At 55.6% G+C, this 60,948-nt stretch overlaps 2 protein-coding genes and 1 long non-coding RNA gene across 6 annotated transcripts; 2 read left to right on the forward strand and 1 right to left on the reverse strand.

The window, feature by feature from the left end:
* Positions 1–9,429: 9,429 nt before the first annotated feature.
* Positions 9,430–25,778, forward strand: EPHB4 (EPH receptor B4). The gene is made up of 17 exons (XM_068565502.1): positions 9,430–9,900; positions 12,640–12,710; positions 12,976–13,263; positions 13,957–14,353; positions 15,660–15,815; positions 15,987–16,319; positions 16,674–16,798; positions 17,309–17,474; positions 18,455–18,557; positions 18,753–18,817; positions 18,925–19,038; positions 19,164–19,411; positions 22,010–22,225; positions 22,536–22,685; positions 23,102–23,295; positions 23,489–23,644; positions 24,730–25,778. The coding sequence occupies exons 1-17, from the start codon at positions 9,849–9,851 to the stop codon at positions 24,857–24,859; spliced, it is 2,964 nt and encodes a 987-aa protein (XP_068421603.1). The 5' UTR covers positions 9,430–9,848; the 3' UTR covers positions 24,860–25,778.
* A 2,248-nt stretch (positions 25,779–28,026) lies between these two features.
* ZAN (zonadhesin) lies at positions 28,027–59,994 on the reverse strand. Of its 4 annotated transcripts, XM_068565653.1 has the most exons (47): positions 59,918–59,994; positions 58,525–58,577; positions 57,901–58,047; positions 57,485–57,756; positions 57,219–57,306; positions 56,280–56,432; positions 54,216–54,380; positions 53,788–53,879; positions 53,525–53,603; positions 53,287–53,433; positions 52,485–52,756; positions 52,052–52,179; positions 51,097–51,626; positions 50,223–50,407; positions 47,803–47,944; positions 47,518–47,634; positions 46,893–47,017; positions 46,536–46,681; positions 45,731–45,874; positions 45,250–45,357; positions 44,958–45,127; positions 43,898–44,100; positions 42,575–42,716; positions 42,034–42,281; positions 41,645–41,825; positions 41,265–41,376; positions 40,855–40,949; positions 40,381–40,557; positions 39,037–39,245; positions 38,627–38,771; positions 38,073–38,317; positions 37,821–37,985; positions 37,555–37,679; positions 36,917–37,212; positions 33,926–34,137; positions 33,270–33,411; positions 32,684–32,931; positions 32,059–32,188; positions 31,692–31,866; positions 31,208–31,381; positions 30,840–30,979; positions 30,214–30,413; positions 29,970–30,108; positions 29,296–29,436; positions 28,341–28,440; positions 28,201–28,238; positions 28,027–28,109 (listed from the first exon to the last, which is right to left on the reverse strand). In XM_068565653.1, the coding sequence occupies exons 1-47, from the start codon at positions 59,992–59,994 to the stop codon at positions 28,069–28,071; spliced, it is 7,563 nt and encodes a 2,520-aa protein (XP_068421754.1). In that variant the 3' UTR covers positions 28,027–28,068. The 4 variants fall into 4 exon arrangements, with proteins under 4 accessions (XP_068421754.1, XP_068421757.1, XP_068421755.1 ...); XM_068565656.1 differs by lacking the exons at positions 56,280–56,432; positions 57,219–57,306; positions 57,485–57,756; ... (1 more) ...; positions 58,525–58,577; positions 59,918–59,994 and having other exon boundaries at positions 28,195–28,238; positions 51,097–51,621; positions 52,095–52,179; positions 54,216–54,721; XM_068565654.1 differs by lacking the exons at positions 56,280–56,432; positions 57,219–57,306; positions 57,485–57,756; ... (1 more) ...; positions 58,525–58,577; positions 59,918–59,994 and having other exon boundaries at positions 28,195–28,238; positions 29,970–30,413; positions 51,097–51,621; positions 52,095–52,179; positions 54,216–54,721.
* LOC137778521 (uncharacterized) lies at positions 34,146–48,742 on the forward strand. Its single transcript, XR_011076921.1, has 3 exons — positions 34,146–34,281; positions 36,439–36,511; positions 48,564–48,742. It is a non-coding gene; the product is annotated as an uncharacterized lncRNA (long non-coding RNA).
* Positions 59,995–60,948: the final 954 nt, after the last annotated feature.

The following is a 60,948-nucleotide window of genomic DNA, read 5'->3' on the forward strand; positions in this document are numbered from 1 at the left end:
GCTTGGCTCCTGGGTCTCTCCAACATCCCTCCTGTCACAATTTTTGGTGATTTCAACATCCACGTGGATGAGACTTCCAACACCCTGGGCTGGCAGGTGCTTAAACTCCACTTCTGCATAGATCTCACCCTCCATCCCACCCAATGGTGATGCCTAGACATTGTCATTACCAGTAATGTACCCTTTCCTCTTTTCATTCACCACTTCTAGTTATGCCTGTTGAGGAAAAAAAATAATCTGACACTTGCTAAAACAGTAAAGAAGACTTTATTCAGAGCTATTGCAATAGGTGTCAAGACTCACAATAGGGGAGAGAGAACGGGCTCAACTCCAAATACAGCAAAATCAGCTGGGGATTTAGAGCCAACAAGCAGAATGAGGGGGTCAGTGAATGGAAAATTACTAGGAGGAAACACCAAGCATCGGGGGATTCTAGCTAAAGGGACTTAACAGGATCCTTGCTGAAGGCAGGCCAGGGTGATCAGATATGAAGGGTGGGTGGATTCTCTCTAAACTGAGCTAGGAAGGCCCAGCAAGGATGGGGGCCAAGGTCGAGGCCTAGTCCAGAAGAAGGTTCAGGGGAACCTGACTGAAGTTTGGTCAAGGGGAGGGTCTTTGTCATGCCCTGACCTGAACACTCCTCCACCTCACCGGACCCTCAATCCATTGATCCTGCCCTCTGCCCACTGTCCCCCACTCACTTCCCTTCTTACCCAGCTTAAAGTTCACGGTCAGTGAAAAGCACTCCCTTGCCCCTCTCTCACTTTATTACACCTCCTGGCAAAATCACAGCCCTGGTAAATGCAACTATCCTCCCGTTCAGTCTCCTTTGCTGGTTCTTCCTCATCTCTTGTCTCAACTCTGGAGCACTGCTAGGTGTTGGAGGAAGAGCCAAGAGGCCACTGTAGACTGGAGGCTCCACTGAGCACTGGAAGCTCAGTCCACAGACATCTTTTCAGCACTTACACCCACTCTCTTGGTGATCTCATCCAATCCCCTAGTTTTAAATACCATCTCTATAACAGTGCCTCAAGGGTGTATCTACAGCCCAGATCTCTACTCTGAACTTCAGACTTCCAAGAACATACTAACATCTCTGCTTGGACATCAAACGGGCAACTCAAACTTGGCATATCCAAAATCCAACGCCTGAACACACCCCCACAACCTACTCCTCTTGTGCTTGTCCCACTTGCCCAGTTGCTTAGGTCAAAAACCTTGGGGTTGTGCTTGAATACTCTCTCTCACACCCCACATGCAACCCATCAGAAATTCCTTTGGCCTCTACTTTTTTTTTTTTTTTTTTTTTTTTTATTTATGGCTGTGTTGGGTCTTCGTTTCTGTGCGAGGGCTTTCTCTAGTTGCGGCAAGCGGGGGACACTCTTCATCGCGGTGCACAGGCCTCTCATTATCGCGGCCTCTCTTGTTGCGGAGCACAGGCTCCAGACGTGCAGGCTCAGTAATTGTGGCTCACGGGCCTAGTTGCTCCGCGGCATGTGGGATCTTCCCAGACCAGGGCTCGAACCCGTGTCCCCTGCACTGGCAGGCAGACTCTCAACCACTGCGCCACCAGGGAAGCCCTGGCCTCTGCTTTTAAAATACAACCAGTATCCAACCCCAATTTACCACCCTAGTCCAAGTCACCATCATCTCTTTTTTTTTAAATAAGTTTATTTTTATTTATTTATTTTTGGCTGCATTGGGTCTTCATTGCTGTGTGCAGGCTTTCTCTAGTTGTGGCGAGCGGGGGTTGCTCAGCAGTTGCGGCGCAGAGGCTTAGCTGCTCCGCAGCATGTGGGATCTTCCCGGGCCAGGGCTCGAACCCGTGTCCCCCGCACTGGCAGGCAGATTCTTAACCACTGCGCCACCAGGGAAGTCCCCACCATCATCTCTTGCCTGCATTACTGCAACAGCTCCCTGACTGGTGGCCCCCTGACTGGTGTGCCTGCTTCTGCCCTGGCCCCTACATTCTATTCTCAACAGATTAGAGGGATGCTATTAAAGCAAGTATCCATTCATGACACTTCTCTTTTCAAAACTGTCCAGTGGTTTCCCATTTTCCTCAGAGTAAAAATCAAAGTCCCTTAAGGTAACCATACTTACCTTCTGATTCACCGACTACAATCCAACTACCAGTTTGTGCCTGTTGCTCTAGCATAAGTATTAACAGCATATCCTTCGCTCAGAAGTGACCCAGAGTGGTCTATATATTATATGGGCACCCTACCCATGAAGCCCTACCCGATATGCATCCTGCCCTCACCTCTCATCTCCTGATCTCACCCCACAACGACCTCTGGGCTGTTCCCAAGAACGCCCTGTGGGCACCCAGGGCATGAGCCTCCTTTGTCTTCTGAACTCACATATTATCTTCATAGTGAAATCTTCTCCGCCAGTCCCATTTAAAATTGAACTACACCTTCCTTCCCATCCCACTTTCCTATTTTTTTTCTCCATAGCGCTTAACACTAATACATGTCGTTTACTTGTGTATCTTGTTCATTGACTGTCTATTCCCAACAGAAAGTTAAGCTCCACGAAACAGGAACTTGTCTTTTCTTCGCTGCTCTAGCTCCGGTACTTCTAACAGCTCCTGGCACTCGAGTGGACCTCAGGAACCATTCCCTGACGGTTCTGGGAACCATCGCGGACCTGAGGGCTTGCTCCTCACGTGACTGCATTGGCCCCGCCCCGCCCGCTGGGAAGGGAATATGGCGGCGCCCAGGGTGGCCTCAGGGAGAGGGCAAACAAAGAGAGGGCGCCAGCTTGCTAGAGCGTCCGCGCCGCCGCCTAGTCTGCGGGTGCGTCCTGGGAAGGCGTGAATTCATAGGCTACGTGCTGGTCCTCCTCCCCACCATTTTTTAAAGAAAAAGGAATTAGCTAGTCCTCAGAAACTGCTCGGTCTGACCTGCCTACCGTCTCCCCACCGCTTGGGATTCCCGGGATCCGAGGCGTGTAGGACGAGGTTGTGGGATTCAGTATCTAGATTTTTCTCCCCTCGTGTTGGCTCCCACCTATTAGGTCACCTCGGGGTGTCCCTCCAGCCTCCAGTTCTAGGAATCCCCGAACACACACCCGGACCGCCCCTCGGAGATAGGACGTCCAATCGCCGCCCCCGGGTGCCCCAACTCCGAGTTCAGGCCCTAAATGCTAATTCCCCGAAGATCGAGCTTCCCTACCCCCGCCGTGAGCTCCCCAGGATTAAGTCTCGTGAATCCGGGCCCCCCCCCCCACCCTCCCTCAGGCCCCAGGGGCAGATGAGCCCTTGGCCACCGCCCCTACAGTTTCCTGCAGACCCAGCAAACAAAAGGCTCGGGAAGAGAGGCGAGGCTGAGCAGGGCGCCCTTCCTGCAGGAACAGCTGATGGAGCAAAATGACCCAGGAGGGAGAGGAGGGGATGGATGAAATTCCAGGGTTCCTGGAGGACCGCAGCGGGAGGCCAGACTCCTGGATCCTGGGGAGGGAGGGAGGGAGTACAGGAAAGCGGCGGTGGAGGGCCCAGGCCGGACCCCAGAGTTCGCCGGGCTCTACCAGATCCCAACCGCCCTAGTGGGGGGGATGTCAACACTGGATTTCAGGTGAGCTCTCAGGCCCCCACGCTGGAATGGTGGGGGCTGGGAGAGGCCTGAAGGGCTGCGTCATCTCCTCTGGGCCCAGCCTGCCGCCCCCTGGCCCGACCTGCTACCCTCGGTGCAGGCCCCACCCTGGCCTGGCTTCCTGCTCCTCCCCAGGCACGGAGCTTTCCCTGCCAAGCTCCACGAACCAGCCCGGGGGCTTCTGGTCCCTTCAGGACCTCGGTAGCCTAGCCCCCAGCCACGAACAGTCCTTGTATTCCCACCTAGAGCCATTGCCCCCTGCCCCCATCCCTGTCAAGGATACAATGGTAAGGGAAGGGCCCTGTCCAGTGGGTGGGGGGATGCTGGCATGGAGGGGGGGGGGCTTGGCCTCATATCCTGTCAGGCTGCCAAGGGAAGAGAGGAAACAAAAGACTTCCCCCTGCTGGGACAATGAGCCTCCCATTACCTCTCCCCGACTCCCCCCCCCACCCCGCACTACCCACCCCCAGCCCTCCCTTTAAGCTCTGGTCCCCAGCCCCCTTGCCTCCGTTCTCTCTACCTCCTTGCCTTCTGGTAGCTTTGGCCTCTGTGGTGAGCTCTGCCCTTCCCCTGCGCTCCTTCTTATCCGCTCGCACTGCTGCTTGCTCCCGGTCCTGGCTGTTTCAGTCCCCTGCCACTCCATCAGTGCTCAGGGTCCCTTCCTCTTCCCCAGCACCAAGATTGGGGGCTGGCTGGGCCAGGCTCTGGTGAATGTTAGGGGCTAAATCACACCCCTTTAATGTCTAGTGGGAAGTAGGGGCTCCACAAGAGAAAGGGTCCAAGGCTGAGGGAGGGAAGTGCCCTCAGCCTGGCCTGGGTGAGAGAGGAAGGAGGAAAAGGACACGTGTGTCCTACAGGTCCTTGGAGGTGGGGCTGGAAGGCTGTCCTGTATGCTGAGTGCGGTGTCAGGCCCACCTGCTGGCTACTAGCTGAGTGCATTGCACAGGTCACTTAACCTTCCGAGCCTGTCTCATTTTTAAAGTGGATATCATAATAATGCCCATCCTCTAACGGGGTTCCTGTGATGATTTAAATTCGATAATGCTTGTTTAGGAAAAAAAAAAGGTGAAGTAGTAAAGCTTTCCTCAGTCTTCCCAATCTCTACAGCCTCCTCCACACCCCTATTCCCACTCCCCGCAGTTTCCATTGCCATCGTATGCCAATAACTCCCAAACTGGTATCTCCAGCCAAAAACCTGTCTCTGAGCTGCAGACCCATTGAGCTCAGATCTAGCTCACTTCTGGCCCCGCCTGGATGGTACAACAGGGATCTGAAATGCAACATGCCCATCATCTTCCTCCCCGTTTCACTAGCTCCTACCAAGCTGCCCAATCCCTCACCCTCCCAGCCAGGCTCCACGTCCTGCCCACTCTAGCTCCTTGACATCTTTTGAATCCTCCCCCGCCACCCCCCACTCATCCATGTCAGTTCAAGCCCTCACTGTCATTTGGAGAACTGCATTTGATTTCTCTGCCTTCAACCTTGATCACTTTCAACCTATTCTCCAAAATTGTACAAGTGGGAACAAATCTGACGATGTTGCTTCTTTGCCAAAAACCCTTCGGTTTTAGGTGTCCAGCTCATCCACTGTCACTATCCTTGCGCTCCACACCCTGGCGATGTGAACGCTGGCAGCTTGAGGACAATCTCACTGCATCCATGCTTTTGTACTTGCTGTTCCTTCTGCCTTGAAAGCAACCTTTCCCACCAATCTCCTCTAGGACTCATTCAGATAGCTTCGTCTTCTCCAGAAAGCTCACCTTGAACCTGCAGGCTGGATTCCTGTGCTTCCTCTGTGATCCCATAGGACCCTCTGCCTGCCACCCTTTATGCTCAACACATAGCCTCCTATGTTCTGTTGAGGTTTTATGGCAGTTTCTACCCCTGGGCTGTCAAGTCCTAGAAGGTAGAGGATAACTTTGTGTTTCCAGGCCTGGTTCATAGTAATTCTTCAAAAAGTATATTGGGGCACTTCCCTGGCAATCCAGTGGTTGAGACTCTGCACTTCCACTTCAGAGGGGCACGGGTTCGATCCCTGGTCAGGGAACTAAGATCCCACATGCCTTGCGGCACGGCCAAAAAAAGCCCCATATGTATATATGTGTGTATATATATATATATATATATATATAAAAAATTATTGCTGAGTAAATTAAAGAATGACTAATCAATAAGGGGATAAATAGTCCACAAATATTTATCGAGCATTTACTATGAGAAAGGCTTGCATGGGACTTAAAGCAGTGAACACAATGTATGTTGCACCTGCTTTCATGAAGCTTAGAGCCACATACAAGCAAATATACAATCACTAATAAATTAATCAAGGCATGTGTCCATTACAACTTTGCATATGATGAGTTCAGGAAGGTTTGTGGTGGTCATAAGAGCAGTGGATTCAGGTTTTTTGGGTCCTGATGGGTTTTTTTGTTTCTTTTTTAAATTTATTTATTTAATTTATTTATTTTTGGCTGCATTGGGTCTTTGTTGCGGTGCGCGGGCTTCTCATTGCGGTGGCTTCTCTTGTTGCAGAACACAGGCTCTAGGCGCCCGGGCTTCAGGAGTTGTGCCTCGCGGGCTCTGGAGCACAGGCTCAGTAGTTGTGGCGCACGGGCTTAGTTGCTCCGAGGCATAGTGGGATCTTCCCGGACCAGGGCTCGAACCCACGTCCCCTGCATCGGCAGGCAGATTCTTAACCACTGCGCCACCAGGGAAGCCCGGTCCTGATGTTTTTACAATTTGGGGAAACCCTCCTTAAGAAAACAAAAACAAAACCACAAATATAAAATTAGGTGTAAAAGTTAATGTTTACTTAGATTGAGAAATCACAACCAGTTGCAATGTTAACGTGATAAACACCATAAATATTACAAAATCTAGAAAAACACCGTAATATTTGTAGTTAATAGCTGCCAACACATCGCTATAATAATTTCATGTCCTGTTTCTTAGATACAAACTCTTTGACCACCTCTTCATACGATAATGATTTTATCATATTATTTTCTATTCTCTTTGTCTGTCTTTCTCTAGTATGGCCGATTCAGTTTTTTTTCTTTCATTGTTGAGAGTTTATAAAAACCTCATTGAGCTTTACAGCTTATTATTGGTACTGTCAGAATCTCTATCAAATTCCTTTCGTGTAAGAGGTGTGAGATTTGGGGCCATTTCAAACATTCTCCTACTGTGAGTCACCTTGAAAACTGTTTAAATTGATGGCACTCATTAACCAGGGTGGTGGGAGGAGCCTGGAAGGTGAGGGGTGCCTAAATTTAAACTTGCTGAGCTCCCAGGTAAACTTAACTCTAGACTTGACAGGGTCAGGTGGGCCTTACAAGGGGGACTGGGATATAGGAAAAGGAGTGACGATTTCTACAACTGATGGTGAAAGGGATGATTTGTTTGTTGTTTGTTTATTACGTACAGAAAAAAGTCCGAACTCCAAGCCCACTCCAAACAACTGTAAGCAGGTGGATAGCAAAAAGAAAACCCTACCAGCTGCTGGGGGAGAGGTGTGCTCCACACAGGCACTGCCACACCAATATATTGATCACGGACAGGGAACAGGGATGACAGCCTCATATTTGGGCTGGGAAGACAGTGAAGTACTCTAAGTGCTCTAATAATGAAGGAAGGAGGGCTCGAGATTTGTTTGGGTCTGTGGAGCAAGCATCAAACCAGGTAGTGACACGGACGCTCGCCTGTGTGATGAAACTCAGTGGATACTGAATTAGCTTGCCTGCGAAGTGGTCCGAGGGTGGAGGAAATGACCTCACACCCCCAGGAGAGACCGAGGATGATTTTTGAGGATAGGAGTGAAAAATCTCAGCTACCATCTCCCTGGAAGAGGGAAATAATGGGATTTCCACCAGAGTATAGACCTTTGAGGTGAGAAGCCCTGTTTTACAAATCTTGCAAACTGGCATGGCGATCACCTGGCACACAGTAGATGTTCAATAAAGGTTTCATTTTATTCATTCCTTGATTGGTATACACTAGGTATTAGGAACTGAATTACCAGCTGGGGGATGGGGGCTGATGACCTATGATATGGGATCAACTGGGTATTTTCTTACCTGTGGTGCTTTGCTCGCTCTAGCTGAGGGAGTCCTGGTGCTCAGGGGCTCAGAAATACAGGGTTTGAATCTGCGGTGAGATGTTGTATCTCTTCACCCCTCCGGTCTCATCAGCCCCTCGCTCCACCCAGCCTCATTTCTCTGTGCACCTGGGTTTCTCTTCCATTCAGGCCATGCACCGACCCCCCCCCCGCCCCCCCGCCACCATGATGATGAACTGCATTCCCCATCAAAGGAGACAATTCAAGCAACCAAGAGCCTGAGGGGGGGTTGAGGGCAGGGCCCAGGAGGAGACAGAATCATAACTTTTAGAGGCTAGAGAATGAGTGCAGAGTGAGAGCAGGGGAAGGTGCGTCGGGAGGAGATAGATAACCTGGAGGAGAAACTGAATAAGAAGGGATACTGGGCTTGGATCGGGGAGGGAGGAGGGAATTCCCAGCCCTGACCTGGTCTGCCTGGCTCCAGCCAAGCTGGCTGTTTCCTGCCCCTTGTGACCCCCCCCCCACCCCGGAGCAGGACCCAGGCAGGGCTACGAGGAAGGGCAGGGGTGTGGAGAGCACCACTTGTGGCAGCGAGATAAGTGCGCTGGGACAAGAGGTCACTGCAGGCCTGGCTGTCCTCGCTGTGTGTTAGAGGGGCTTGGCAGCCCCCCAAGCACCAAGGACTCCTCTTTCCCTCTCTCAGCTGCTCAGCTCCTCTATGCTCGGCCCCCCTTAAATACCTTCTGAGTCTAAGCGCTTTCCTTCCAGCTCTTCTGGGAGGAGCTGCTTTCCTGGACCCTCCCCTCTAACTGATGAGATTTGGTAGGGGGTGGATGGCGACGAGAGGAAAGGCCCTCCCAGCCATGCCGAGGGCCCCCAGGAGCCCGACAGGAAACAGCCTCAGGAAAGACAGACAGCAGCAGCCCCGGCCCGAGCCCCAGGGGTCAGGACTGAGGGTGTCGCGGAGCCCTCCTAATCGCGACGGTGAGAGTGAGGACGATGATTTGGGAATCCGTCTGGACTCCTCACTCTCTCGGACCCAACTACCTTTTATTTACCCTTGCTTCCTCGATTTTCTATACTCCCCATCTCAACCCAGGTGCCCCTCTTCCTCCGCACATTTTTCAGCGCTGCGTTGCGCGCACAGTAGGTCCCCAATACTTAATGTTTGTTGAATGATTGTGTGAACGTTCGCTCCAGGCGTATCTAAGCTGAGACCTCTGCCTTGGGGCCCGCTGGGCCACCCTCCATCTTCAAAGATTTCCCCCAAACACGGTCCCCTGCGCCAGCGAGGGGGTGGTGGGTGAATCCAGGAGAAGAATCCGAAGTCCGCAGGAAGATCGGATAGGGCTTCGAGCGTGCGGCCCTCCATGCTGCGGGGGTGTGTTTCTCTGCTCCCTGGTGTCTGCCGGGCTCGGACCTGCCCCGGGGGTCGCTGGGCTCTGGCCCCGACACGCGCGGTCCGGATCAGGGGCGCACGGCCACGGGGCAGGTCTGGGCGGTCCCCGGGCTCCGCACCCGCCGCCCCTCCCCCTTCTCCAAACTTTCTCCCAACTTCCCGACCTGCTCAGCTCGACGCCCCGCTCCGCTTCCCTCATGAATTATTCAGCAGCGCGCGCTCCAATCAGCACGCCCCGGCCCCCTCGCCTAGCCCGGGCTGGGGGGTAACTCCCCCCGCTCCCCGCGCGCCCCTCCCTCCCCGGCCAGGCGCCGCCCGGCCCAGCCCCAGCCTGCTCGGCCCCGCGCCGCAGTCCCCTCCCTCCCGCTCCCGTCCCCGCTCCGCTCCCACCCTCCCCGCCGGCGCGGAGCGCACTCGGCCCGGCGGCGCGAGCAGCGCCACTCCAGGGAGGGGGGGAGACCGCGAGCGGCCGGCCCACCCCCAGCCACCGGGGGGGGGGGAGGGACCCCGAGGCCCCGGAGGGACACCGATTCCAGCCACGTCTTGCTCTGCTCGCGCCCGGCGCGGCCGCTGCCAGGACGCCCCCCGCCCTCCCGTCTGCGCGCGCGGCTGGGACGCGGGGCCACACCTGGGCGCCGCCACCGGGTGCCCGGCGCGCCCGCATGGGCCCGCGCTGAGGGCCCCGACCGAGTTCAGCGCGGGGAGTCGACGTCCACCCGCTCGGGGGGGGGTTTAGACCTGGGGGGGCTAGCGCCCCCCAAACTCGGATCGGATCCAACCAGAGTGAGGCGGCGCCATGGAGCTCCGGGCTCTGCTCTGCTGGGCTTCGCTTGTAGCCGCTTTAGAAGGTGAGTTTCCTTGGAGTCACCCCGCCACTTCTGGGGCCCCCCGAAGATGGGCCTCGGGGTGGAAGGGCCGACATCTGTCTCCCCCAAACCCGGCACCCCAACAGCGAACGCTCTGGACCAATAGTGCTAGCCCGGGAGGGGGGCGGGGAGGAGGCGGCCCAGCGGGGAGTGGAGTTTTCTTTTGTTTGGGAAAGAGATGGAGGCGAGCTCCGTCCCGGGACATGCCCCGGTCCCGGCTCCCCACACTCTTACTCCTGACTCCAGACGCCCTTGGCAGCCTTTCCTTTTCTCTCTGCTCCAATCTTCAAAACTCTCTCCAAAGTTTCTGTCCCTCCTCCCACCTCTGCCAAACAGGAGGAAACATTTCTGGAAGAACAAGAGGACAAGGCAGAACTTTGTGCTAGGCCATAAAACTACCCCCGCCCCCCCATTCCGGAGCATTCACACCTTGACCCTACAATTCTACACACCACTGTGGGGATGGCCACCTTCCACACTCACACTCCAAACCTCCAAATCTCTCCCAAAGCCACGGCCCCTGCGCCAGGGAGGCCCCTTCCCTGGTTTCCCCAAGCTGCACCCCAGCCCTTTAAATGCTGTCTAGACCCTGCCCCAATCCCACCAGAGTCCTTTCCTCTAACCCTAGGCCGGCAGAAACTGACCTACACAGCCCTCGTGTCCCCTGAACTCAGCTTAACTACTGTCTACTTGTCTCTCTTAAACGTCTATTTTTTCTGCATCTCCCCCCACCCCGCGCCAAAATGTTACTTTATCCATGAGTCTCTGCCCTCCCCCCAACCCCTAGAGGGGGAGCCAAGAGCCCTATAAACCCTCCTCCCATGGCCCTAATCTCCTTTCAATGAGCTGCCTCCTTCCCCTCCTTCACTGCCTGGAATCAAAGGGGTCTCTGGGGAGTGGGCCATGGGGGGCTACTGAGGAGGAGGAATCAAAGGCAGTTAGAAACCCCTCTCCCCCAGGCTGGGCAGTGCTGCTCTGGGCTGGGGATCAAAGGCTGGGTGTGGGGGAAGAGGAGAGACTTGCTGGGCTCGGGGAAAGATGGGGAAAGAACTGTGGGAGAAAGAGGGGAAGGTAAAGCAGGGAGAAAACCCGTCGGGATGACGTGTGGTGAGAGGGAAAGAAAGATGCAAAGAGGAACAGGGAGTAACTTCTAATTTCTGTTACCTAAGTGCTTTCCGAGCCCGAGGCCCATGCTGAGTGCTTTATGTTTTCACGGTTCCAACAACCCTGTGGGTGGGATGTACTGTTGCTCCCATTTTACAGATGAGGAGACTGAGACAAGAGTTCAGTCTTTTATCCAAGGCTCTGTGCCCCAGGGATGGTGAAAGGTGGGAGACAGAAAGCAGAGTGACAATCAGAAAGAGAAATGGAGGTGGACGGAGAGCGGGAGAGAGAGGTGAGAGGCAAAAGAAGTGACAGATCAAAGAGAGAGGGAGGCCGGCAAGACGGAGAGAGGGTGAGAGAAAGTGAGCCGCTCAGAGCGCCCGGGACAGCCTGAAACAGAGACAGTGTGTAAATTGGAGACAGGAAAACACTATCCAGTCTGGAACAATGGAGGGTGGAGACGGCAGCCTCTATCCACCCCCTTCCCAGAACCCGGGCATCCTGTCCCCAGCGTGCTGGGCTGTCTCCCGCCATCCATGGGGGCCCAGGCCTCACCCCCAGCTGCCTGGCCGGGGTCCCGCCTGACCCCTTGCCCTCCATGGACATCACCTGGTCCCTGGGAGGAGGCTGCCCCACCCACCTGCCTTCCCTTCTCTCCTGCAGCTCCCACCAGGGAGGGGGACCCTGGTCCCAGGTGTGCTGCTGGCTCCCCTGGGGGCCCCCTCTCGGCTCCTCTCAGGGCAGTCCTGCAGCACCCCACCCACACATCTCCGAGAGGATTCCCCTGCCCTCCCTCCACCCTCCTCAGCCGGGGGTGGGTGGGGGGGCGGCGGGGTACTGTGCAGTTTCTCCTAATCCCCACCTTCCGCCAGAGCCCCGCCCCTCCCCTCCCCAGAGAGAGACCAGAGCAGAGCCAGGTGTGCTCACCCCCCCATACACACACTCCTAAAATCTCCTCCCCTTTTCCTTCCCATAACCAAATCCAGATGTGAGGCCTCTGCAGACAGGGGCCAAGGGCAGGAACCCAAGCATCCTGGCCTCCAGCACTTCCTCCTCCGAGGGCAGCTAGCCGGTGGGGAGGGAGTGGGGGGTCAGGGCTGGGCCTCAGGAGGTCAGCACCACCTTCAAGGATCTGAAGGGCTGGGGTGTTTGGTCTGAAGGGGGCTGGGGACTTGGAAGAGGAGCAGAGTTGTGGGGATGGAGGCAGCACCTCCTTTGGATTTGGGAACGGACTGCAGAGGCTGAGGCAGGCCCTGGCGGGAGGGGTGTCCCTGTACCCCACCTCGGGGTCAGGGTCAGGTCTGGGCTCTAGTTTAGCCCTTTCTGAGCTGTTTGCCTTTTTCCCCTTTCAGCATCTGTGTCTCCCCTTCTCCTCTGGGGCACAGCAGTTCACAGAGGCCTAGATCTGGGAGTCCCGAGGGTCAGCTCCGTGCCTGTCAGCTGTCAGGGGCGGGGCTGGCACTCAGAAAAGAGGCTGGAAATCTGGGCTTGCTGGGGGGGCAGAGGGCAGGGCTTGCTCCCCTCCTCGGCCTGTCTGTCTGTCTCAGCTCCCAGGGATCTGGGCTTCCTGGTGTCTCTCCCAAGTGCTGACTGACTCTGTCTGTCTGTCTGTCTTAGAGACCCTACTGAACACAAAATTGGAAACTGCCGATCTGAAGTGGGTGACATTCCCTCAGGTGGAGGGACAGGTAAGAGCTGGGGCTTGGAGGGAAACCGAGGGAGGGGGGCCACCTGTGCTCCTGCTTCCCAGGCCACACACACACACACACACACACCCACACACACACCACACACACACACACACACACACACACACAGCCATCGCAGCAGCCGAAGCAGGTATCCTCTGAGCCCTTGCTCTCCGGGGGTCCCCCCAGCCCCTCGTGGCTTTATGGCACTGACCTTCGCCCACCCGCTTAGCAGCCCCCAGGCTGACCACCCTTCTCCCCGCAGTGGGAGGAGCTGAGCGGCCTAGATGAGGAACAGCACAGCGTTCGGACCTACGAGGTGTGTGACGTGCAGCGGGCCCCGGGCCTGGCCCACTGGCTGCGCACGGGCTGGGTGCCCCGCCGGGGCGCCGTGCACGTGTACGCCACGCTGCGCTTCACCATGCTGGAGTGCCTCTCCCTGCCGCGGGCTGGCCGCTCCTGCAAGGAGACCTTCACCGTCTTCTACTTCGAGAGCGACGCGGACACGGCCACGGCCCACACGCCAGCCTGGATGGAGAACCCCTACATCAAGGTACCCAGGTGCCCCAGGCCAAGGTGGGGTCCGGGGCCGGCCTATGGTCTAGAGGTGCTGGGGGCTAGAAGCAGGAGGCCTGGGTCTGAGGAGGGAAGAGGGTGGTCTGCTAGGTGGAACAGCCGCTCTACTCCATGTGCTGGGGCCCCCCTACACTTCCTCTCTCTGAGTACACTTCGCCCCTTTACAGCCCCCTGCCTTTGCACCAGCTGATGCCTCACCCTGGCATGCCTTCTCTTTGCCTTTCCCACCCAACTCCTCGTCTTGTAACTTCCAGTTCCGAGGTGCCCCCTGGGACGCCTTTGCTGATGTGCCCTGCCCTGGGGTCCCGCCTGCCGTAGCACTCATCGTACTTTTAATTTATCATTAGCTTATCAGCGTTTCCTTCATTTCTGTTTCCTTGGCGTGGAGTCCAGGGCCTGGCACAGAGTAGATGTTGATAAGTGTCTGTAGGATGAGTGAATGCACAGAAAGGGGGTGCAGGACAGAGGCTGGATGCATCACAGGAGCTCGGCGGGTGTTAATGGACAATGTTGGGGCCTGCAGGAAAGCGTACGTTGGGAAAGGTGGAGAGAAGGTTCTGGAACAGGAGCCAGGCAGGTCAGGGAGAGGGTGAGCTGGGAAGAAGACAGTCCAGCGGGGTCCTGGGGGAGTGGAGGACAGCGGCAGTGAGTCTCTTCCCCAACCTGGCAGGTGGACACAGTGGCTGCTGAGCACCTGACCCGGAAGCGCCCCGGGGCCGAGGCCACCGGGAAGGTGAACGTCAAGACGCTGCGTCTGGGCCCGCTCACCAAGGCTGGCTTCTATCTGGCCTTCCAGGACCAGGGCGCCTGCATGGCCCTGCTGTCCCTGCACCTCTTCTATAAAAAGTGCGCCCAGCTGACCGTGAACCTCACCCGCTTCCCGGAGACCGTGCCTCGTGAGCTGGTGGTGCCCGTGGCGGGGAGCTGCGTGGCCGATGCCGTGCCCGCCCCCGGCCCCAGCCCGAGCCTCTACTGCCGGGAGGATGGCCAGTGGGCTGAGCAGCCGGTCACGGGCTGCAGCTGCGCTCCAGGGTTTGAGGCCGCCGAGGGGAATACCAGGTGCCGAGGTGAGGACCAGCACTTCCCCCACAAAGCTTGCCCATCTCTGCGGGAGGCGCTGGCTGGTACCCTGCTCTTGGACCCACTTCTTATTTTTTATTTTATTTATTTATTTATTTATTTTTGGCTGTGTTGGGTCTTCGTTTCTGTGCGAGGGCTTTCTCTAGTTGCGGCAAGCGGGGGCCACTCTTCATTGCAGTGCACGGGCCTCTCACTATCGCGGCCTCTCTTGTTGCGGAGCACAGGCTCCAGACACGCAGGCTCAGTAGTTGTGGCTCACGGGCCTAGTTGCTCCGCGGCATGTGGGATCTTCCCAGACCAGGGCTCGAACCCGTGTCCCCTGCATTGGCAGGCAGATTCTCAACCACTGCGCCACCAGGGAAGCCCTAAAAGTTCTTTATTCTCCTGGGCACTCAGTTACTGGAGGGCGTGTTTTCAGAGCCCCCAGCACAGTTCTGAGCTCTCCATCATTTCCACACTCATCCTTCTAACTATGTCCAATTCCTTCCTGGGCTGTGGGACTGTCCTCAGGGCTGGGGGACCTTATTGGACTCAGAGGACAAAGCCTTCATGGTCTGTAGTATTGTTCATTATGGTTTCATCTAATTTACTGATATTGAATTCTCACGTAGCCTTTTCTCCAGAGCAGAGTTTCTTAACCTGGGTTTTGTAGATAGAATGTAGGGGATCTGTGAACTTTGGTGGAAGGGAAGAAAAATGACCATTTCTTTGCACTCATCTTTACCTGAAATTGGCCACTCCTCTTACGGAGTGTCAGCCACAGCCCAGCGGTCGGAGCAGGACCTGAGACTTGGGCCCCATTCAAATCCTAGGTGTTTTCACAGCCCATTAGAGATGACGCAAGAATGGCAAAATGTTGTTTTTCGCTCATCGTGACTTCAGTATTTCCTTGCCTGTCAGCCTTGCCGCTGTATCTTGTTAGTAGAGAAACACACACATTGCTGTGTTGCAAAGATTCTTCATGTTTTGATCACTGTATTTTCAGTTATTTGGTTTTCTTGGTAATCTGTGTATTTTGTGGTGTGCATTTAAAATCATTCTTCTGAGCAGGGGTCTGGGTTTCGCCAGGCTGCCATGGAGTGGCCGGGGGTACACGTCAGGGTTCAGACCCCTGGTCTGGAGGGAGGTCTCCTCCTCTTAGAGGCGAGGTTTCTGAGCTCCTCCCTCCCTGCTCTCCGTTTTGCACCTCATGCAACTTCAATAGCTGCCGAATGTCCTTTTTTGGTCCCCATTCGCCCCCACCCTACTGCTGAATGTCTCTGATGCAAGTTTCTGATGGACGCTTTCTTGCAGCCTGTGCTCAGGGCACCTTCAAGCCCCTGTCTGGGGAGGGGTCCTGCCAGCCTTGCCCAGCCAACAGCCACTCCAACACCATTGGCTCACCCGTCTGCCAGTGTCGCATCGGGTACTTCCGGGCCCGCACAGACCCCCGAGGTGCACCCTGTACCAGTAAGTGGCCAGTGACCCCTGGGGTGGACCCCCGACCCCAGTCCCGTCCTCCCACACCTTCCTCCTCTTGACCCTGGCCTGGTGCCCGGCCAAGACAAGACGTCAGTGTGGCTGCCTGCCCGTCCCCTGCCCGTCTGCTCAGCCTCTGCCTGACGTCCTGGTCTCCTGCAGCCCCTCCGTCCGCCCCGAGAAGCGTGGTTCCCCGCCTGAACGGCTCCTCCCTGCGCCTGGAATGGAGCGCCCCCCTCGAGTCGGGAGGCCGAGAGGACCTCACCTACGCGCTCCGGTGCCGGGAGTGCCGCCCCGGCGGCTCCTGCACGCCCTGCGGGGGAGACCTGACCTTCGACCCCGGCCCCCGGGACCTGGTGGAGCCCTGGGTGGCCATTCGTGGGTTGCGTCCTGACTTCACCTATACCTTCGAGGTCACCGCCGTGAACGGGGTGTCCTCCTTAGCCAGCGGGCCAGTTCCATTTGAGGCTGTGAATGTCACCACTGACCGTGAGGGTGAGACTGGGGACTGGGGGCAGAGGGCAGCCTGTGGTCAGATGGGAGAGGCATTGGTGGGAAAGGCTCGCGAGGGATATGGACAGTCTAAAGGCCTGAGGAGGAAAAGGCAGCAGCTGGGGAGTGGGGTCCCCAGGAAATATAGCGGGTCAAGGCCTTTGGGGCAAGAGGCAGAAAGAGAATTAAAAGGATGCAAAGGTGGACTGGAGAGTTCAGGGCAGGGCAGAGAGAGCCAGAAGGAATTCCGGAAACAGCTGGGGGACCGAGACAAGTGTGGCCAGTAGAGGAGGAGCTGGGAAAGATGAGAGACAGACCTGCCACGATCAAGGGCCCCAAGGTGTCTGTCTCTCGCAGTGCCGCCCCCAGTGTCCGACATCAGGGTGACTCGGTCATCACCCAGCAGCTTGAGCCTGGCATGGGCTGTTCCCCGGGCACCCAGCGGGGCAGTGCTGGACTACGAGGTCAAGTACCACGAGAAGGTGAGACCAGGCCCCGCCCCAGGGGTGGGGGTGGGCAGCGCGACCCGCTCCAGGGACCAGGACGCCTGAATTGCAGCCATCTGCCACATACTAGCTAAGTGACCTTGTGTCAACCCCTTGGCCTCTCTGAGCTTAATATCCTCATTGTAAAATGCTTAGGATAGGACTTCCCTGGCGGTCCAGTGGTTAAGACTCTGTGCTTCCACTGCAGGGGGCATGGGTTCGATCCCTGGTCGGGGAACTAAGATCCCGCAAGCCACGCGGCGAGGCCCCCCCACCCCCAAAAAATGCTTAGGATAATGGAATCTATCCCACAGAAGCGCTACAAGGATTAAATGATATAATTAATGCAAAGCACAAGGCACAGTGCATACATAAGTGAGCACAAAGGCCGCACCTGCCACTCAACAGGACAGAGATGCTAGGGATGGAGGCCCAGGGCAGGGGGAGGCAGAGAGAGCAGTGGAATCTGGGGGTCCTGGCTCACGGCCAGTCCCCTCTCCTGAACAGGGCGCAGAGGGCCCCAGCAGCGTGCGGTTCCTGAAGACATCGGAGAACCGGGCAGAGCTGCGGGGACTGAAGCGGGGAGCCAGCTACCTGGTCCAGGTGCGGGCGCGCTCCGAGGCTGGCTACGGGCCCTTCGGCCAGGAGCACCACAGCCAGACCCAGCTGGACGGTGAGCCCGGGGGGCAGGATGCGGGTGGGGTTGGCTGTCCCCCACCAGGCGGGAGGCCTTGGCTCTGCCCTCAGGACCCCCAAAGCCACAGCCCCATGCTTCTCTTTCTCTCAACCACGAGGCATTTTGGCCTGGGGATAAGATGTAGAAACCAAAACCAACAGCTGGGTGTGAAGGCCAGCTCAGTGGCTCTCCAGCTATGTGACCTTTAGCAAAAACTTGACCCCTGAGCCCCAGCTCTCTCATCCAAAAAAATGGAAATATGAGGTCTCTCTCACAGGGCTCCAAGGATTAACTGAGGTGACACTTTGATAGTTTTTGTATGCTGGCCCAATGGTTTTCTAAACCTTTTAATTTTTTTTAACAATTTTATTGAGATATGACTCACACACCATGATTCACCCATTTAAAATGTATAATTCATTGACTTGTAATATATTCACGGAGTTGTGCAACCATCACTGCAATTAATTTTAGAACATTTCAGCACCTCAAAAAGAGATGCTTATAACTCTTCCATTACCTCCCAGCCCCTGGCAAACACTAGTCTACTTTTTGTCTCTGTAGTTTGCCTGTTCTGGACCTTTCATACAAATGCAGTCATACAATACGGTCTTTTGTGACTGGCTTCTTCTTTTACATGGCAAAATGTTTTCAAGGTTCATCCGTGTTGTAGAACATATCAGGACTTCATTCCGTCTCGTGGCTGAAAAATACTCCATTGAATGGCTGTGGCATATTTTATTTATCCATTCATCCGTTGATGGACATTTGGGTTATTTCCACGTTTTGGCTACGAACCTTTTCATTTTTAGCCTTTGGAACCTTCTGTTCAAGTGGGACTTTTTTTGTGGTTACCAGTATTTATAACAGAACAAAATCAAACCCACCAAGGCTGGGAAACTTCCTTGCTTGCCCTGAGGGACTTGGGTGGAGCCCACGGGCCCGCCGGGTCCCCCTGATCACCAGTTCTTCTCCAGAGAACGAGAGCTGGCGGGAGCAGCTGGCCCTGATTGCTGGCACGGCGGTCGTGGGCGTGGTGCTGGTCCTCGTGGTCATCGTCATCGCTGTTCTCTGCCTCAGGTGAGGGCTCTGGGCACCTGGAGGCCCCCGCGAAGCCCCGTGTAGCTGGCCACCCGCCCTCTTGCTCCAGGGCAAGCCTCCCCCGGTGCCCCGGGAGCCTGTTTTCACCTGGAATCTTCTCTGATTCCCATCCTTCCCCTCTGGGAACATCGAGACGTGTGACTCAGTTTACCTCTTCTTTCCCATCGGCTACAGGAAGCAGAGCAACGGGAGAGAAGCTGAATACTCAGACAAACACGGACAGTATCTCATTGGGCACGGTGGGTAGGCCCATCCTGGAGGAGATAGGGCTGGGGCGAGAGCTGTGAGCCAGGGACCAGGGCATCTGAATGCAGTGGTGGCTAACGAGCCCCACGTGATTCCTCAGGTACTAAGGTCTACATTGACCCCTTCACTTACGAAGACCCTAATGAGGCTGTGAGGGAATTTGCAAAAGAGATCGATGTCTCCTATGTCAAGATTGAAGAGGTGATCGGCGCAGGTGAGAGGAAGACGCCTGGGTGCCCGGGTGGGGGGGGGGGGGCGGGGAGGGACTGCAGGGCCGGACCTCGGGGCGGGGCAGGGGGGGCGGGGGAGGAGAGCTGACCCTCGGCCTCCTTCCTGAAGGCGAGTTTGGGGAGGTGTGCCGGGGGCGGCTGAAGGCCCCCGGGAAGAAGGAGAGCTGCGTGGCCATCAAGACCCTGAAGGGCGGCTACACAGAGCGGCAGCGGCGGGAGTTCCTGAGCGAGGCCTCCATCATGGGCCAGTTCGAGCACCCCAACATCATCCGCCTGGAGGGCGTGGTCACCAACAGCGTGCCCGTCATGATTCTCACCGAGTTCATGGAGAACGGCGCCCTGGACTCCTTCCTGAGGGTGAGACCCCCTGCTCCCAGCTTTCCGCACCCACCCTGTGCTCCCGCAGTGCAGCCAAGGAGCTCAGAACCCGGGACAGACGGTGGGTCCCGCGTCCCTGCCCCTCTACCCTTCGTTCTCCACCAGGGAAGGTTGAGTCCTGGGATTGGTCTCCCTGTGGGGCCGGCTGACCCTGGGATAAGGAGGGGTTGTCATCTGTCCTCGTGACAAATATTTACTGAGCGCCTCGTTGTGTACCAGCCACTGTACTGGGCCTCGGGAGATAGAGCCGTGAACATCTCTGCTCTTGGAGAGCTGGTGGCGTAATGGGGGAGACTGAAGATTAACAAGTACAAACAAGGTTTTACAAAAAGCAAACAAGATTTCAGATATGAAAAAAATTAAACAGGATCATAGAAATGAGAGAGAAGAGCTCATTTTTGCTACCTTAACAAAATTGTATGCAATTTTATTATTTTTTAAACTTTAACATGCATCTTCTGTAAAAAACCAAAACTTTTTTTTTTTTTGGCCGCTCCACGCGGCATGCGGAATTTCCCTGACCGGGGATCGAAGCCGCTTCCCCTGCAGTGGAAGGGCAGCGTCTTAACCATTAGACCACCAGGGAAGCCCCCAGAACGTTTTTCTACATAGCAAAGTAACATTGCATTTAACAGAATTACAACAATTCCTTGGTATCACCTAATGCCCACTTGATGCTCATATTTCTCTAGTTGTCCCCAAAATGTCCCAGCATCCAGTTCAGGATCAAGCATTGCACCTGTGATTATTGTTTTGAGCCTTTTCTACATCCAGGACAGTCCCTTGTTGGGGTTCTGATACACTGAAGGGCTGGGCCACTTGTCCACTTGAATGTCTTATCTTCTGGATTTATCGGATTCTTCCTTGTGGGGTCATCTAGCTTGTTTCTCTGTGTTTCCTGTAAGGGAAGCAATGTCTAATGTTGTGATAAGTTCAAAATTAAACGTCTGTGGCCAGCCCACATCAGGGGGAGCTGTGTACTTCCCGTGGCACCGCACCAGGAGACACAGGCTACCCGGCTCCCAGCACGAGGGATGCTGAGGCAGACCCTGGAGCAGTGCCAGGATGGCCTGACCCTCCCTTGTGGATACGGGAGTCTGTTCCATTGTCCGGTTGCAGGAAAGGGAAGGGGGTCTATCTTAGAGGAGATGACGTTTGGGTAGATGAGAAAGCCAGCCATGAGAAGGTGGGGGGGAAGCGTGTCGGGGGCAGAGAGTAGCGACCCAGGGTGGGCAGGACCCCAGCCTGTTTAAGAAGCAGAAAGGCCGGTGAAGCTGAACCAGGTCAGCAGAGGAGCGATAGTGGATCACGTTGTGGTTGGCGGCTGGGCCTCGTGACCTTAGAAATTTGGATGTGATGAGAAGTCTGAGGGGAAGCTTTTCAGCAGGAGAGGGGGGTGATTTAAGGAGATCCCTCCGACGGATGCTGGGGGATAGGAGCCGATGAGACGACTGGCATCATTCAGGCCATGGGGGCTGCAGTGAATGCGCAGAAGTGGTTGGTTTGGGGTGCGTTTTGGAGGCAAAGCCGGCAGAACTTGCTGATGGATTGTAAGCCTTGGATGCGGGAGACTCCGAGGTCCCTACCCTGAGCGTCTGGAAGTGAGTCCACCAACTGAGATGCGAGGCGTGGGGTGGGTGCAGGCTTGGAGGATGGATTCAGAAGTCGGTTTCTGAACTCTTGTGTTGCTGGCCCTGGAGGGCTGCCGAGGGTTCCCTGCGTGCTAGCTGAACCCAGAGGATGGGCTGAGGTAACTGTCTGTGACTGGTTGGCTTACCTGGTGAGAGCCAGCTCTATAAAGCTCAAGGTCGGGCTTTAGACCTTGGTTTTGGTGCTGTGGTCACTGATCACACCTGATTCCTCACTGTTCTCTTGCATCCGGCATACAGTTGGTCCAAGAGGGCTGAGCGGGACTGTGGCAAGATCAGCACCAACGCACGCATCTCCACCTGTAGAAGGGTGGCTTCAGAGCACACTCGTAACTGTCAGCGCTCTGTTGCTGTCAAATAAAGAGAACGTAGATCAAAAGCATTTGTTGAGTATTTCCTGGATGTAAAGCACTGTACTAGGTTAAATGGAAGAAGATCTTAAAATATCTCCTTACAATCTAATTACGAGAGACTGAAAGCGAATATTTGAGAGCAGGACAATTACAAGCATTGTGTCACGATACCATAGTAAGAACTGAGAGAACTCAGGGTAAAAGAAAGGAGGGAGGGACTTCCCTGGCGGTCCAGTGGTTAAGACTCCGCACTCCCAATGCAGGGGGCCTGGGTTCGATCCCCGGTCCGGTCGGGGAACTAAGATCCCGCATGCGAGACCAAAAAATAAAATAAATTAAACCGTCTATAGATTTTAAATAATAAAATTCAAAAATAATAAAATAAATAAAAATAAAGAAATTTCTTTTTAAAAAAAAAAAGAAAGGGGGCGGTTTACCTGGGATGTCAGCAGGCCTGTCCTACAGGTGGGTCTGTGAGTTGGGTCTGGGAGGGACAAATACTGTTTAGAACATGGAAGGAAGGGGGAGCGGTGGGTGAGCTGTCCTAACCACGCCCCCGCCATGTCCATCTCCAGCTGAACGACGGCCAGTTCACCGTCATCCAGCTCGTGGGCATGTTACGGGGCATCGCTTCGGGCATGCGGTACCTTGCTGAGATGAGCTACGTCCACCGAGACCTGGCTGCCCGCAACATCCTGGTCAACAGCAACCTCGTCTGCAAGGTTTCAGACTTTGGCCTCTCCCGATTCCTGGAGGAGAACTCTTCTGATCCCACCTACACGAGCTCTCTGGTGAGGCTGGGGCACAGGCATATGAACTAGGTTCTTAGGGCCAGGTGAGCAGGGCAGGTTGGAAAGTTGGGAGGCTGAGGGATTGACAGCTGTGGTCCAAGACAGGATGTAAGAGTAGACCTTGTGGGGGCAGGGGGGTCAACTTAAGGAACCTGGCTACCAGGTGTCCAGGAAAAGAACAGAATTGGGGAGCTGGGTGTTTGGGTCCCAGAAAAAAAGGAGGCCTGAGCTGGGGGAAACGCAAAGGTGGGGGGCAGAATGCCTGAGTCCTGTGAGTCCCTCAGCTCACCTTTTCCTCCCCCATCTTTAGGGAGGAAAGATTCCCATCCGATGGACAGCCCCTGAGGCCATTGCGTTCCGCAAGTTCACATCTGCCAGTGATGCCTGGAGCTATGGGATTGTGATGTGGGAGGTCATGTCATTTGGGGAACGGCCATACTGGGATATGAGCAATCAGGATGTAAGTGTCCTACCAAGCTTTCCTGGAACGTCCTCTCTCTTGGGATATGGCGGTGGGGGGGGGGGGTTGGTTCTCAGAGAGCTCATCACTGCTTGGTCCTTGAGGTGGTGAGGGTGGCACTGTGACGAGCTGATCTCTGTATCCAAGAGTTTGATACAGTCTATCTGGTCACAGAAGGACACAGTGATGGAGGGCAGCCTTGGGAAGTTACATGTCTGGATCATAGTTCAAGACCTTCTGGGACGTTGAGCCACAGCCAGTGGCCTCGGCCCTGGCCAGGAGCACCCCCCCGATTTGCCCTTCTGGGGGGCTGTAGCAGCCATCCCAGTGTCTGTTAAGTCTCCATTTCCCTGGGGTCCTTTGGCAGCCTCGTTTTCCCTGACGTCCTTACCCAGTGCTTCTACCTGTCATTCCAGGTGATCAATGCCATTGAACAGGACTACCGGTTGCCCCCGCCCCCAGACTGCCCCACCTCCCTGCATCAGCTTATGCTGGACTGTTGGCAGAAAGACCGGAATGCGCGGCCCCGCTTCCCCCAGGTGGTCAGTGCCCTCGACAAGATGATCCGGAACCCTGCCAGCCTCAAAATCGTGGCCCGCGAGAATGGCGGGTGAGGACCCCAGAGGATGGGCCCTCTTTCCTGCACTCTGCCATCCCCTGAGAACCTCGCTTCCCCCCGAGAAGTATCCGTCCCTTTGGTGGTATGTGGGATGGTCCCTGTCCACCTCTCCAGGGCTGGGCTCTACGTCCCCACCCTGACACAGGCTGGTTCTCAGTGTGTCCTCCCCATCCTTGCTTCCCAGGGCCTCGCACCCCCTCCTGGATCAGCGGCAGCCTCACTACTCAGCTTTTGGCTCTGTGGGTGAGTGGCTTCGAGCCATCAAGATGGGAAGATACGAAGAAAGTTTTGCAGCCGCTGGGTTTGGCTCCTTCGAGCTGGTCAGCCAGATCTCCACTGAGTAAGTCGTGGCAGGAGATGGAGGTGGGGGTGGTGGTGAGGGCCAAGCAGCCAGGAGGGGTGGTGCCTGGGGACCAGAATCAGGCCCACAGTTTCAGCAGGGGCCTTTGGGGTCAACTCCTAGTGCCAACTCTGTTTTCTAAAGCCCCTCCCCTGCCAAAGCAGTAACAGCTGCAGGGGCTGAGAGCCCCAGGATTCTTCCCGGTCAGCTGTGCCCGCCTCACCCCCTTGCACCATCTCAGCCCTGGGCCATCTCGCTCCCACCTCGCAATCTGTATCTATCTTTGTGCATCTATCTACATTCCAGACCCTGCTCTCACATTAACGACGTGTCAACTCTGGATGTTTTCCCACCCATAAAAGGAGAAGGTTGGACTAGGTTTTGGAGATCCTTTCCAGCTTTAATGTTAAATGGTTTTATGATTCCAACACCTCCCAAATACTGGTTTTCCCTAGCTGGCCTCTCCCTGGTCCTCCTTTCTGCCTTTCCATTCTCTCCCAACGACTCTTCTTGCCCCAGGTTTGAATCACAGAAATAGAAGGAATATAAATCCAGACACAAAGGGTCCAGGAGGCCCTCCCTCTCCCTGGGAGGCAGATCCCGGGCCAGTCTGCCCCACCAGATCTGGGCACCTCCTCCCTGACTTGCTCCAGCCTCGCCTTGACACGGGTTCCCTGACACGGATTCTTGCTCTCCGTTTCTCACCTCTTCTTTTTTCCTTATCTCCGTCTCCCCGCATCAGGATGGGGCTGGGAGCAGTTTGTTTTTGTCCTCTCCCGCCCCTTCCTCTCCACACACCCAGCTCTTTTTCTCCCTCTCTCTCTCTCTCTCTCTCTCTGTCTCTCAGCCCGCCCCACCTCCTGCTTCTCGACCCCCGCGGGTACCTGGCCCCGCCCCTTACTGCGGCTGCGCAGAACTGTGGAGGCTCTTAAATCCTCCGGAAACTGACTGGCAACTATTGACGTCAGCCCCCTTCCCCGTCGGCCATTCTGATTGGCGGACAATCCCGAGGCGAGGATGGGGTTTCGGTAGGAGAGCCGCCGCGGGAAACCAGTGTCCTCACCTAGCTGTTCATTCTTCCCCAGGGACCTGCTCCGAATCGGAGTCACTCTGGCGGGACATCAGAAAAAAATCCTGGCCAGTGTCCAGCACATGAAGTCCCAGGCCAAGCCAGGAGCCTCAGGAGGGTCGGGAGCACCAGCGCCCCAGTACTGACCTGCGCCTCCTCGCCTGGCCCCCCAGCTCTGGAGCGGCAGGGACTCCCACGCTGGGGACACCGCTCCCCTTATTCCTGGGGCAGAATCGGGTGGGGACCCAAGAGGCTCCCATCCCCGGGCCCCACTGGATTGCACTTTGAACCCATGGGGGCGGGGAGCTGGCCATTTGGAGAGACGGGATTTGGGGATTCTGCCGTATGGGAGTGCAGAAATCAGACGCTCCCCAAGCGGGGAACCCCCAAACTGAGGGTGTGGGAGCCCTTCCCTCGGGATTGGGTCTGACCAGAGGAAAAGAAGTGGCCGGAATCTGCCAACATCCCGGGGGTGGTTGGGCACAATCCCCACGGCCTCCTTCTGATCCCCAATTAGGGCCCCCAGGCGCCCCTCCTCACCTTGAAGGGCAGCGGCCCTGCAGACCAAAGAGAAGGGGGGACTAGCCTGCGAGTCGTGAGGCAGGAAGGGGCGTCATAGCCCAGTGACAAAATCATTGGACTTGGATGTCCCAACCTTGCTGCTGTCTCCACCGAATTCGGTTTTCCCTTGTAAATGCCCCTCCCCCATCTGCTGCCTTCATATTGAAGGTTTTTGAGTTTTATTTTTTGTTTTCGGTTTTATTTTTCCTTCCCTTTTTTTTTTTTTTTTAACCGTCCTTGTCGTAACTTTTTGTGTTAGAGGGGACCTGATAATCGCCTCCTTTGCCCAAGTTGAAACAGGGACCCATCGTTGTGTCTGTTTCCAGAACAGTGCCTTGGTCACGCCACAACCCCAGACATTTCCCTGCCCCCCCCAAGTACCCCTAAGCTGTGTCCATGAGGAGGTGTGGGGGGCAGTGGTGGTAGAAACAAGAGACAGACACTGGTGCTTGGAGGGGTTCTTAAATTATATTTAAAACAATTGTTTTATATAAATAAAAGAAAATGGGAAGTGTCCTGGCTCTGAGGATGATTGGGAGTGGGGTGGGGGGACGGAATAGACTTCTGTGGACGGTGGGGACTGGTGTGAAGGAGCTTTTGAGCCAGGCTGAGAGGGGTCGGAGGTCTGGAGACGGGGCTGGGTGCTTGGTTCCCAGCCCCACGGTGTGTTTGAGGTGGTAGGGTGGGGGCAGTGGAAGATGAGTCATCGGCAGCTGCTTCTAACGGCTCCAGATGGCTCTGCCAATAGCCTGGGGCACCTCTGGGATGGGGTTGCCTTCCCTCCCCTGCCCTGGTTCCCTAGCCCTGGCAGGGGGCTTTGTGAGGCAGGGGAGGCCTTGAGCTCAGAGCCCTGCCCTACAGCCCCCTGAAGGGGGGAGGGGGGAATCTGGGGTGGAGGTCCAGTCACATGAAAGAGACAGATGTGGGCCAGATGTTGACACCTGGGGTTGGTTTAGAGGCAATGTGGGGGGAGTGTCTGCATCGGCTGTGGAGGAGGGGCAGAGGCTGGAGTGGAGGACGTGGACCCCCCACAAGTACACACACACACACACACACACACACACACACACACACACACACACAAGTGTACAGACGCTGCGCTGGGTTGGGAGGACAATTCCCCCTTTCAAGATGCTGCCCAGGCAGGTTCTCCCAGCTTCTTAGGAAGGGAGGGGAAACCACCTGAGTATCTTCCCCTAACTTCTCCCTCCCAAACAGGAAGATGAGGATGGGGGTCAATCCCCCGATGATGTCTTTCTCAGCATCTTTGGTTTCCCAGCCTGTCCGCCCCAGGGGACACCTGCAGGGGCAGGCCTGGACCGGGTCAGGTTTGTCAAGCTGGTGCAGCCCTGCCATTTCTGCATCTCAACTGCCCCCTGTTGTCGTGTTGGGGTCAGTACAGGACCCCAAATCACAATCTCTGCCTCTCCCAGCCCAGGAAGCCTCCGGCAGTGATCCTGTCCCCGATTTCCTGCCTCTACAACTGCCTTCGGGAGTATAATACTCTGGAATCCTCTGTCCCCTCCCTCGATGACATGGCCCAGGTGTTGTACCCCTAAAAGGGGGTGGGTGGGAGACGGTCCTGCCGATGACAGCGGGGGTCTGGGTCCCCTTACTTCCGGAAGGAGGAAGTCTATCTCGAGGATGCTGGTCCAGGCCACCTCCTTCGCTGCCAACCAGACATCCAGGCTAGATGAGGAGACCTTAGCTGGGTGAGGGGAGGAACCGAGATCAAGGGGGCAGGATATAGATGAAGAACAGAGAGGCAAAGGGTCGAAGAGCAGGAGAAGGGAGCTCAGTGGGGGCAGGCATGCCGCTGGGAGCCTCGTGATGCCCAGGTTAAAGCACGGCCAGCCCAGTTCCAGAACGCCTGAGCCTTCCTGTCACAAGCTCCAGAGTGTGAGCTGCTCCCCCCAGCTAAGGGGCAGGATGGCCTGGCCAGGGGCTCCCCTCCCTTGGAGCCCTTTCCCCAACCAACCTGGGTCTTGCTTCCTTACCTGAAGGTGGCTGCTGGGGTCATTTGGAGGATAAGCACAGAATAAGGATTCCTTTCTAGAACCCAGGGTCCCGCCTGTTTTGGCATCCCCTGTCCTTGGGGGTCCCACATCCTGAGCACCCCCAGTTGGCAACCTTCTTTTTCTTCTTAGAGCCCAAGCAGGATGTCCCACCCCTTCCCCCAGGACCTGCCTGGTGAGAGGCACGAGGCACAGGGGTCAGGGTGGGAGTGTGTGCACTTTGGCCTTTGGCTGAGGTGAGCTGCTCACTCCTAATAGGATGGAGCTCCAAACTCCTCCCAAGCCGGCCCTCAGGCTCCACCCTCAGTTACCATAGGAACCCCAAGGCCCTTTTGGTCACAGGCCGGCTGGTTCACCTTTTGGAAAAAGCCACATTCCCAGTCCTTAGCCTCTGCCCAGCGCCTTAGTCTCATCGTTAGAAATGTAAAAGCTCAGGATCACCTTTCACTACCTGCCGGTGGGGAGCTCTGAGGCCAAGTCCGCCAAGAACGAGGATTCCTGGGGTGAAGTCTTTTCTCCTGTATCCCCGAAGCCGGAGGGCGGGTGGCCCACCCTCACGTGGCTTTGTCGAAGGGACAGACAGCCCGTCGCCTCCTCAGACCTCTGTTCCCCACCCCTCTGGACACTCTGTGGAGCCCCCAGCCCTAGACCCTCACACCCCGTCTCCCTCCTACTTCTCCCCTCAAGACCCCCCTCACAGAGCCTTTCTCCACCAGAATCATGTACAAATTCACATCTCAAAAATAAATAATTTTATGTCTCCTTCTTCTGTGGACAACTCAGAACTGAGCGACTTTGAAGGCATGCTCTGGAGCCAAATCTGAGGAGAAAGCGAGAAAACCTTGTGTTAGAAGCAGACTCGACTTCCCGGAGCCAAAGCTGTGGACGGTGGGGCTGGTGCTCACCGGTACCTGGCAGCTTGCCTCTGATCTGGCTCTGCATTTTCTCCCTAGAGGGCGTGGGGAACAGACACCAGCTTGAAGGTCGGTGCCCGCTCCCCATGTTTGCTCCCCTCCCAGCTGCCCCTCTCTTCCCCTTTCCTGAAACTCACATCCTCCTCTTCCTGGAAATGCATTCTCTGGTCACTGCTGACACTATGACCAGCACAGGCACCAGCCATCCCAACAGGGTGACCACAAAGTTGGAGGCTTCTGGGGCGTGGGGAAGAGAAATAGGGATGTGGGATAGGAAGGGGTGGCAGAGACACTCCCTTTCAGTCCTCGGCTGTGGCCACCCTGGAGGGACTGCATCCCCTACATCCCTGGTGGCCGGTTCTCCCTCTAGGAGGCTGCTGCTCCCAGGGGTTTCAAGGCTTTGGCGCTGCCCTCCTGCTTCTGGACACACAACTCCCATGAACCTTCTAAGGGGATGTTTATCCAGTTGGTCCCCTAGAGTCCAGGGTATTATGTCGGTCACTGCTTCTCAAAGAGTAGCCCAGGCATCACTTCCATCGGTCACCTGGGAGCTTGTGAAAAATGCAGATCTCTGGAGCCCCCTCCAGACCTACTGAATCCAAATCTCTGGGGATGAGTCCCGGAATGAACAAGATAAACAAGACACCCCTGCTCCACCCCGATCGTAGGCACGAGGATAAAGTTGGAGAACTGCTGGCCCAGAGGCTCACAGGAATTACAGTTTGGGATGGAGAATACCAAGAAAAGGTACTGGAGGCTCAGAGGGACACAAGAGAGGGGAATAACAGCAGGGTGAGGCATACAGATCACAGAAGTGGGGAGCTCAGGGTCAGAGAGAAGATTCCAGAGTGTGTGGGTAGGAGATGGGTAAAGGGACTCTGAGATCCTTGGAGGACACTCATCCGGCTAATCTGTAGGGATCATATTATATAATTATATTTCATATAGTAATATACGGCATTGATACTATACTATCTATTATACATCTATAATAGATGTTATAGGTTAGTATTACATATATGGGATAATTCTGCGGCCGTTGTTTGTGGGGAAGGGGCCGTGAGGATACAGTGCCTGGGATGAAGTCCTTGCCTGGCGTTTTGGTGGGTGGCACATCCCGAGGCTCCGTGCAGAGGTGGCCCCTGTAACCAAGCTCACACTCACAGGTGAAGTGGGTTCCCTGCTCCTGGCACCGGCCATCATTCTGACAGGGGTTCTGTAGGCACGGGCTGTCTGCAAGGATGGAAGGGGTTGGGAAGGGGGTTCTGAGAGGACACCCACAGCCAGGGAGAGGGGCCTGGGGGCTGGGACGCCAGGGAATAAAGCAGCAGCTGACAGAGACTCGCCAGGGTCCGCTGGCCGGGTTTCCAGTCCTGGCTCTACAGCCCCCGAGCTCTGGGGAAACTGCTTACCCTCTCTGAACCCCATTTTCTTTACCTATAAAGTGGGGATGCTGTGCTTACCCCCAGGTGGTGAGTAAGGACTAAAGGAGATCCTGGGAAGCTAAGGCTGGGCAAAGGGCCCAGCACGGTGCCCGGCAGACAGCAGAGGCTCAGAGAAGGCAGGGCCTGTGCCTTTGCCCCTCCCGAAAAAGAGAGAGTGGGATCACATGCCATGAACTTCCTGACACTGATGAGATGGAGTCCCAGGCACAGGACCGGGAGGGATGCTCCTCGGCCCAGGGGCCCCTCCACCCGCAGCCCCACCCCCAGCCCGCTCCCAAGGGTATGAGGGCAGCTTGAAGCCAAGGGCCGGTCCAGGCTCACCTCGGAAGCAGCCACGAGTGAGGTTCCCCAGGGTGCAGATCTCCCCGGGGCTGCAGCTGAGGGGCTCACACAGCAGGACCCCCGAGCTGGCACAGGTGCAGCGCTGGGAGCAATCCTCGGTCACGAAGCTGTCACCCTGCTGGAGAGGGAGAAGGGGCGGGAGGTGGGGTTCTGGTTCACCTCCAGAGTCTGGCTCTCCCTGTGCACCTCTGCTCTCCCGAGGCCTCCCACTTCCAGCCCAGACCTGGTAGTAGATGCCATTGTTGGTGCAGCCGCAGTGGGCCAGGGGGAGGCTCTGGGCACCACTGTAGATGTAGCCTGGGAGGCTGGCACAGCCCTCCACACAGGGGCCCTTGCAGTCCCTGGGAGCTGCCAGGGTGGCACAGGAGGCTGGGCAGGGTGTCATACAGCTCTGATAGACGGTATTGGCTGGACACGGCAAGGCTGAGGGGACAGAGGGGACAGAGTCATAGTCAGAAGGTGGCTGCGCTGGGGCTGGCCCCCCACGTATGGGGAACGAGGTCACCCAACAGAGCACAGAGCTTGGTAGAGGCAGGGGAGCCGGAAGAGTGGACCAGCTTTACGTGTCTTTTTGTCTGTGACACCAGCGCATGAGGTGGAGCAAAGATGGGCACTGGCGAGAAGCAGCAGGACGGGGTGACGGGGTGATGGGGCTGAGGCTTCGGGTGAGGGCAGAGAAGGAGTTAGCTCGGGAGGACGTTGACGAGGGGAAAGTTCAGGGCTGGGGGAACCATGGCAGGAAGCCAAGGTGCGCGTACCGGTGGGGGTCAGAGCGGAGCAGAGGGTGGAAATGGCCGGGGGTGGGGGAGGAGGTCAGGAGCCCGCTGCTGGGGAAGGTCAGGGCCTCACCGCAGCGGGTGTGGTCCCGCCAGCCGACCGGGGCGACGCCCGCCTCCTGGCAGATGATGGCGTACCCGCTGAGGACCTGGCAACGCAGCTCCTCCTGCTCTATGGGGTCCCGGGCGGCACACAGATCAGACACACAGTGCCTGGGGGGATGGCAGGGACAGTTGGGTGCTGTCAGAGAGGGGGAGGCAAGGAGACCCAGCCCCACAGAAGAGGCCCTGGAAGCCCCACCAGGCAGTGTGCGTGTGTGTGTGAGAGAGACAAGGTACCAAGGCCACAGAGAGAACTGTGCCCAACAGAGAGCCGATCAGAGAACAGGCCCCAGGACCTGGAGAAAGGCCATTCCCACGTGTCCTGGGTCCCCGACTCACTCCAGGAAGGGTTCCGGGGCCACAGGCTGGTGACAGGCAGCAAAGGGGCCGTGGGGGTCCACCAGCACCCTACACGCCTGTGTGTGGCCGATGAGCTCCAGCTGCTCCGGGCTGCATTCTGACACGTGAAAGCCTGACGCCCCTTCTTCTTTCACTTCCTCCTCTTGTACCTCCCTGGGGCAGAGATGGTGAAGGGCCAGGTGAGGCCCACCACAGCTGTGAACTTAGGAAGAACTGGGGAGGGGATGGGAGGGGAGGGCTCGGGCACAGACCGGGATCCACAGGGCAGGTGCCCCACAGTCAGTGGGAGGGGAAGGAAACAATGGGATTAGGAGAATCAGGCCAGTCTGAGCCCTAGACCTCGGGGTTCCTCCTCTGCTGAGGATATGGGGGTGAGCGGGGTGTAAACAGATACTACGGTGTCGCTCATCGGCCCTCCACCCCAGGGCCTGGGCCTCCCTGCTCAGAGCCCCAGCCCTCTCACCTTGAGAAGCGGGGGAGGCCTCCCATGGTCTTCTTCACCTCCCAACTGTTGCCAAAGACAAGGAGGTTCTGGGTGAGGGCACCGCTGGGCAGCATAAAATCATTCCTCTTGTTCTGGTCGTAGTTGCCGCACAGGCCGCGCACAAGCCTCCGGTACGTGATGGGCAGGGAGATCACTGCAGGAGGAAGGGGCCCAGAATCGAAACTCCCCACCTCGTCACTTCCCACCCCTCCTGCGTCCTCCCCTGGAGCTCGGGGGCCCCACTCCCAGGCAGGGGTCCTTTCACCACGCTCGGCCCAAGACGTGGTTTTCCTTACCCCCATCCTTGGAATGTCCCTTCGGCCCTCCGGTCCCCACGCTCAGGTACCTGCATTGTTCTTTCCATTGAAGCTGATGACCAGCTCAAAGTCTGTGATCAGATACAGGCGATGGCCTCGCATGGTGACCCGCAGCTGGTCGTTGGGCTCGTAGGGGATGGCCATCTTCTGACCGTTGACCTAGAGAAGGCAGACAGGAGCGGCACGGAGGCCTGAATCAAGGTGACCCTCTGCTGCTTTGACCTCTGTCTCTCTGCACATCTTGGTACCTCTCAGTGTCGTCATTCCGGGGAACAAGATACCGCAGGAAGCTTTGCTACCCGGAGTGGCAAAGGCCTCCCTGAGGTCTGCTCCTGTTGCAGCCTCAGCCCCTTCCTTGCAAAGAAACTGGCAGGTGGGTGCCCTGGTACTTCTTCAGCACAGCTCCACCCTCACACTGCATGAGCTTCCCTTCTCTCTCTCCCGCTGCCTCTCTCCCACCTTGTATGTAATCCCACTGCCCTCCTCTGCCTCCCCCCAAGGAGGTGAGTGTGGCACTGATTCTGATTTCCAAAACCAGGCAGCCTCTGCTGGGAACTTCCCAGGGAACACAGAGTCCTGGCTTCACCTGCTCCAGGTGGCCTCCCATGGCCCGACCTGCCTCCCCAGACCCTCCCAGCCTGGCCTGGCTCTTACTACAAGTCCCAGTTCCGTCTGGAGCTGGACTGTGTAGCCGTAGACCATCACGATGATTTCGTGCAGGAAGATGGGGTTGAAGGACGGATACACCTTGTTGCGGCCCTCTACGACCAAGGGCTCCACCCCATCAGGGAGCACGTCCAAGGTCTTGATCAGAAAGTAGGTCATGCGGCCCTGGAAGCGGTAGCTGAGGCCATCAAATGTGTGGTAACGGGGGTCCCCATAAATTGTGCATTGCTCCGACTCTGAAAAGAAGGGCCAATGCTAAGAAGGCACCCTGAGCGATGTAACCGCCCCAGAGCCCCTCACCCTCCTGCGGCCTCCTGTCACCTTCCCTCTTAGCCCTGGGCTCCCCGTGGACTTGATCTTCCACTTTCTCCCTCTCCCCGCTTGAGAGGATCTCCTTGTCTGGTTCCCTCTTTTTGCCCTTAAGATAGCAGATCCCAGAGAGGATCATGCAGGCGACCAGGGAGCTGGTAGGAGCCTGAGAGCCTAGGCCCACCCCTGCCCACACCGGGTCCCTCCCTCTCCAGAGCCCCCAGCCCGGGCCTCTCTAGCTCCACCTCCCCGAGGGCCCCCTTACTCTCGGGTGCGCAGTAGTCTTTGCCATCCTCGTTGGGCTGGCACCGGGAGCCCAAGGGGCAGGTGAAGGGCCAGCACTGAACGGCGCCCGCTCTGCAGGCACACCTCTTGGAGCAGCCTCTGGAGAACCAGGACTTACCCGCCTGCAGACGCCGCAGGAAGAACGGGGAGTGAGAAGGGAAGGGCCAGCTCTCTTTTTCGACAACTTCAGCCTAAGCCTACAGTCTGATGGCTCACTTGGCACGGGCCAGAGGCAGTCCCGGTGCCATTTGCACCCTTATGGACCTGTACCGCCCCCTAGAGGCATTGTGCTCAGTGTCTCACACAGGCTGCTCAGGAGGTACTGCTGAACCCATCTTACCGATGAGGAAACTGAGGTCACAGAGGTCCCCTGACTCGTGAGTGGTACCATCAGGATTCAAATCAAAGCCACCCTACCGGCTGCATCCCTGTGGTTTGCATTTCTCAGTCCCCAAACCCAAACCACGCACCCTCTAGCCCACACCTGGCAGGAGGCCACCCTGCCCCATCACCAGCCTTCACACCCAGGGCCAGCAGTAGAGGCGCGGGTGGCCCAGGCCAAGAGACGCACAGGAAAGGAGAACATGGCATCCTGAAGGTGTGTTGCCCCCACCCCTACTTTCTGCCCCCACTCACAGGGAGGGAGTTGCCCTGGGCGTCCCTGCAGCTGCACTGGCTCCTGGGCACACACTGCGGTCCACTGAACACGTAGCCGGGCTCACAGACACAGCCCTCCTCGCAGGTGGAGGGAACTCTGGAGCCTTTGCACTGGCCTTCCGGGTCCCAGCAGGAAGGAGGGCAGGAGGGAACGCAGGTGGTGTAGACGCTGTAGGCGGAGCAGTCCAGAGCTGGAGGTGGGGGGGGGGAGCACTGACTGAGCGTGGGCTGTGTGCTGGCTCCGAGGACAGAGAAGAGCAAGAATGGTTCTCCCCACTCGGCGTGGGAATCCGAGGTCAGCCAGCAGCCGCAGCAGCGCGACCCTGGTGCATCTGGTCAGTAAGCATGTGACTGGCGTGTGTGTGTACGAGGTGTGACAGGAGCACAGGGCAGGGAGGTATCCACTGTGCTGGAGGAGCTAAATAAAGCCCTTTAAGTAGAAGTAGTTGCAAACAAATGGAAATGTTCACAGATGGGAAGATGTCAGTCCTCCCTAAGTTAATTTAATTATTATTATTATTTAGTTTTTTGGCCACGCCAGGTGCCATGTGGGATCTTAGTTCCCCGACCAGGGATCGAACTCGTGCCCCCCATGGAAGCGCAGAATCCTAACCACTGGACTGCCAGGGAAGTCCCTCCCTAAGTTAATTATACATTTAATATGATCCCCAAAAAATACACCAACAGGATTTTGTTTTGTTTTTTAATAGGACGAGATGATATTAACGTGGAAATGAGGATATAAACAAAGCAGAAAAGCTGGGAAAATTCTAAAACAAAACAAAAAAAACTGGAAAAAAAAACAACAGTAGGTAGTGTATGTCCTTACCAGAAATCTAAACACCATCTAAACTCTCAATGACCACAACATTGTGCTGCTAGTAAATGAAGATAAATGGAGCAGTGGAAGCGGAGAAAAAGGCCCAGAGAGGGATCCAAATACATGTGGGAATTTAATATAAATCATGGCATCTGAGTCAGTGGAAAAAGAGAGACTGGCCATTTAATAATACTGGGAAAAAATAAACACAAAGTTGATTCAGTTCTCATCCTACACACCAGGATAAATCCCCGTGGATCAAACATTTAAATATAAAAAAAAAAGAAACCATACAAATACGAGAGCAAAACGTAGGCAAATTCTTTTTTAACTTCAGAGTGGGGAAGCCGTTTGTAACTAAGGCTTAAACTGCAGAAGCCATAAAACAAAGACTATTATATTTCACCTCACAAATACATATATATATATTTTTTCTGCATGGTAAAAAAAGAGTGAAAGATGAAAAAAAGAGACCTGGAAAAAATTTTTGTAACTCATGGCACTAATGAAGGGCTACTCTCTGTAGCAGACAAAGGACATCTATAAAATATTTCAACAAAGACCAACAAACCAGTGGAAAAAATGGTGAATGGGTATGAAGAAATCACAGAAAGGGAAATCCACATGGCTCCTGAACATATAAAAGAATGCACAACTTCACTCATAATAGGAAAAATACAAATTAAGACTCTTTTTATCTTTCACATATCAGATTGGCAAAAATCCAAAAGCACCATAATGCTGTGTGTTGGCCAGTCTGTGGGGAAATGGGCACTCTCATATGTTGCTGGTGGGAACGTAAATTCCTCAACCCCTATGGAAGGCCATTTGGCAACATCTCTCAAAAGCACAAATCCACACAATCCTTGATCCAACAATTCCAGGTCTACAAATTTATCCTACAGATAAGAGACACACACGTAGAGAATTGTATCTGCATAAGGTTATCCTTGCAGCACTGTTTGCAATAGCAAAAGACTGGAAACAACTAGAAAGTCCATCGCTAGAAGACTAAATAAATTATGATGAATGAATTATGACGCAGCTGCAGAAGAGAATGAGGACACTCTTTACATGTCTGACGGGGAAGGACCGCCAAGCTAGTTGGTCAAGTGAAAAAAAATAAAGTGCAAACTACTGTGTCCCATCTGCTGTTTGTAAGAAAATACAGAAAATAAATTTGCATTTGTCTGTATGTGCAGAAATAAAAGACTTTTGGAAAAATACTCAGATGCTGAAAAGAGCAGGCTGGGACCTGGGCCCCTGGGGTCAGGGCGAGAGGGAGACTTTTCACTGGGAATCTTTTAATACTTTCAAAGTTTTTGAACCATAGGAATGCATCACATAGGAAAAACACCGTAATCACTGTTTTAAAATTTAAAATGTTCTTGGGGACTTCCCTGGTGGTCCAGTGGGTAAGACTCCACGCTCCCAATGCAGGGGGCCCGGGTTCGATCCCTGGTCAGGGAACTAGAACCTACACGCACGCCGCAACTAAGACCTGGCGCAGCCTAAATAAATAAATAAATAAATAAAAATAAAAGGTTCTGGAATTAGATAGTGGTGCTGGTTGTACAACTTTGTGAAGATCCTGAAAATCAGTAAATTGTATACTTTTAAAGGGTAGAAGAATATGGTATGTGAATAATAATTTAAAAAAATTTTTTTAAAGGAAAGAGCTGGAGGAGGATACCTCAGAGTCTGCCAGGAGGGGAGAAGAAAGAACCTTTCGGGTGCAGTGTGTGGTATGTAGAAAGGCAGGGAGGGGTGTGGGAAAGCAAGGCCTGTGTGGGGAATGGGATGGTTTGATGCAGGTGATGCTGGCGCACAGGAAAGGGGGGTGGGGGAGGGGCACAGCTTGCAGGATCTCTCAAACATCTCAGAGAGGAGCTTGGACTTGCAGGCAACAGCCGTGCAGGGGCCTAAGATGATCACATTTCTTTTGGAAAGGAGCTGCTGACAAGCAGCCCGTGTGGTCCTGGTGGTATGGGGCACTAGCTAAGAGCTTGCTGTAAATGGTCCACATCAGAGAAAATGAGGTCAGAAATAGGCCGGGAACAACCGAAATGGAGAATGGGGGAGCTTTCAGAGATACACAGACGGAAAGAGGGTTTGGGAGCAGTTTGGGGGTGGCCTGAGGACACACTCACGGCAGAAGCTGCTGTTTCTCCAGATCGGAGGCTTGATCCCCTGGGCCTGGCAGGCAGCCCCGAAGGCTTGCAGAGACTGGCAGAGGGCATGGTTGAGGTCTCCAAACTCACAGAGGCTGTGGGTACATCTGAGCAAGAAGGGACTGAGAATCACGTGGGTGGCACACTTCGCCCAGGCTGGAGCCTGAAAAGCTGCCTGGCATTGCTCCTGGGCTCTTGCCAGGTCAGCTGCCCGGCAGTTTGTATTTGGCTTCTCCTGAGGTTCTGCTTCAGTCTTCTTGTCATCTTCTTGGCAACTGGGAAGGCAAAGGGGGTCATCCTAGGGACAGCCACTGCCTCATCTATGATAATGACTTGGCGCTCCCAAACCACCCTGAAGACCCCTCCTGTCTTCACCGGGAAGCTGGCCTGGGCTCTGGCCAGCCTTCCACGTGGCCTCGGTCTCCTCCCACGTTTCGAAGCCAAGACAGGAAGACTTTCTCGTTTCCCCATATAGGTTCCTGGGACCCAGACGCCATTGCCTGTCAAGTTACACGCACAAAGGACCACTCTGGTCTTCCCATCCCAGGTGGGCCATACAGTCTAGAATCCCAACTCGCGTTCCTGTGCAAAGGCAGAGAGTCTTCGGGGGCAATTACTTTGGGTCGATCTCTTTGTCTTGCCAACTATCCACATACATGACGTCATCCAGGGCTAGTTCGTCATTAGGCATCAATAGTTCGTCTTCTTCCTCGCCGTTGAAGTTCCCGCACATGCCGCAGGTCTGGGTGGGCAGAGGGGATCAAGGGATCTTCAGCGCCAGGGATGGCAGAGGGCATTTTTTGTTGGCATCCCCTTAAAGAGAAAGGCGCCCCCCTCCCTGCGGGCTGACTCCCCTACGAAGAGACCCAGGTGTTTTCCTCACCTTTTCATAATAGGCTTTGGGGATTTCGACCTCTAGGAAACCACTGCCGTCAAACTTGACTTGCACCCCAATGTTGATGGTGAGCACGGTGTAGCCGTCCCTGGAAATGACTTTGACTCCCCGGATCTGGGTGGTCGCCGGGAGGGTGACCTGTGTGCCATTGATCTACAGAGGAGGGCAGGACCCGTGAGCAGGAAGAAGGACCAGAGCCCTGTCCCCAGAGCCCACGTCCTCCCCGCCTGCCTCGCTCACCAGCACTTGGTCCTTCTTCAGGGTGACCAGGGTATTAAAGATGTCCACGTGGACCTGGCGGAGGTAGAAAGTGTGGGGTTGGTCTTTCCGCTTCCCATTCTTGCCACTGATCTTGAAGAAAGGCTGGTCCATGGTGGAGTGGCATATTTTCACCAAGACGTAAGTGCAGGTGCCCCTGACCCCATGGTAACTGCCATCGAAGCTTACGTAGTGGGACGTGTCGCGGATGCGGCACTCTCCCATTCCTGGAGGACAGACAGGTGGCTGAGGAGTGGTCCAGACTCTAGCAAGAACAGGCCTCCTCACCTGCTTCAAGGAAAGGATGTGGAGGAGAGGGAGCCTCCAAAGGGAAGGAGACAGAGAAAAGAGTCAAGACGTGAGGAGGTGGAGCAGGTGTCATTCGGCCAGGGAGAGACTTATAATATCCCGTCTAAGTCCACGGCTGCCACGGGAACCATGAGTGAAGCCCGAGGAGCCCTTCTTGACAGAGGGGGAGTTGGGGAGAGTTCGTCTTGGTGGCTGAAGGTCCTCCTCCACGCTCAGTGGAGGCTTACCTGCCGCCCGGCACCGTATCAGCCCATCCTGGGACCAGCACATCTGGCCAGGCTTGCAGGCGGTTTGGAGGCAGGAGATGTTGTTGTGAGCCGAGCAGGTGCAGAGCCTGGAGCAGGTGTTGTCCGTGTACCAGCTCTCCCCGACCTGCGGGGCGCAGGCATCAGTGGAGCCGATAGAAACTTGGAAGCCAGAGATGGTCGGAGCCCCCCGCACCCCAGGGCCCCCATGAGGCTCGCTTCCCTTGGCTGCCCGCCTCCATCGCTAGCCTTTCTCAGGCTCTTGGCTTCCGGATTTGCTCCTCAGCCCCCAGCACTGGCCCACCTTACCCCTTTGCAGGCTCTGAGCCCTCTGGCCCCCAAACTCGGGGAGCTGGGAAGGGCAGGGCATACCCTGTGGTCTGGCCTCTCACCGGGTGGTAGGAGCCCCTCTGGCTGGTGCAGCCACACTGGCTGAGGGGCACACAGGAGGTCCCACTCAGGATGTGGCCTTTCTGGCACTCGCAGCCCTCGGCACAGGGCAGCGAGGACGGGCAGTATGATGGAGTGCTCAGGCTGAGGCAGGTGGCCGGGCAGGGGTTGGCACAGGTGCTGTAGCTGCTGCCCAATGGGCAGTTCAGAGCTAAGAAGAAATTGGTGTTTAGGAAGGAAGAGTGATTTCCAGCTCTCTGGCCTTGGGGCATCAAGAGTTCCTGGGAGGGACTTCCCTGGCGGTCCAGTGGTTAAGACTTCGCCTTCCACTGCAGGAGGTACGGGTTTCATCCCTGGTTGGGGAGCTAAGATCCCACATGCCTCGAGTCCAAAAAACCAAAAACATAAAACAGAAACAATACTGTAACAAATTCAATAAAGACTTTAAAAATGGTCCATATCAAAAAAATCTTAAAAAAAAAAAAAAGGAGTTCCTGGGAATGTCCATCAGACGAATGGATAAACAAAATGGGGTCCAATCATACAACGGAATATGATTCAGCCTTAAAAAGAAGGAAATTCTGGCACTTGCTACAACATGGTGAACCCTGGGGATATAATGCTAAGTGAAATAAGCGAGTCACAAAAAGAGGAATACCGTGTGATTCCACTTAGATGAGGTCCCTAGAGTCGTCGAATTCACAAAGACAGAGAGTAGATGGTGGTTGCCAGGGGCTGGGGGAGGGGAAGGGGACTTACAGTGTTTGATGCGGACAGAGTTTCAGTTTGGGAAGATGAAAAAGTTCTGGGGGCGATGGTGGTGATGGTTGCACAACAAGGTGAATGCACTTAATGCCACTGGACACTTAAAAATTGTCACAATGGTAATTTTTATGTTCTGTATGTTTTACTACAATTTTAAAAAAAAGTGTTTCCGGGAAAGAAGAAAGGTCAGAGAGCTGGCCCAGGGAAGAAGGGGAGGAGGCAGTAACCAAATGAGATCAGAACTTTTTTTTTGGGCCACGCTCCATGGCATGTGGGATCTGAACCAGGGATCGAACCGGTGCCCCCCTGCCGTGGAAGCGTGGAGTCCTAACCACTGGACCACCAGGGAATTCCTGGGAGATCAGAATTTTTTGGTGAAGTGAGAATCGGATGGAGGCTCCCAGAAGAGGGAGACAAGTAGAGGATGGGGGCTGCGCTTGGAGAGACTGGGGAGAGGGGAACAGAGGAGGGTCCTACGTGGGGCCTGGGGGCCGGGCTGCGAAGGGAAGAGTGAAGGAGAACTTAGGGAGAGGAAGAGAGGGCAGGGCTCGGGGACTCCTCCTGGCTGTCAGGTCACTCACGGCAGGAGGTGGTGTTCCGCCAGGCGAGGGCCTGGCCTGCGCGGGCGCACAGGGACGCGTAGGCCTGCAGGGAGTGGCACAGGGTCGAGGCGTCACCCTTGGTCCCACACTGGCCGTACACGCAACTGGTGAAGCTGGTGTGCGGGGCCACCACCCCGTGGCACTGGGAGAAGGGTCCTGGATGAAACGTAGGTGAGACTAAGCTTGGGGAGGGAGCAGAACCACGCGGCTGCTCTGGGGCAAATTCAACATCCGTTTCCATCAAAACCCACAATTATTGAGAACCTACTGCCTGAGATGCAAAAAACCCCACAGATCCGTCAGCGTTCCCAGGTGACCACTGCCTCTGCATTCCCTCTGCCTGCCTCTTGAGGGCCACTACTTCCCGTCTCACCCTTCCTCCCTCCCTGCTCAGTGCCCCTCCTCTGTCTCCTGCCCCCGGGGGAGCAAAAAGGGGCCCCCTGCGTGGCTTACCCTGAGGGTTCATTAAGATATCACAGTTCTTATTCCAGGCGTCCGTCACTTTCTTCCCCAGGCACCTGGGGGGCTTGCCACCCGCAGCAAAGCAGCTGACAGAGGACGAGGGGAAAGGACAGGAGTTTAGGATTGGAGGAAGCTTTCCAAAAGCCAAAGCAAAAGTGGAGAGGGAAACAGGGAGGGGAAGAAGGACGGGAGAGGAGAACAGAGTGATGGCCTCAAGTAGTAAGGTCAGCAGATGCAGCAGGAAAGCAAAAGGTTAGATCTCAGGGTGGACTTCCCAAGAGACAGATCAGCCATCAACTCCAGGAAAGACTGGGGACGCACAGGGAACACCTCCAGGCTGCCCGCCAAGCCTCCTCCCCTGGTCCAGCTCCCCCCCTACCCCCCCCCCCGTTCCGGCTCACCCAGGTTCAGATAACTCATTTAGCTTCCAGGAGGCCCCCAGGTGCGCCGAGCTGACTGCAGGCCTTTTATCAGGCTGCAGATTGTCGTCTAGGCTGTTGTTGTTGAAGTTCCCTGGGGGACGGAGCAGTCAGCAGAGGCCTTGAACTCAGCCCCAGGACCAAGAAGCATCCCTCCCTCTTCACGCAACCAACCAAAATGAGCCCTTTCTCTTCCTTCATCTTCGGCTTCCCTTTATGCCTACCCTAGCGCACGATGCCTTCAACCAAGTAAGAGGTCGACAAGCACCAAGGACGCCTAATCAGATGTGTGGATGAGCAGGACGGGGATAGGCTCCAGCCCATTCCCCCCCGCTTCACCTGCAGGTGCCCTAGGAACTCACCGCACATCCCGCAGAGCCGGCCAGCGTAGGAGGAGGGCACGGTCACTTCCACCAGGTGGTTCCCGTCATAGCGAACTTGAAGCCCAAAGTCCGTGTAGAGGAGGATAAAGGAGCCACTGGACCTCACGTTCACCCGGCCTTGTGCAGGCCACACGGGCAGGGCCACCCGGCGACCGTCCAGCTACAGAGGCAGGGAGGACACTGTAGGGAAAGGCGCCTGGGACAAGGACAACGAGGCCAACACCAGGGAGCAGGAGGGGGGGTGGCGGGTGTGTCTCAGAAACTGGGGCTGCGTCTGCCAGACAGGTGGGCCTGCAGGCAAGGAGACGCGGAGCAGAGATGCAGCGTGGGCTGGGGGTGGGGCCGGGGAGGCCGGCGCAGGCACGCACCACGACCTTGCGGCCTTTGATCATGGAGATTCTGAGGTTGAAGACCTGCACTTGGACGGCTTTGACATAGGAGGCCTCCAAGTTTCCGCCGCGGAACTCGTTGGTGGCGCTCACGACGAAGTAATTCTCTGGGGACCCCAACCAACAAGGCCGGGTCAGGGTGTAGGTGCAGGTGCCCATGAAGTGGTGCAGGGCTCCGTCGAATGTCAGGTAATGGGGGTCCCCCGAGACAGTGCAGGTGGCGGACCCTGGGCAGGAGGAGATGGCGTTCAGAGAGGCACTGACCCTGAGCTGCCATCTTGGCGAGTCCACATTGGAATGGTACCCATGGCTCATGGGGTGGTCGGTGTGACTTGGAGAGGTCAAGGTCAGGGACTGCCCCAGCCTCACTCTCTGGGTCCTTGAACACGCTGCTTTGGCTCTGGGCAATTGCCTTCCAGACCCCTGGTTACGCTCCAGCTCTCTGCTTTAGGACAGGACCACGCCTTTGCTCGAGGCCACATGGGCGGCCCCCCGTGCTCACCTGCTTTCGACTGCTCACCTTGGGCGTGGCAGCCGTAGATGCCATCCTGCCGACCACACACCTCCTGGGCCTGGCACCTCCACTGCACACAGCGAGTTCTGTTGCTGCCCTCACAGATGCAGAGCTGTCTGCAGCCTGGCTTGAACCACCGCTCCCCTACCTGGCGGACGGACCGAAGGAAGGAAAAGAAGTTATCCCCTGATCTGTTAGCACTGCTATTCAGATCACCGACCTGCTCACCAGGAAGGCATTCGTGTCATCCCAAAGCTCCAGGCTTAGTTGCAAACTCTGGCATTCACTCACTCGTTCAGTCACTCCATTATTTGTTTGTTCACTAGTTCAACAGATAGTTGTCATCTGCCTTGTGCCAGGCGTCAGGGATTCAGTAATGAGCTGGGTGGACGAGGTCCCTGCCCTAACAGAACTCACAGCCCAGAGAGGGCAGTCAACATGTAAACAGATAGATCACGTGGTCCAACACACTCTGCACCCAAAGACGATAATCAGGGCACCCAGGGAGAGTTTCGTGCCATTGACACAGACAATCGGCACTCGCCACAAGAGTTTAGAGATGCTTCTCAGGAGGGCTTCAAGGAGGAAGCAGCATTTCAACAGGGCCTCAAAGGAGGTAAAAGTGGCTAATAGGCATACTGCCTGGGAGGCAGAGCAGCGGGGAGGGGCTGAAAATAAGGTGAAACTGAGAGAGCAAAGCGCAGACGAGGAGAGTTCCGTGGGCCAGCCCGGAACGCGGCACCGAGCAGGGAGAACCCAGTGGACATCAGGTGGGAGGGGGCTGGGATGGACGTCAGTGTCATCCCCAGGCCTTGGGTAAGGGACAGGCAAAGGAAGAGAGAGAAGTTTCACGGATGAGGGTCTAGCTCCAAGTGCTGCCTCTGAGAAGATGGTGAAGATGGGGCCCAGGTAGCGGCTGAATTCCTTCAGCAGAGAAAGGGACCCTCAGTAGGAGAGAAAGAGTGCAGGTGAGATGCAGACATGCCTGGGCCTTCAGAGGATGAGAAACTGGGAAAGTGACTCAGGGATGTGACGGGCAGGGAAGATAGGAGGGGAGAGAACTAGGGGTCCCAGGCTCTGCTGGGCAGCGTGGGAAATAACTGTGCTATGACTCCATCCCGGTCTGCAGGGGTGAAAAGTACTAGGACTGAAGCAAGAAAAAGGGAAATTAGACCTAAGCCCGAAGTTCCTTAATCCCAGCCCGCCCACCTCCCACCCCCACCCCACCCCGCCTTTTCTCTCCTGCCCACAAGCTGGCCGTAGACTTCAGAACTGGGACGAGTGCCTTCTGGCTTCAGGGCTGAGAGAGGCCCAGCCCCAGCGGCTCACCTTGAAGTAGCCGGCCGTGGGGTCAAGGCAGCCACAGTCGGACCTGGGGACGCACTGGAGACCGCTGAGGACGAAGCCCGGGTCGCACTCGCAGCCCTCCACGCAGCGGTTCTGGCAGGCCAGGCCCGAGAACTCGGAATGGCAGGTGTCGGGGCACAGCTTGGCACACAGGGTGTACCGGCTGTTGGGGGGACAGGCCAGCGCTGGCAGAGGGGGGAGCACAGGTGAGGCGGGATGGGGAGAAGAGGAAAGAGGTAGTTCCCAGCCCAGAGTTCAGAAGGCCGGTGGCTAGAGGCTTCCGCCCCATCTTGAGAAGAAGACAGTGAGTGGGAGAAACCACCGAGGAACTCAGCTTCCACCTCCTGGGCCTGGAAGGGGGCCTGCAGGGAACTGCCGAGAGGCAGGACCACGGGAGCAGACTGACCCAGGGGCCTCAGCAGCACTGCTGTGGAGGGTGGAGGGGAGCAGAGGGAACCCAGGTGGCCCCATCAAGGCCCCAAAGCAGGCTCCCCAGAGGGCTGGGCCATGACCAGGAGCTGTGGGGCCGTCATGATGCGCCATCCCACCCACCAGTCTGTATTGTATGCACATTTTGTGTATTTTACGTGTGCATCCCTCGACCTGGGTGTGCATTTACACACATATGCATTGCTCTGCATACCCGTACCTTCAGGTAGCTGGGAAAGCTTTCTTTCTTTCTTTCTTTCTTTCTTTTTTTCCCCAAAGAACTTTAATTAAGACTTTAGTAGAGCAAAAAGAGGTCAAAGTGTAGTCAGGGCCCAAATCAGAGGTAACAAAACCAAGCTGGATCCAGGCTGAAAATGTTGCCTGGAAAATCCACAGCTGGGAGCAAACCCTGGGAAGGCTTTCTGAGTTTGCAGGTGACCGTGTGATTTTCTCAGTGCATGCTTCTGACTCCGCAGATCTCCCTGTCCTAGTGTGGAGGCAAAGGGGTTCCACCAGGGCGCCCCCCCGGCCTGTGCCACCACTCTCAGGTGCTGCCGGCCCTCCACTGCGTCTGCATCTGAAGGAAGGGGCCCTGCATCTTGGTACAACTCACGGCAGAACTGGGGTCCTCTCCAGGGCTTCACCACGTAGCCGGCATCCTGGCAGGTTTCAGTCAAGGCCGACATGTGGGCACACAGCATCTGCTGCAGCCCCTGGACATTACACATGTCAAACATGCAGTTGTCGAAGAAGGAAGAGGCCCTGAGGTGAGGCAGGCAGGCCCTGAGGAGAGAGGCCAGGTCAGAAGGAATGAGGGGGCAAAACTTGCCGCCTCCTGCCACGGAGGACCTGGTGCCCCCCCATGGCCCTTCCTGCCCGCTCCCGCCCCCCGCCCCGACACATACTCAAAAGCTCCGTGAGCGACCGTGAGCCGTCCACAGAACTCTGGCCCCGACACAGTGTTCTGCAAGGCAGTGTCGCAAGGTGGGGGAGATGCCTGCTTCTCCTGGCACCTGGAAGAGACCCACCCCAAACGCCTTAAGGACCGAGGCTCATCTGCATGCCCACCCCGCCCCAGCAGTCTCCCGGCTCTCGGCACCCCCTAGTGGAGGACATCTGAACACCAAGAGGTGGGAAAACTTGGAGCCGGGCGAGCAAGAGGCGGGGCTGCTCAGAATGGCCTGGGGATGACTGACTGATGGTGGGGCTGGGGGTGAATGTGGTGGAAATGAACTCTGCCGGGAACGGGAGCGGGGAGAAGAATGACAGGCGTGGGGGTGTGCAGCAGAGGAGAGAGGAGAAAAGGGGTGATGCCAGTCGGGGTTCTTGGTTCCTCGAAGGGGCAAAGGAGCAGGAGGGCGGAGACGGAGGCGGGGAGGTCCTCACTCGTGGTCCCCATCCTCCGAGGCCTGCCAGCTGCTACCCAGCTCCGTCTCATCTCGCGCTGGTCTGCCATCCGGCTTCCGGTTGTCGTTGCTACTGTCGCCATCATAGTTGCCACAGAAACCGCAGAGTTTGCTGGAGTAGGTGCTGCGGGGGCCGGGGGGAGGGGAGGAGGAGGAGGAGGCGTTAGTGGAGAGAAGGGGCCTCCGGCATCTGAGGGACCACAGCAGAGAGGGGATGAGTCGGGGAGGCCACTGGAACGAGGCGAGTGGACGATGAAGTGGTGCAGACCCGGAACAAGGGTTCCACGCCAGGCCAGGCGCGCAAGGACCGCAAGCTCTCACTCTCGAGCCATCTTTACGCCTCCCCTCGTCCGCTTCTGCTCACACCTCATCTTCCAGCCTTAACAAACTTCTTGCTGGCCCTAAGACATTCTACTATTTCCCTTGCAATGACTGTTCACTATTTCTATAGTGTTTCTTTCCCTTGTTTGGCCATCTGGGGAGCTACTCATCCTTGAAGACTACAGTCAAGGGACCACTCTTCTGAAGGCTCCCACGACTCATTAGCAACTCCTTCTAGAACATTCCCAAAGCCTTATGTATATATCCTGCTACTATCACACTGCCCTGAAACCATTTCCTCCCCCTCCTCAACCAAAGGGAGGCCTGCCCGTTGAGCTAGGTGTCTCCTACCCACGACTGAGAATTAGCGCCTGGGATGGCAGGGGCCGGGGATGGGAGGGTCCCGGGAGAGGGAGGGGCAGAGTGGGAGGAGTGGTAGCTGCCTCGCTGGGTTGCCCCCTCACCTGGGCACGCTCACAGACAGCTGCTGGTCACCATCCCATCTCACCCGCAGACCGAATGCCGTCTGCAGCTGCACAAATCGCCCACTTGGAGTCAGGAAGATGCCTTTAGAAGGTATGGCTGGGAGGGTGACTCGCTGACCCCCAACCTGGAAGGCGGGGCCGAGGGAGGAGACAGAGAGACAGATCGGGGGGTCAAGGAGGACCCCCAGCCGACTCCCACATCCCCACCGCAACGCTAATGACCTCTTCTGCTCCACGTGGAATGCTCTGGAGGGTTGGGAGGCCGGAGGAGCTGGGCGGGACAAGGCCACAGCCAAGGCCGGCAGCCCTGCAGGGCTGAGTGGAAAACGGACTCACCAGCGTGTGTCTGCCCTTGAGCAGGGTGATGGTGGTTTCGGGCAGAGTCACGTAGACCTTGCTCAGGCAGGACACGCCCTCCTGTCCTCGCTCCTCGTTCTTCACCGTCAGCCTGAAGAATGGCTCTGGGCGGGGAGAGGGGTGGAGAGCGCCCAGGGGCTCATTCCAGAAGCATTTCTGAGGGCCCACTGAGGGTGCCACCCCCAACCGGCCCTGCGTCCTGTCAGGATAAAGGGCCACAGAGGTGGCGGCTCTACGGTTCAAGAGGGGAGGAAGGACCCTGGCAGGAATGGGGCGTTGTCCAGAACAGCGTGGGGCTGCGTGCCGCGAATCTGTCCCCCCAGGGGACGGGGACCTCCTCTGCCAGGCGCGCCCTAGTCCAAGCCGGCCAAGGAAGCGACGGATACAGAGAGGAGTCCTAACCCGCATTTTCCCCGTAGTCTGGTCCTCACAAAGTCCTGCTTGGGGATGGACGTGTCATCTCTTGCTCTACCGCTGGCCTTGCTCCCATCTTGCCCCTGCCAGCGGCTCTGGCCCTTTCCTGCCGGCCAGTGCACCCCATGCCCAGCTCTTCTGATCTCAGACCCCACGCCCAGGCCGTGGGGGGGCATCTCCAGAATCCTACCTGTCGAGTTGCCACAGGGTTGGGCCAGGATGTAGGTGCACTTGCCCATGAAGTTAAAGTGCCTCCCGTCGAAGGTGAAGTAATGAGGGTCTCCATAGATGAAGCAGGTGGCAGTGCCTGCCGAGGGGACGCCGGGGACATGTGAAGCTGGTTCACCAGGCCAGGCCCCAGGGTCGCCTCACCCACCCAGTGGCCTGCCCAGGCTCCCCTGGTCGAGGGAGGGATGGGGACCTTGGTGTCACACCCACGTGGACAGGCGGGAACAGCCTGAGGGGAGGGTCTCACCATAGGGGTGGCATCCGTACCGGCCATTCTTCAGCTGGCACGCTGTACGTATCCCGCACTGATAGGGCTGGCACTCCGTCCGACTGCCAGGCTGGCAGCGGCAACGTTCTGTGCAGCTGGGGCTGAACCACGCTGTCCCTGGCTGGGGGCAAGGGGGCCGGAGTCATGAGGCTGTAGCTCCTGGGCAGCCTCTGTCACCCCGTGCTGTAGCCCCCTCTCCTCCTGCAGACCTCACCTTGCTCAGACACCTCTCCTCATCGCCTACCAGATATTCCTGCTCACCCCAGGCCCTTTGCACATGCTGTGCTGGAATGTGTCCCTCTCCCTTTCTCTAACCCATTCCTGTGCAACTAGCGGAGTTCAGCTCAAGGGTTGCTACCTTCTCAGGAAGACTCTCCAGACCTCCTTGACTACCTCTGGGTACCTTTCCTTCCCAGGACTTACCACAATTGCACTTTTATATTCATCTTTGTGATTATTTGATAAGCGCCCCTGCGAGGGACCATGTCTATCTCTACCCACTATCTCAGCCCCAACACGTAGCACAGTGCCTGGCAAAGAGTTCTCATTTAATAAATACTTACGGAACGAAAGAACGAACCAATATCCTATGTGCCCCCCGGAATCTGACAGCATTAGGAGAGCAAGGACATGCCCTATTCGTGGTGACCCCAATGCCGACAGGGTTGAAGGTACCCAATAAACGTTTACTGAATGCATAAGTGAACATACAATAAGTTCATATGTGTCTCCCGGGGCAGAGGGAAGAGACGCTTGGTGCTGATGGTTGTGACAGATAGTTCTACCCGGGCTGCAGCTGAAGCTACTCCCAACACTGACGCAGGGACGCCCGGGAGACGGGTCAAGAGGGCTGGAGGAGGAAGGGGCCCCCGAAGAGGCAAGCAAGAAACTCGGACGCCCCATGGGGAGAACGCCGGAGCTGAGAAGAGGAACTGGATGCTAATGAATAGCTGACTGAACTTTTAATTAACAGGTCACATATATTTACCATAAATTGCTAACAATAATAATTAGCATTTATTAAGTAATCGCTCTGTGTCAGGATCTAATTTCACCTTCACAACAACCTAATGAGGTAGAAAATCTTGTTGTGCCCATTTTATAGATATGGGAACAGATTTGAATAAGTCAAGAAAGAACCTCGCCCAGGGTCACTGCAAACGAGTGGCAGAGCAGGGATATGAGCTCAGATTGGCCTGACTCTCGGGCAGTTCTGTCCAATACAATGGCCACCAGCCACATGCCACTGAGCTCTTGAGATGTGGCCGGTGCAAACTGACATAGGCTGTAAGTGTAAAATACACATTGGATTTTGAAGACTTAGTAGAAAAAAAAAAAAGGTACGTAAATGATCTCATTGATAACCATTGATTACATGCTAAAACGGGTAGATGACTGGAGTTAACTTAACCTGTTTCCTTGTACTTTTTCTTTTCTTTTCTTTTCTTTTCTTTGTTTTTTGGCCTCACTCGCGGATTGCGGGATTTTAGTTCCCCAAGCAGGGACTGAGCCCGGACCCTCAGCAGTGAGAGTGTGGAGTCCTAACCACTGGGCCGCCAGGGAATTCCCTCCTTGTAGTTTTTTTTCTAATGTGGTTATTAGGACAAGTAAATGCTGTGTGAGGTTTGCACGCCATCCCTTTTGGACAGCGCTGGCCCAGAGCCTGTGCTCCTCCAGAATCTCCCGGGGGGATGGGGGTGGGCATCAATTAGGAGAGACAAGAACAGTTATCTCCTCTCCTTTGACCTAGCCTATCAAAATTTGCAAGTTCCTTTGGAAGAAGGTTCTGGAATGCCTCATTCTGCCCTGAAAATGCCTGAACACACTCAGTGTCCAGGGCTCTCTGTATACTCAGGGACCCCTGACTTTCCTCAGGATGGAGATAAGGGCCCTGCACCACCTGGCTGGTCTACGGTCTAATGCATCATGGCTGCCAGTGCAGGACGGAGAAATACAGAAATATCAAAGCTGCCAGGAGCACCGAGGACAGGGCCACGGGATGACAGGATCTTCTGCACAGCCTACTGTCAGGCTGGGCCAAAGCAGGTGCTTAACAAGTATTTACTGTGTGAACAGAGCCGAGGGACTTCCCTGGCGGTCCAGTGGTCAAGACTCTTGCACTTCCACTGCAAGGGGCACAGGTTCAATCCCTGGTCGGGGAACTAAGACCCCCACATGCCGTGTGGCGTGGCCAAGGAAAAAAAAATAATAAAATTAAGGCAAAAAAAACCACACACCGAATGAATGACTCCACCACCGTGTCACAGCTGCCCGAGAGCTGACCCCTTGGGAATGTCCCATGGATCCAAATTTATGTCACCTGGGAAGTAGGTGGCGCCGGACCCCAGGTGTTCGGCTCGCAGTCTCCCTCAGAGGACCTGGGCATCCTGGGGTCTCACCTTATAGTAATTGTCGTTGTAGAAGCAATTGCAGGAAGAGGCATTGATGCAGCGGGAGTTGCTGAACAGAAAGCCAGGATCGCAGACACAGCCGGGCTTGCAAAGGAGCCCACAGTTGGGCGTGGGACTCTGGCAGGATGCTGGGCAGGCGCAGTGCTCGTAGTGGGCGTTCGGCGGGCAGCTCACTGAGGGGAAAACAGCCTCCGTCAAGCCCCCGGCTTTCCTCCTGTCTCCCCTCTACCCCCCACTCCCGTTCTTCTTGAAGAAGGAGGCCCACGTTACTCAACTATTCAAAGGAAGGAAGTCCTGACACAAACTACAATCTGGATGAACCTTGACAACAACAAATGCTGAGAAAAAAGAAGCCAGTCACAAACGACCACCGATTATATGATTCCATGGTATGAAATGTACCGAACAGGCAGAAAGCAGATGCATGGTTGCCAGGGGCTGGGGGGTGGGGGGAATGGGAGTGACCGCTAATGCGTATGGGCTTTCTTTATGGGGTGATGCAAATGTCCTGAAATGGAAAAGTGAGGATGGCTGCACAGTCTTGTGAATATACTAAAATCACCAAATCGTACACTTTGAAAGGATGAATCTTTACGGCAGTGAATTATATCTCAATAAAAAAAAAAAAGCAATAGTAAGTCTAGTGCTTGGTTCCCAACAACTCCCACTCCCCCATGCCCCACCCCCCCGGCCCTCTCACTCAGGGTCGTCCTCATCGTTCTTTCTAAAGTCATCGTGTCTGGTTCCTCTCTCCTCTGAGACTGCAGTTTTCTACTGGAAGCATCCGTTTCCCCCGCCCTCCCTCCTCATCACTGTCTCTGACTTTCAGCTCTAGCTCTTTGTCCGATGCTTCACCACACACCTGGAGTAGGTCTCGGGGTTGCAGTGGTGGCCTGGGTCACAGCGGTCATGGAGGTACTTGGCATCACGAAAGCTGCTGGCCAGGTGGGTACAAGAGTTGGGCTGGGCTGGGGTGTCGTGGGAACTGTGGGCCTTTCAGTGGGGACCGTGGGTTTTTCCGTGGGGATGGTGGTCCTTTCAGTGGGGACCGTGGGTTTTTCCGTGGGGATGGTGGTCCTTTCGGTGGGGACCGTGGGTTTTTCTGTGGGGATGGTGGTCTTTTCGGTGGGGACCGTGGGTTTTTCTGTGGGGATGGTGGTCCTTTCGGTGGGGACCGTGGGTTTTTCTGTGGGGACCGTGGATATTTCACTAGGGACAGTCGGTTTTTCTGTGCGGGCCACAGGTTTCTCTGCGGGGACGGTGGATATTTCAGTGGGGACGGTGGGTGTTTCCTCAGGGGCCACAGGTTTCTCTGTGCGGACAGGGGTTTCAGGAGGGCCAGTGCGGGTAACAGGAGGTTTGGAAGGAGGCGCTACTGACGCAGATCCTGCAAAGAAAATAAATCCCTGGAGTTTAGTCAGAATCGTACCACCACCCCCTTGACTCACAGCTAATTGGAATGGGTGCGCTCAAAGCAGTAACTCATTCACACCTCTCCTTCTCCTCCCCGCCCCAGCCTCCACTCAGGTAACACTGACAAACACCGTTCCTAACATATGTCTGATCTTGCGCCAGGTACAGGAAACACATAACAAATAGGATATTGGCCTTCCCTTCAGGATCACCATTCACTAGGTAAGGGGTCCGACCACAGAAATCCATGGCATCAAAGTCACATTCACTCAAGCAAGCATTCTGATGGGGCTGGGAAGGTACGGGTGGGCATAATATAGAAAACAAAGCTGCGTGAGGACTCAGCACAAAAGAGGACTTGCATTTTAAGCAGCTCAAGCAGAGAAGCCCTAGAGATGGTCACCCTGGAGCACGGCCCCCTTTCCGGGACCTGGGGTTTTGTCTTACCTTGACAGGTCCCGTGACTGATCAAGATGAAACCCAGAGCAACAACGAAGGCGGTGCTGGTGCCCCTCTCGGCCTCAAACATCAGCTGAAGGTACGAGGGAGAAAGAAGCAAGAAAGAAATGAAAGTGAATCCCCATCAACTCAGCAACTCTCCGGGCAGAGGGTCTGTCCTCTGCGAAGATGTCACCTTGTTCTGGCCTCAACAGTGCAACGGGGGCCCGGGCCCCTTCCAGGAGCCAGAGAACCTCACAGGGAACACAGAGCGCCCTCTGCTCTGCTGCTTATCCAGTGTCCCATCCTCTCAGCCCTGGTTGTGCTCCCTGATCCCAGGCGTTATGTCCCCCTCACCTGGCCTCACAGTGACACTTAAAGAGCGACTCTCTCTCTCACCTGCATGGGCTGTTGACGTCCCGAAGGGACGGTGATGGAGTCGTTCAGCCAGTCAGCGCTTTGAGACCCAACTCGTTCCCAGAGAGAAGTTGGGGAACTGTCCGCAGGGCTCCTCAACAGAAGCCTGAGCTTCGTGCTGTTTCCGAGGCCATACAAGTAGTAGGTAAACTCCACACAGATTGCACCCGGGGCACAGAAGGTCCGGCTCGCCAGTCTGAAAGACTGGCCTGCCTGGGAGAACTTGTCAGCCTCAAGGTAGACAAAGTGACCCTCTGGGCAAAAGAAGGGAACAGGCAAGATGAGAAACCTCCAGAGGACAAGTCTGGTGCTTTCTTGAGCGACATCTTGCTTTCCAAATGGGGATTTGATGCAAACACCCAAACTCCCCACATTGCAGTGGGTTTTTTGTTTGTTTGTTTTGTTTTTTTCTCTGCTCACTTTAGACTTCTAACTGAAGAAGGCAGGATCAGAAAGGGAAAACCAAGCCAGCAACCCAGATTCCTTTGTTGGCTGCACCAGTAAATGTCTTGACTGAAAATGACCCAGTGGATTTTGAGGCCTTGGGCTTAATGAAGCACTATACCTGGATCTTCTGGGGGTTTCAAGTGACCCCAGAACCACGAGAATCCTCAACTCACTCTACCTCTGTCGCCTCCACAGCTCTGGCCCCATGGCGGCTTCCCAGTAAACACCCACTGGCTCATCCTCACCACCTACATCTTGCGTCAATCACACCAGCCCACCCCCTAGCTGGGAGCAGATTCAGTAACTCGTTGGCTTGAGGGGTCCTCCATCTCCTCACCTCCATTAAGGGAGACTCCCAAGGGGCCTGTACCCTGGATGAGCGTATTTTTACTTCCCTGGGTCCAGTGTCCACCATCCTGTAATGTCTGGACCCAGTCACAGAAGGGATGGGCCTCATCTTCAAAGTCACACTGAGGAAAGCTCTCTGGGGGATCAAAATGGGAGATGTGAGAAATCTGGGCCATGCTCTCTATTCCTCCCCCATCCCCAACCCCCATTCTCAGAACTGCTCTCACCCCCGCAGGGAGCAATGCTGATTGCATCCACCGCCACCACTGGCTCTGGGATCTTTCCAAACATGCCCACCACGGTGAACTGAAGAGAGAGGGAGAAGGGGCCAGGAGTGAGGAAACAGCCCAAAAGTTCAGCCCCCCTCCATTTGATTTTACTCTCTTCAGGGACCCAGGCACCCGGCTTCCAGGGCCCAGACCTTCAATCCTTGTCAATATCAGGTGCGCCTCCCATGTCCAAGGAGACCTGACCTCTTGCTCCTCTGTACCTGAATCTGTCCCTGGCCTGTGTAATTGACAGAAACAGGCTGCCAGTTGGGTCCGGGTTGTCCTGAGAAGAGTGTGTGTTTCCGGATTCTGCCTACAATGGAAGGAAGCCAAGAGAGCAGTGAGATGACGGGGGCTGGAAAATGACTTCAAACCTATACTCAGAAGGTTGAGTAGCAGAGGGACTACTTGGAGTGGATTCCCCTCCCCCAAGTGCAAGCACGTCCTTCTCTCTCTCACTCTCCTGGCGTTTTTATCTATTTTTCCAGAACCCTGTGCCTTCCGCTCCCAAATTCCACTCCGCAGAATCATCTTGCAAGTATCCCAGATTTCCCTAGACCCCGAGAGATGCCCCCACGTTTCCTCGTCAACCCAACCCTGGAAGAAGAGCCTCGGGACAGTGCAAATGCCATGACGTTGTCACTCTCACCCAAGACAGAAGCATAGACCATGAGGGCTGCACCAGGAGACTGGCCATGTAGGGTGTAGTGAAAGGACAGGCTCAGGCAACCGGAGGACTGGATCAGAGGGCTCAGCAGGGCAGATCTCTGCCTTGGTTTTGCATTCTTGGGGTCCAGGAGCATGTAGAAGCCACCTGGGAAGGAAAAGGCCAATAAAGTGGGGGGTGGCACAGGCATAGGGGCTGCGAGGGCAGGGAGCCTGGCCCTGGGGAGCCCTAACAGTTGCCTAGGATCAGCCGGCACTGAGATGGGCCTAAACCCATCACACGACTGGCTGAGGCCTTGGATCCTTCCAGAGGTGCTTCGCAGTTCTGGGTGACGACGCGGGCGCCGCCCAGGAAACGCGGCATCCTCTCAGAAGCAGCCAGAATCTTGTCCTTTGGATTCAGACTTTTGAGGTCCCCCCACAGTCACATCCTCTTCCTTTTCTTAACCCACTGGGCACAGCTGATTCACGCAAAGTGGTGACAGTCCCGATCTGATGATGACCGGCAGGGATCTCCTCCCGCCTGCCGCCAGCTCAGGCAGCCAATCAGCCTGGACCTCGTTCCGTGACGCAACAGGTAGCCGGGGGAAGGAGGGGGGGAATTAAAGAGGCCTCCGACCGCGCGCACGCACGTGCCGGACGCCCCACGGGGTTCTGCCTGGAGAGTGAAGCCCGGAAAGGTGGGCTTCTGAAAGGGAGAGAAGACGGCTGACGAGGAGGGAGTGGGCAGAACTGCGAGAGAAAAGAGAGGAACCAACAGGGAAGAAGGAGGGAAAGGGTAAAATGGTGAAAGAACGCAACCAGTGTCGATACTGGGACGTCTGAGAAATGGAAAAGGAGATGCGGGAGAAAAATAGGAAAGATGGAAAAACATAAGGAAGGGAGAAAGGTGGGAAAAGGAAGAGAGAAAATGGAAAAAACAAACAAACAAACCCAACAACATTTACTGAAACTGCTGGGCACGGGATTTGGTGCTAAATGCTAAGGGGGATGCAGGGGTGGGCTGGCCCTGCCCTGCTCTCCAGGGGCGTAGAATGAACGTGGGGTGGGGTTTTCACCAGGTCTTTCTAGAAAGCAAACCTCAGGCAGCAGGAAAGATCAGAGGAAGGAGAGCAAGGATTTGGGGGCAGGGAAAGATGGAGAAGAACGGCCTCTGTCCTTGCCCCGTCCCTTCAGTGGATTCTCATACAAAAAAACCCAGGTGATCCTTTTAAACGTAAGTCAGATAAGGTCGCTCCTCTGCTCCAAATCCTGCAAAGGCTCCCCATCCACATAGAATAAAAGCCACAATCAGTCCTGACAATGGTCTGCCCCTCCTAGGACCCGTCTGAGCTCATTCTCTCCATCCCAGCCACGTGGCTCCTTGCTGTACTTCAACACCCACCCCCCAGCCCACTGCTACCTCAGAGTCTTTGCATGGCTGGCCCCTCTGCTTAGAATGTTCTTCCCCTCGATCATTTCATGCCTCACTTCCTCACCTCCTAAAAGTTTGTGCTCAAATGTGACCTGTATGAGATCTACTCTGACCACCCTATTTAAAACTTACAACCCACCCTACCCTGCTCTCCCGATCCCCTTACCTTGTTCAACTTTTTTTTTTTTCTGATAGCACTGGTCATCTTAAAGCTATATAATTTACTTCTTTATTGTTTCAGGAACTGTCTCCTCCTTGTCCCCCACCGTTCTCTGTCTGTTTTGTAAGCTGATGCATCTCAAGGGCCTGGGACTTGGCATATTGTAGGTGCTCAATAAATATTTGTTGGATGAATGAAGAAGGAAGGATGCCAGGGAAAAGAGGTGAGGAGCCGGCCGTGTTGGGTCTACCGGGTAGGGCTTTTGGGGTGGCAGTGGGGGAAGCTGGCTGGGTGCTTAGAATCTGTTTTCTGTCCTGTAACTTAAGCTGATGGAGGTCTGAGGTTGCTGACATTCACCCCAGGTCATCCCAAGAGAGTTATTGTCGGGTGGTCAGGCAAGCATTGTAAACTCCTGCAAAGGTCACTAGAAGCTCAGAAAGTCAAAGGACGGAAGAAGCATGGCCATTACTCACTACCAGGGCTAGAGAAGTCATCCTCAGGCCCCACGTTCAGCACCCCTGTTGACCCCTTCTTCTGGACCCACTTGGCCCCAGAGGCCGTCGGGATCCAGCTCCAGCCGCAGAGATCACTTGGAGTGTCAAAACTGCACGTTTGCATCATGCAGACTGAGGGAAAAGAAAAGAGGAAGGATTTAGCTTTTTCTAAGGGGAGGCAGAAAAGTATGCCTCAAACACAACATTGTTAATCAACTATACTCCAATATAAGATAAAAATTTGAAAAAAGAAAAGTATGACTCAGTCTGGAGTCAGAATTCTGAGTCCCAGGCTGGGTCCTAATGTGAGGCATGGCCGGCTTGCAAGCCAGATATGGTCCTGCTCCCCAGCGGCGTGTTCCTGGCACAGATTACTTAGGCTGCCCAAACCTCAGTTTCCCCGTCGATAAACTGGGAACAACAGCGCTTGCCTGTTGTAAGTTATATCACGTGTGGGAGCATCTAGCACAGTTCCTGTGCTCAGTAAGTGTTGGCTCATGGCATGCAGCTTCTGGAATGTTCCTTCCCTTGAATTTGTTCCCCTCAAATCTCTAACATCAGCCTAGAGTGCTAATTCTGGATGGATCTGGGGAAACAGCCAGGTTGACCAAATGTCCAGGTTTGCCAGAGACTGAGGGGTTTCCTGAGATGCAGCACTTTCGTGCTAAAAGAGGGACCGCCCAGGGCAAACCAGAATGGCTGGTCACTCTAGGACAGGTGTCACCACAATTCTGTGTTCCAGGAGAACCTCTCTTTAGATGTGGCTGCTTCAGGGGTCAAAGGTGTGGGGTGCGGAGGTAAAGGGAAGCAAGTCGCCCCAACTCTGGAAGAAACCAGGGTCACGGTCCCTGAGCTACTCCTGCCACCTGGGCAGATGTACAGGCGTGGGGAGAAAGAGGAGGAGGGACGGGGGCTCACCCCGATTGCAGGAGCCCCGACGGATAGAGATGGCATCCAGAGCGATGTCCAGATAAGCTGTGCTGCCCCTGACTCCTTCGAATGTCAGCTGCGGGAGGGAGGAGGGGATGACCCACCCTGTGAGCCCCTTTGCCTAGGGCTCCCACTTTCCTGCCTGAATTCAGGTGGTCCAGCCCCCGTGCCCCCGCCTTGTCCCAGCCCAGCCCCTCCTGGACTCCCCACAGCCAGATTCCCACTGGGACCCCAGGCTGTGCCTTCGGCCTCACCTGACTGGGCAGGATGAGCCCCATGGGCACCGTGACGGCGGTGGGTATCCAGGAGGGGCTCTGCGTGTTCATGTGTTTCCAGAGCACGTTGGGGCGCTTGCCCTTGGGGCCCGTGGTCAGCAGCAGCTTGAGCTGGGCGCCCCACGACAGCCCGAACATGTAGTAGGCGAAGCGCACGCAGAGGGGGCCTTGCTCCCATATGGGGGGGCTGCGCAGGCGGGCCACCCCACCCGGGCGGAAGGTGTTGGAGTCCATGTGCAGGAAGTAGCCCTCTGGGGGAGGCAGAGCCAGGGATGGTGAGGCCCTGCCCACCCCCCCCTTCCCAGAGCCCAGGTATCACTCCCGGCTGCCTCCCTGCACCCAGATCTGCCAGCGTCCACCTCCCAGATGCCTCCCTAAACCTTCGGCTTCCTCACCTCCATTGGGGTACCCGCCGGGGGGCCCGGTGCTGCTGGTGGCGGAGGGCTCACTGGCCCGAGTCCAGGCCCCGTCATCTTTGGACACTTGGCTCCAATCACAGAGGGGTCTGGAGTCATCCTCAAAATCACACTGGGTGAGAATGGCTGGGAAGAAAGGGCCACTGTGAGGCCAGGAGAGGGCAGAGGGGAGGGGGTCGGCTGCAGAGCCAATGGGGCTGGGGGGGTAGGAGGTGGGGGGAGGGAAGCAGAGCAGGGTTGCAAGGTGGCCACTAAGATTTAGGGTCCAGAGCAGAGATTTGGGAAAGAGAAGCTGAGAAATAAGTCCTCTCTTAGGAGAAATTCAGGGCTGGGGTCGGTGAGGGGCAGAATGACTAGGTCAGGGGTTGCAAACGGAGGTCCCAGTCAGGCAGGCTTGTCTGGGCAGCATACATTTTGTTGTTCATTTGAATGTGGATCTTTCAGGCGGGACTTGTACTCTACTCCTCCCCGGTTCCCTCCACCCTCCATCCTCTGAGGGCTGCCCTTCACACATTTATTTCATATTTATGTCATCACCCTGCCTGAGGGCACCTTGGGTGGCCACCCCTGGGAGGGACTGAGCAGCCCCGGGTTCCAACTCACAGTTTTCCCTCGAGCTGCGAGAGACGGGCTTCCAATCCAGAGGCTTCTCTTTCCTTGGCGTTGATTTGGAGACAGAGAGAAAAAAAAAAAATGTGATCTTGTCATTACCAAGAACTGTTAAGCCTCCAGCATTATGAGCTTTCTGGAGGATTGTTCCTTTCTTTTTATCCATATTGTGTCAACGTGTATGCAGTGACATATATTTACTTGAAGGTTTTCAAAAAGGTCACTCACAGCCTTCTCACCTTAAGTTGTCATCTGTCTCCTAAAAAGCATCTCCCCTCCAGGCTCCTCACATCCCCACTGGCTCCCTCCCCCCCCCCATGCCCTGGATGTCACACGGGGTTCTCTCGAATGAGAAAGAACCAGTTTCTTTGTACGGGAATTCTCACTGCAGCGCCTAAGCATTTTTTTTTTAATTAATTAATTTATTTATTTTATTTTTGGCTGTGTTGGGTCTTCGTTTCTGTGCGAGGGCTTTCTCCAGTTGCAGCGAGCAGGGGCCACTCTTCATCGCGGTGCGCGGGCCTCTGTCGCAGCCTCTCCCGTTGCAGAGCACAGGCTCCAGACGCACAGGCTCAGTAGCTGTGGCTCACGGGCTTAGCCACTCCGCGGCACGTGGGATCTTCCCAGACCAGGGCTCGAACCCATGTCCCCTGCATTGGCAGGCAGACTCTCAACCACTGCGCCACCAGGGAAGCCCCCAGCGCCTAAGCATTTGAACCTGAGCAATCTCCTTCCTTCCGGTCGAGGTCTTCCTGTGCTATCGCCCAGATTTTCCCCACAGAGTGGGGACTGTATGGGTCTCATGTTGCCAGGTGGGTGTCAGGGATGGTATTGCCCCAACTGAACACACAGATGTGCAACACCTTACAAATTCCGCAGAGAAGCCAGCTGCCCTTTTCCAGGTGGTGTGGGCCACGTAGAACAGCCCTTTATTTTAGTAGTTCAAGTCCTGCTTGTTCAAATCCCCTCAAACAAGCTCCAGGACACCAAGCCACCCATCATTTCTTGCTGCTTCCTACTTGCTGTCTCTCTGTCCGCTGGGTCTGCTCTGGGTTTTGTCCATTTTCTGAGGGCCCAACCTCTCTCTCCTCCCCTGCCATGCTCAGACCTGTCTCCCCGGCTCTGCACCTGCTTCCTCTCTCCTCGCACTTCAGCTCTGTCCTGCTCCCACTGAGCTGCTCACACGTCTCAGGTCCAGACTTGTGGGCTGCGGGGCTCCACTCACTCCTGTTCAGCATGCTTCTCACACCCATCAGGCTCCCGCCTTCCTCCCCAGGGCTGTGCCCTTCATCGCTAGCCCGCTTGCCCCTTCCAGCTTTGCCCCTCCCAGCTTTGCCCCTCGCTCTTCCTCAGAGCCACCCCCAACTGCCCCCTGAGCCCAGCTTACCGGGCAGGGGCAGGCATGTGGCCCTGGCCCCAGGCAGCCCCCAGCAGCAGCAGCAGAGTCCAGACTGGAGGAGCCATGCGGGACCTCAGAGGCAGCTCTCAGGGGAGAGGAGGAAGGCAGAGTGAGGAGCCCAGGCCACCTTATACACCCCCGCCCCTCCTCACTTGGCATCCTCCTGAGGATGCCATGAAAACTGGACAGAGAACACAAGAAAGCTCTGGTAAATGAAAACTATGAGGGCTGAAATTTAAAATCCAGTAGAAGAGTTAGACATTGAAATCAAGAGAAATAAAAATGAGAGCAAGAGAGAAGGAAAGAAAGAAAGAAGAGAGAGACTTGGAGGGTTGGTCCAGGAAGCCTAACATTCAACCAGAAGAGTTCAAAAAAGAAAGAACAAAGGAAAAGAAATTACTTAAGAAAAACCACAGAAGAAGATTTCCCGGAACAGATGTATGAGTCTCTTGATTAAAAGAGGTCTGGTAAGATGAATGCAAAGAGACCTATGAAAGGCATGTCATGAAATTTCAGAACATCAGGGCTGAAGAGAAGATCCTAAACACTTTCAGACAGAAGAAAGCAGGTCACATACTAAGGATCCGGAATCAGCATGACACGGGACTTTTCAATAGCAACCATGGATTCTATGAGGCAGTGGAACATTGTCTGCAGAATTCCAACAGAAAACCATTTCAAACCTAAAGTTCTATAGCTAGCAACAGTGTCGAAGGCGACGGAAAGATGGAGTAAAGTGAGGACTGAAAATGCTTCTTGGCAAAGAATTGAAAAAGACAAGTCACAGAAGAAGACCTACAAGCTGCCAGTAAACATTGGAAAAGATGTTCTGCTTCTGGGATTTCCCTGGTGGCGCAGTGGTTAAGACTCCACGCTCCCAATGCAGGGGGCCCAGGTTCGATTCCTGGTCAGGGAACTAAATCCCATATGCATGCCACAACTAAGAGTTTGCATGCCACAGCTAAGGAGCAGATGAGCCACAATTAAGGAGCCCACATGCGGCAACTAAGGAGCCAGCA

The sequence above is a fragment of the Eschrichtius robustus genome, chromosome 16 (assembly GCF_028021215.1).
Source record: "Eschrichtius robustus isolate mEscRob2 chromosome 16, mEscRob2.pri, whole genome shotgun sequence".
NCBI classification, from domain to species: Eukaryota; Metazoa; Chordata; class Mammalia; order Artiodactyla; family Eschrichtiidae; genus Eschrichtius; species Eschrichtius robustus.

Excerpts from the sequence above, each read along its gene's own strand:
- ZAN (XM_068565653.1), bottom strand. The coding sequence starts at position 59,994 with ATGGCTCCTCCAGTCTGGACTCTGCTGCTGCTGCTGGGGGCTGCCTGG. Across the intron at positions 57,757-57,900 it reads CGGCGGGTACCCCAATGGAG|AGGGCTACTTCCTGCACATG; the intron begins GTGAGGAAGCCG and ends TGCCTCCCCCAG. Across the intron at positions 32,189-32,683 it reads AGACGGAACTGGGACTTGTA|GTCAACGGTCAGAAGATGGC; the intron begins GTAAGAGCCAGG and ends TGCCTTCTCTAG.
- EPHB4 (XM_068565502.1), top strand. The coding sequence starts at position 9,849 with ATGGAGCTCCGGGCTCTGCTCTGCTGGGCTTCGCTTGTAGCCGCTTTA. Across the intron at positions 13,264-13,956 it reads TGGAGAACCCCTACATCAAG|GTGGACACAGTGGCTGCTGA; the intron begins GTACCCAGGTGC and ends CCAACCTGGCAG. Across the intron at positions 23,296-23,488 it reads GTGGCCCGCGAGAATGGCGG|GGCCTCGCACCCCCTCCTGG; the intron begins GTGAGGACCCCA and ends CTTGCTTCCCAG.